We start from the raw sequence: 60,357 nt of genomic DNA, 5'->3' as shown, positions 1-60,357 counted from the left end.
TACAATTTAAATGGCCCTTATTTTGAAATGACACATCAAAATGTTCTGATTTTAAGTGAGTGAAACATACAAGTAGTGTACTATCAGGACTATATGAAATTGAACTGTGATATCAGACAGATTTCTTTTAATAACAGTCTAAACATTGTGTAAAATTACATAAATGTTACAATTTAAATGGCCCTTATTTTGAAATGACACATGAAAATGTTCTGATTTTAAGTGAGTGACACATACAAGTAGTGTACTATCAGGACTATCTGAAATTGAGCTGTGATATCAGACAGATTTCTTTTAATAACAGCCTAAACATTGTGTAAAATTACATAAATGTTATAATTTAAAGGGCCTTTATTTTGAAATGACACATCAAAATGTTCTGATTTTAAGTGAGTGAAACATACAAGTAGTGTACTATCAGGACTATATGAAATTGAACTGTGATATCAGACAGATTTCTTTTAATAACAGTCTAAACATTGTGTAAAATTACATAAATGTTACAATTTAAATGGCCCTTATTTTGAAATGACACATCAAAATGTTCTGATTTTAAGTGAGTGAAACATACAAGTAGTGTACTATCAGTACTATATGAAATTGAACTGTGATATCAGACAGATTTCTTTTAATAACAGTCTAAACATTGTGTAAAATTACATAAATGTTACAATTTAAAGGGCTTTTATTTTAAAATGACACATCAAAATGTTCTGATAGTAATTGAGTGAAACATACAAGTAGTGTACTATCAGGACTATCTGAAATTGACCGGTGATATCAGACAGATTTCTTTTAATAACAGTCTAAACATTGTGTAAAATTACATAAATGTTACAATTTAAATGGCCCTTATTTTGAAATGACACATCAAAATGTTCTGATAGTAATTGAGTGAAACATACAAGTAGTGTACTATCAGGACTATAAGAAATTGAACTGTGATATCAGACAGATTTATTTTAATAACAGTCTAAACATTGTGTACAATTACATAAATGTTATAATTTAAAGGGCCTTTATTTTGAAATGACACATCAAAATCTTCTGATATTAAGTGAGTGAAACATACAAGTAGTGTACTATCAGGACTATCTGAAATTGACCGGTGATATCAGACAGATTTCTTTTAATAACAGTCTAAACATTGTGTAAAATTACATAAATGTTATAATTTAAAGGGCCTTTATTTTGAAATGACACATCATAATGTTCTGATTTTAAGTGAGTGAAACATACAAGTAGTGTACTATCAGGACTATATGAAATTGACCTGTGATATCAGACAGATTCATTTTTAATAACAGTCTAAACATTGTGTTGAAATAAAATATTGTTATAATTTAAAGGGCCTTTATTTTGAAATGACACATCAAAATGTTCTGATTTTAAGTGAGTGAAACATACAAGTGGTGTACTATCAGGGCTATATAAAATTGAGCTGTGATATCAGACAGATTTCTTTTAATAACAGTCTAAACATTGTGTAAAATTACATAAATGTTACAATTTAAATGGCCCTTATTTTGAAATGACACATGAAAATGTTCTGATTTTAAGTGAGTGACACATACAAGTAGTGTACTATCAGGACTATCTGAAATTGAGCTGTGATATCAGACAGATTTCTTTTAATAACAGCCTAAACATTGTGTAAAATTACATAAATGTTATAATTTAAAGGGCCTTTATTTTGAAATGACACATCAAAATGTTCTGATTTTAAGTGAGTGAAACATACAAGTAGTGTACTATCAGGACTATATGAAATTGAACTGTGATATCAGACAGATTTCTTTTAATAACAGTCTAAACATTGTGTAAAATTACATAAATGTTACAATTTAAATGGCCCTTATTTTGAAATGACACATCAAAATGTTCTGATTTTAAGTGAGTGAAACATACAAGTAGTGTACTATCAGTACTATAAGAAATTGAACTGTGATATCAGACAGATTTCTTTTAATAACAGTCTAAACATTGTGTAAAATTACATAAATGTTACAATTTAAAGGGCTTTTATTTTAAAATGACACATCAAAATGTTCTGATAGTAATTGAGTGAAACATACAAGTAGTGTACTATCAGGACTATCTGAAATTGACCGGTGATATCAGACAGATTTCTTTTAATAACAGTCTAAACATTGTGTAAAATTACATAAATGTTACAATTTAAATGGCCCTTATTTTGAAATGACACATCAAAATGTTCTGATAGTAATTGAGTGAAACATACAAGTAGTGTACTATCAGGACTATATGAAATTGAACTGTGATATCAGACAGATTTATTTTAATAACAGTCTAAACATTGTGTAAAATTACATAAATGTTATAATTTAAAGGGCCTTTATTTTGAAATGACACATCAAAATCTTCTGATATTAAGTGAGTGAAACATACAAGTAGTGTACTATCAGGACTATCTGAAATTGACCGGTGATATCAGACAGATTTCTTTTAATAACAGTCTAAACATTGTGTAAAATTACATAAATGTTATAATTTAAAGGGCCTTTATTTTGAAATGACACATCATAATGTTCTGATTTTAAGTGAGTGAAACATACAAGTAGTGTACTATCAGGACTATATGAAATTGACCTGTGATATCAGACAGATTCATTTTTAATAACAGTCTAAACATTGTGTAAAATTACATAAATGTTACAATTTAAAGGGCTTTTATTTTAAAATGACACATCAAAATGTTCTGATAGTAATTGAGTTAAACATACAAGTAGTGTACTATCAGGACTATATGAAATTGAACTGTGATATCAGACAGATTTCTTTTAATAACAGTCTAAATATTGTGTAAAATTACATAAATGTTACAATTTAAAGGGCCTTTATTTTGAAATGACACATCAAAATGTTCTGTTATTAAGTGAGTGAAACATACAAGTAGTGTACTATCAGGACTATATGAAATTGAACTGTGATATCAGACAGATTTATTTTAAGAACAGTCTAAATATTGTGTAAAATTACATAAATGTTATAATTTAAAGGGCCTTTATTTTAAAATGACACATCAAAATGTTCTGTTATTAAGTGAGTGACACATACAAGTAGTGTACTATCAGGACTATCTGAAATTGAACTGTGATATCAGACAGATTTATTTTAATAACAGTCTAAACATTGTGTAAAATTACATAAATGTTACAATTTAAATGGCCCTTATTTTGAAATGACACATCAAAATGTTCTGATTTTAAGTGAGTGAAACATACAAGTAGTGTACTATCAGGACTATATGAAATTGAACTGTGATATCAGACAGATTTCTTTTAATAACAGTCTAAACATTGTGTAAAATTACATAAATGTTACAATTTAAAGGGCCTTTATTTTGAAATGACACATTATAATGCCCTGCTATTAAGTGAGTGACACATACAAGTATCATTATTAGTAGTAGTAGTATTGTTAGTATTATTATTATTAGTATTAGTATTATTTAATTAACATAATTGTTATAATTTACAGGGCTTTTATTTTGTGTACTACCAGGACTACATGAAATTGACATGTGATATCAGACATAACATGTGATATCATGTGGATTCCTTTTAATACCACTCCACAGCATAATGTCGTGATATTAAGGGGGGGACTTTTATTTTGAAATGTGTTCCTTCTCACGCTTGCCGCAATGTTCAGTGTATGCGCGCTCTAAGAAACAGCGTGGGGGCTAGTTTGACCAAGCGTTTTGAAGTGGGGGCTTTACCGCAGTAGAATATCTACCGCTCGGGCTTTAGTGATAATGTGATGTGGGTTTGGTTGGTGAGTATGGTTTGTAACATTTTTAGAATTGTAACGATGCAGCACATAAAACAATTATTAAAGTTAAAGTATTAAACTCACTGAAAATATATAATAAAGTAAAAGTGGAAGTAGGAGAAAGTTAATACTCCAGTAGAGACAGATACAGCATTTTAGCATTTAGGTAAAGTAGTTCTACTTGGTTACTGTACATCTCTGCCTAGAGCCGTTTATAGAATCTGCCGACTCCCTTCAAAAAACTATAAGGCGTTTATAAACTATGATTTTTATGATATTGCTTCATTGCTTCATATAAACCCATTCATTTTAGACCTTCAAGTGGGTACCTTATTCTCCTCACAAGAGATACTTATGTTCTTGTGACAAAACTTGCTTTTGGAGAGCAGCCAGATGAGTCAGCGAATTGTGGGCGTCATTTATACATTTTTAATCTTGATTTAAGTATTAATATGCGTGAGGAAGGTTTTTACGCATGTACCTGCAGTTCCGTGCTTTAACACATGATGTCACTAATTCCCGCTCCCTCTGCAATCTTCTGAAGGGATACGCGTGCCTCAAATCTAGATTAAATGTACGCCCGTTTTTTACGCCATATATATTTTTTATAAATCACTGTTCTTGCGTGAGAGGTTGCGCACATTTCAGCCCTGTTTTAATGCGTACGCACCCTCTCACGCAAGAACAGTGTTTTAACCCTTGTGTGGTGTTCGGGTCTGTGGGACCCGTTTACATTTTTTATCAAAGGAAAAATGATACCATCAAATACTAGCTGCGGTCCAATCTGAAGGGAGCTGCCTAGGTAGTCATTGCCTTCAAAGGCAGCTCCCTCGTTCGGCAGCATTTTCACCCATAAGGGATCTTATAAGGCAGCGCGTTCGGGACACGCAGCTACTATTTCTAACTCAAACTTATTGGCTTTGGGTCATTTTCTGTGAAGAACATATATCAGAACACATTTTTGATGAACACCCCCCCTACACATTTAAATTACATACAGGATGTTCGGGTCTACTGGACCCGGGGCTAATAAAGGTGTTTACTCTGTTCTCCTCCTGTCTGGGTGTGTAGTTTGTGTGTGTTTTGTTTCTGCCCCTGTTGTTCCTGTACCAGCTTGTAATATTGTTGAAGAATTAAATGGATACCTGTCAGAAATTGAATGCCCTTTTGCCCAAAAAATGAGCCACCATGCATAGCTGCCCAGTGTGATAAGAATGCGACTAGGATTGGCGGATGGCAGTTTCCCCGGTACAGGACATCAAGTCTTTTTTTTTTAGCTTTTTATCCCAGATTCCATCCTAAACATTATTCTGAATTGCACTTATTTAGAGGGAAGGCCTGTTTTTAGAGAAAAATGGAACGGAGTTGGACCTATTCCATAATTTTGCAGAATTTAAAACATTAAAATGCAGCGGGTCCACCAGACCCATGAACACTGTCTGAGTAACAAAAATATGAACACCATACAAGGGTTAAACGAGCGTACATTTAAGCAAGGTTTGAGGCACGCGTATCCCTTCAGAAGATTGCAGAGAGAGCGGGAATTAGTGACATCAGAGAGGGGGTTGGATCTTTGCCTGACGGGAGACGGGCGGCAGTGGTGGGTCTTCGTGACGTCACCCGCCAGCCACTTTTTCATCGACCCGGCAGTGTCAGGCACGTACCCGGCAGTACTAAAAACTGTCAGGGAGCTAGCTGACAGTATGCCGGCACTACTAAAAACTGTCAGGTAGCTTCCTGACAGTACGCCGGCACTACTAAAAACTGTCAGGTAGCTTCCTGACAGTACGCCGGCACTACTAAAAACTGTCAGGTAGCTTCCTGACAGTACGCCGGCACTACTAAAAACTGTCAGGTAGCTTCCTGACAGTACGCCGGCACTACTAAAAACTGTCAGGTAGCTTCCTGACAGTACGTCGGCACTACTAAAAACTGTCAGGGGGCTTGCTGACAGTATGCCAGCAGTATTAAAAACTGTCAGGGGGCTTGCTGACAGTACGCCGGCAGTATTAAAAACTGTCAGGGAGCTTCCTGACAGTATGCCGGCACTACTAAAAACTGTCAGGGAGCTTCCTGACAGTATGCCAGCAGTATTAAAAACTGTCAGGGGGCTAGCTGACAGTACGCCGGCACTACTAAAAACTGTCAGGGGGCTAGCTGACAGTACGCCGGCAGTTTTAAAAACTGTCATGGAGCTTGCTGACAGTAAGACCGGAGTCAAGCTATCCACGCTTCGGAAATTCTCAGTCAAGTCATCCGGGCTTTAAATTTAGATTCACGTATACGTGCGATTTTGCGGTAAACAGCAGCGCAGGCGGAGAGCACACTTAAAAAACACAGAGAACGGGAGACCGACACGTTTCAGTCTATTATATTAATTCAGACATACATTAAGCCCAGAAACGAGAAAAAATGGATTAAAATAACTCACCTCACTGTATATTTTGTGCAGTACATTATCTATTTGATATAATATCCCATCAGTGTTTAAGAGAGAGAGAAAGAGAGAGTTTTATATTAATATTACTTTTTTCAATCCATGCTTCAAATTAAATTTCTCATGAGTTTCCCATAATGCCAAAACAGTTCCACTGTTAGCATTTGATGCCAAAACATAGGCATCTCACATCTGTTGGTGAGGACCACTAAAGGACTGTATGTGCAGGTTCTAATGATGGAATGTGTGTTGTATGGGGGGTGTCGGTCAGAACACCATGAAGCAGTTGTCTCCTTTTCGTTTCTTTATTAAACTTCACACTTCAATTACATGTGCAAGAGGTACGAGCAATTAAACACTATGCGATTCTTCTCGTTGTGTTGTACCAGATGGTGGGGAATGAACCAGGATTCACCCTCCGTCGAGAGGTCAGGGCCTAGTTTCTTCACTGATCCTGCTTTGACCAGCTTACTGATCTCCTCGCAGTATGCCTCCGCCTGCTGTGGATCTCTGGCCAGCCTCTTCTCTGTGTTCCTCAGACTGGGCATAACCGCCTCCTTGGTGGCCTGAAAGAGGGGCATTTGGCGCTTCCGAAGCAGGGGGGTGGCATAGCGTAGGATGCCCTCGATTTCCACTCTGGTTGTCCTTGCTTCCAACAGAGCCACGGCCTCCCGGTCTTCCTTAGACCGAGTGACGACTTTGTCGCTACGGAATGGCAGCACATCCATCTGCCACAACTTCTGAACATTAGTCATCAGCTCCGTGGTCTGTGGAGAAACTGTGGTTAAGAGGCACTGCTGTTCTGGTAGAGTCTGTTGGACTAGCCTAGTGGGGCCTTGCAGGGTCCATCCAAGTCGGGTGTGGATAGCCGCAGGCCCCCCGGGTGGTCCCAATCTCACTGGCTCAATCGGTGTGAGTAAGTGAGGGTGGTCAGCACCTATGAGTACGAGGGGCTTAACCCGGGTAAACTGCTCAAGAGGTAGACCTACCAGATGCTTGTACTTCTTTTGAAGGGATGTGACTGGGTAGGAGCGCTCAGCGAGATTAAGGTGTGGTGATGTGAAGGCATGTGTGACTTTGAAGCTCCTCTTATGCTGACCAGCTGGAGATAGGTGGAAGGAAACACAGGCTCCTCTGAGCACCTGGACATCCTGTCTTATGGTGCGAAGATTGAGTTCTTCTGTAGAGCCCTCTATCCCCAGCTGTCTGGCGGCCTCTGGCAGGAGCATTGTGCGCTCCGAGCCGTCATCTAACACGGCATATGTCACCAGATTCCGGTTGCGATACCAAAGCACCACTTTGATGACCTTCAACAGGACCCTAGAGGACTCTGATGGGCGGTCTAGGTAGAGAACATCTGTGGTTGAGCTGTCTGCGCTGCTCCCATCCTTGGGAGGCTCATCAGTGTCTCTCTTGTTGACCTCATGAAGGACCTTTAAGTGTTTGCCTTGACACACCTCACACAGCTTCTTTAAATCACACTGAGCAGCCTGGTGGTTCCTTGCACAGCGCCAGCATCGCTTGTTTCCTTTAATCCACGCAGTCACTTGTTCCTTTGTGAGCTTTTGAATGGCTTGGCACCTATTCAGGAAATGCTCAGAGCTCTCACAGTACGGGCAATATGACTTAGCTTTGCCTTTTTTCTGTGGCGGCACATGCGGCCTAGGGGGGTCAGTGAGGGGGGATCCCTCGGCTCCATGTAACACTGACATAGCTGATCGATTCTTCTTCTTCTCAACTCTTGAGCCAGACTGCCCCTGATATCTGCTCTCTGGCTGGACCTCAGTGTCTTGGCACCAGGACTCATATCTTAGCCACTCTGCTAGATCGATCAAAGAGTACGTGGCTTCTGGCTTCCGTATCATGGCACGGCGGAAGTCAGCTCTCATTTCAGATGGGAGCTTTGTAAGTAGACGAGCAACGTGTGTGCCACATCTGAGCTTCACCTCTCCTTCAGGCCCCAGGTTCTGGAGCATGCCAACGAGAGACTGGACTCGTAGAGCAAATTCTCGAAGGCTGCAATGTCTCCACGCTTCACCTCCGGTGCCTCCATAACAGCAGCTATTATCTTGAGAACCACATGGCGGGGCTGGCCGAATTTCTCATCCAACGCTGCCATGGTGTCTGAGTATGGAGTAGGCGAATTTAGGGAAGAATCAGCTATCAGACAGGCCTCTTCAAGTTTCAAGTGGTCGATAAGGACCTGATATTTAAAGAGCTCTGTGCTGTCTTCAGGTAGCAAATTCTCTAGACTTATCTTAAGTCTTGCGTACTCCACCGGATCTCTACTCTTGAAAATTGGAATTTTCGGCTTGGGTCCCCTATACACCTTCTCCCCAAACGCAGATGATACAAAAGACTGCTGGGCACCCAGATGTGGAGATGATTGGCCTGCTCGTGGGCTAGGCGATGAACTGGAGTGTTGGCCAGGTCCATATCGGGCTCTGAAGTTTGAGGGACTGAAGACTGGGGAAGGCGTAGGCGTTCCCATGGTTGGCGGTGGCGGAGCAGCTGCGGGCCTGCTTGGGCTCAGAGAAATAGCCTGTTTGCTGGGTGGAAGGCGAGCTAGCCATTGGTGTTGATCTTGAGGCAGCACTCTGCTTCAGTAGCTGTAGCTCATTCATCATTCTGTCTATTGCTGAGACCATTTGACCTTCATCGTAGCCTTCTGACTGTGGTGGCCATGGTGTGGGAGGGGGTGGCCAGTCACTGTAGTCCTCTCCTTCTCTGTCTGTGGCACGTGGTGCTGGAGGTGGAGGAGGGGGTAGATCTGGCCACTCTTCCTGTCGATGCTCTGCTTGAGCATTACTGAGGGTTGTCACTCTCTCTGTAAGCGACTTCACTTTTCTAAAAACATCTTTAAGTTCAGCCATACTGTCTAGTATATGCTGATGAGATAGCTGAAGTTTCATGTTCTCAATGCGAATCTCCTGTAGTTCAGCTCTGCATGCATTGAATGAGTCACTGCTCACATCATACTCAGCGCTGGATGGACGGGGCATCCCAGGCCGTTCACGCCGCCTCTCATGTCCTATGGCATGCAAGTGGGGATGTTCGTCCTCTTGTTCGCCGAGGGATGAATCCCACTGGACTTGGCGCCTGGGATATGAGGTGTAAGGGCGTGTGGTGGGTGTCATCTCGACTGCTCCCTCCATGTTGGATGTCCACTCCCTCCCTGGTGAGTGCATCTGCATCGCTGTCGGTCCACTGAGATGTTGCCTATAGCTGGCTGCATCAAGCTCATAATCTCCGAGGTAGGCAGGGAGACGGGTCTGCCGCTTAGGACGAACTGCTTCACTGTGGTTTGGTTGGAATACACGCACACAACTCCTCACATGCTATTGTTTGATCTAGCCAACCTGAAGTGGTAACTTGCCTGAAGCAACAGAGTAAAACTAAACAGCAGTAGAACTAGACCAAACTGCACGTGAAGGGGGCGGGGCTAAGATTCAATGCCAGAGTCTTTCTTACACTATCACCTCTGCAAGTTTGGGCAAATTTCACTGTATTGTTTATATTATTATTATTATTATTATTATTATTATTATTTTATTCATGTTTAAAATTAAATTTCTCATGATCTCTACAATTTGAAAGAGTCTGTCCTAAGCTATGACTCCTGCAAGTTTGGGAAAAATTCACTGTATTGTTTATTTTATATTATTTATTTATTTTTATTATTCATGCTTAAAATTAAATTTCTCATGATTTTTCCATAATGCCAAAACAGGTCCACTTCCATATGAAAGAGTCCATCCTAGGTTAGCTCCTTGACAGTTTTTAAAACTGCCGGCGACTGTCAGCAGGCTCCCTGACAGTTTTTAAAACTGCCGGCTTACTGTCAGCAAGCTCCCTGACAGTTTTTAATACTGCCGGCGTACTGTCAGCTAGTCCCCTGACAGTTTTTAATAGTGCCGGCGTACTGTCAGGAAGCTCCCTGACAGTTTTTAATACTGCCGGCGTACTGTCAGGAAGCTCCCTGACAGTTTTTAATACTGCCGGCGTACTGTCAGCTAGTCCCCTGACAGTTTTTAGTAGTGCCGGCATACTGTTAGGAAGCTACCTGACAGTTTTTAAAACTGCCGGCATACTGTCAGCAAGCCCCCTGACAGTTTTTAGTAGTGCCGGCGTACTGTCAGGAAGCTACCTGACAGTTTTTAAAACTGCCGGCATACTGTCAGCAAGCCCCCTGACAGTTTTTAGTAGTGCCGGCATACTTTCAGGAAGCTACCTGACAGTTTTTAATACTGCCGGCGTACTGTCAGCTAGCCCCCTGACAGTTTTTAGTAGTGCCGGCGTACTGTCAGGAAGCTCCCTGACAGTTTTTAATACTGCCGGCGTACTGTCAGCAAGCCCCCTGACAGTTTTTAAAACTGCCGGCGTACTGTCAGGAAGCCCCCTGTCAGTTTTTAGTACTGCCGGGTACGTGCCTGGCACTGCCGGGTCGATGAAAAAGTGGCTGGCGGGTGACGTCACGCAGACCCACCACTGCCGCCCGTCTCCCGGCAGGCAAAGATCCAACCCCAACTGTTTGGACGTTTAACTATGACCACAACTTGGAGGACAATATGCAGTTAAACATTTGATCTTCGGACTAGGTAACTTTTTTTGGACGTTATGGTGACAGGTGCAGGAAATTGACATTATTAAAGAATACATATCATTTTTTATTTATAATATATCAACATCATTGTTATAAATATTGTTAATCAGTATGAATATAGACTATTTGATTAAGCGTCATTTATTAATAATTATTTATTATTAATTATTTAGTAGATTATATTTTTGTATCTATTTAATTAATTAACGAATTTAGGTATTTATGTATGTATTTTTCTATTTGAAAATGCAATCTGTGCGGAAAATTGTTAGGTTGATTTTAACCAGTCAACACCACTCTGATTTGCTGAGACTGCACTGATCACAACCATAGACTGTATATAAGTATAGACAGCACGACAGGGGTTGAAAAGTGAAGCCACAATGTCTCTTACGCCCTCTGGTGGCTGGTTTCAGTACAGCTTTTAACCCTAAAGCCTATTTCCATTCAACTGAATGAAAGATGACGGAATTTTAATCTAAAATTACACATCCAGGATTTTTTTGGAAAGTTGATTTCTGTACATTCTGCACTCCTTTGTTAATAACCCCAGTGTTTTTTTTTTTTTTTTTTTTTTTTTACAGTACCCTCAGGAAAACTTTCTCTCCAGTTTTTTTTTGGTAAGTGGATCATTTCTCTCCATTAGTTCATTAGTATTCATCCTGTAGATCCATGCGGTTCTTGACTCACTTTCCAACTCGCGTTTTAGGTTTCCAAACCAAAGATTTATTTCTTTACAAAATACACAAGAAAACTGAACAAAAAACGATTAAAATGCTTATAAACAGAAAACTAGGTACTTATATTCATGTTCCTAATTCCTAAATCCTAAAACTGCGGTCAGAAAAGGTGAGGCTCCTTTGGCTTTTTACTGCTTGTCTTGTTTTTTTCTCCTGCCCAAAAAACACTGTAATTATCCGAATCTAACCTGCTACAGGTGCCTAGTGGTAACACACATTTCTAATGCCGTTACTGTTATACTAATACTGTCCCTTACACATACTTCGTTCTTCTCCATAATTTTAGTATTTACGTTAGCCTTAGGTACTTAACGATAGTTAACTAGGTTAGCCAACTCAGGTTAGCTAAGCAGTTTGCAATGTTACTGCATTACCGCCATCTACTGGATAATAAAATAATAAAAAAATAAAATAAAAAAAATTTAAGTCTTCTTGCAATTTGTGTTTCTTTTATAAATTCTATGACAGCTTAACTGTAGCCTCTGTACCACACAAACTCAATATTTTTTCCAATGTAACGGAGTTCTTCGTTACCCTGTTAAAACGTTCTCTCTCTTTAGAATAATATCTGCATGTAAGAAGTACATGATTTACGGTTTCTAATTCATTACAATAAGGACACATTCCATTCTCATGTTTTCCTATAATGTGAAGTCCACTATTCAGTTCTGTATGTCCTAACCTTAGCCTGGTGGACCAGGTTTCCTCCTGCCGTGATAGTGACCTGTTTTTCCTCTTTTACCTCTTTTTGTATGTTATAAAAATGCCTGCCTTTCTCCTCCTTATCCCATTTGTCCTGCCAGATTTTTTAACCCCGTCTTTGATTATTGCTTTAAACTCTGATTTCATTGTTTACTTCCGTTCAGAGGCGGAGCTAAGACATGATGCTGACAAAGTGGGCGGGACTGAACGGCATGACGCTAACAATGTCGGCGGGGCTGGACGCACTGGACGTCCAACTCCGCCCTCCTGCAGGCTGCAGTCAGTAGTAGTTGGATTTAGGCTCAGCTCAGCTCACCTCAGGACTTGTTGTGCTACTAAGATATAAGGTAAGTTCGACCAGGTCCTTTATTTTATGATCATGTATGTGTTTGTAGTGTCTTACACCACCTGCACGTGCTGGCCTTGCCTCTCTTTCTAGGTAGTTAGCTAACGTTAGTTGTCTAAGGATAGCTAAACATTGCCATAGTTTAAATGTAATATGAATTGCATTTGAAAATGAGCAGATTTTTAAAACTTGTCTTATGAATAAGCTAATTTGAAATAGTTTTTTTGTGGGAAAAACCTAGATAAAATAGCTTAATGACGAAGTGTGAGAAAATTAAAACAGCACAATATTTTTCCTCAGGTGTAAGCTTAGCGCTGTTAGCTTAGCATTAGCTCAGTGTTCGTGTGAAGAATAAAGTTAACGTTATATGTAAATTTCATATAAATAAGCCAACTTGTTGTTGAAATTGTTTTGTTAAAATACTGCACATATTTCTGGTCAGGTGTTAAAAGTGTATCCCCGCATTATATTAGCATTAGAAGTAACGTTAAGTAACTTACATGTAAATATTATGTAAATACGCCAATTTTAAATAGTTTGTTGTTGGAAAAATTCAATAAAAAGCCTAGCGATTAAAAAAAAACCTTGCAAGATTAAAACTGCACATATTTCTCGTCTAGAGTTCAATGAATGTGTATTCCCACCATTAGCTTAGCATCAGCATGAAGAATGTAAATATTATATAACGTTAAATAAGCCAACTTTAAATAGTTTGCTATTGGAAAAACTTAATTAAAATAGCCTAGGGGTGAGACAAGGTCTGGAAAGATTAAAACAGCGGAATATTTCCAGTCCAGAGTTAACTGTGTTTTTGTAAAAGTGTATGGCTCCCCCGCTGCAAAAAGCCTGCAGTGTGTGGAGCGGTAGAGCTTAGATCGGGCCCAAAAATCCAGCCCGACCCGGCCCAAATCCATGCACTTTCTGCCCGAGCCAGACCCGACCTGAGCCACAAACTGTCCTTCTGAACCCGAGCCATTTTTTAGTAATTAGAGCGTTAAAATTGAGCTATTTAAAACATTTTCGGGCTGTTTGAATTAGCGAAATCTGTTAAGAATTATGTTAAATAACCTTGCGACGCTGAAGAAGCATAGACCTATTATTATTTCTTTTTTTTTTTATTCGCTTCTTTCTTTCTTTATTCCTTGTCTGTTGTACAGGCAGTGTGAGGTTGGTGGATGGTGGCAGTCGCTGTGCTGGGAGAGTGGAGGTTCTTCATAGAGGGCAGTGGGGAACAGTGTGTGGTGATGACTGGGATATGAGTGATGCTGCAGTGGTGTGTAGAGAGCTGGGCTGTGGAGAAGCTGTAGATGCACTGGGCAAATCTCATTTTGGATCAGGATCAGGACCAATCTGGATGGATGATGTGGACTGTAGTGGATCAGAGTCTAGACTGAAGAACTGTAGATCACCAGTATGGGGTAAACATGACTGCAATGAAACCCACAATTCTGGAGTCATCTGTTCAGGCAAGCTACACTATGTTCATATAATATGTGCACTGTATTGAATAGTTACATTGTGTGTCTGTGCTGTCTGACTTTCATTTATTAAATCCTGTTGTTATCTCATTGTTTATGCTCTTGTGATATTTTAGGAGCCAGGCTGGTTTTAGGTTCTCGCTGCTCTGAGAGAGTGGAGGTTCTTCATGGAGAGAGCTGGGTCACAGTGTGTGATGCTGACTTTGACCAGCAGGGTGCAGAGGTTGTGTGTCGAGAGCTCGGCTGTGGTTCTCCTGTGAAGGTTCTGGGAGCAGCTGCGTTTGGTAGAGGGGAGGGTCAGGTGTGGTCAGAGGTGCTTCAGTGTAGAGGAAACAAATCTCAGACTCACTTCTGTCCAAAATCATCTTCACTCAAACACAACTGCTCCCATGATAATGATGTGGGACTGGTGTGTGCAGGTAAGAACTGCATTCAGCACAATGAGCCTGTGACTTCATCTATTCCTACTTAGACAGCCCTCTGTCTCAGTAGCTCAGCCCTGTGCTCCATTACCTGTTTGCCATTAAGACCTGGTGAAATTAAATATTTGTGACTTATTATATTGTTTGTTTGGGGTGAGGGTGTTATGTTTGTGCAGCATTACTGTTCTGGCATTTGTTTTTTAGTGGATAATAGTGTAATAAAGTGTAGGGGATCTGTGTTTGTCTAGAATACCTTGCAGTGTGAGTTTAAAAACATTAAAAACACAGCTAGCAGAAACTTCCTGGTGGATAGCACTAATTATAAACACAATAGACTTTGGACAAATGTAATGAGTTTCTCTAGTCTAACAGACACAAGAGACTGTTGTTTTGGAGATAATTTGTGGATTTTTGGAGCTGCAGTAACACATTATACAAAATGGCTACAGCAACATGTATCCATGTGAATCACATGTAATATTCTGGGTTGGAGTGGAAGAGACTTAGAATACTTGTACTGGCAGCACATAGTTTAAAAGCAAGAATGGTGAATTAAGTATGTGTCTACTGTTCTGTTCCTCCAGTCCATTAAGCAGGTAACAAGACTGGTGGAGGTCATATAGTGTCTGGAAAATAACTGCTCACAGGATTGCCAACAAATTAAAAGTCTATGTGTATCTTTTTTATTTTTGTTATTTTGAAACTGTAAAGGGAAAAAATATTAAAAATGCTAAATAGACGTGTCCACTTCAATGTTATGTGTTCTAAACATTAGGTCATTTTTATTTCCTTCTGTAGTCACAATAATATACATTTTGATTAGGGGTGTCCTATGCTGGAGTTATCTGTTCAGGTAAAACACTGTAAACAGGGACTGTACATTATCTGCCATGTAGGCAAAGTGTACAGCACATATGATTTTTCTTTTTAACCCACCCTAAATCCTTGTTGATTGCCAAGGTAAATTGGTATGTTTAAACTGAGCAATCACCAAACTGTGCTGTACACTGGAATTCTCAACCAACAATTAATTTACTGATTTTTTTTTTTTTTACTGATTTCATAATTTTGCTGATCCATATTAATTTGTTTAATGTAATTCATAGCTTTACTGAACTTATTTTGAATCCTTATACTCTCTTTAATTTTTTCCAATGCATTTATGAATCATTCATTGTGCAATATTTAGCATCATCATGCTTAATCATTTATCATTACTGATAAATAAGCTTTCTTTTTTTCATGGTGATTTTTAGGAGTCCTGCTGGTTAATGGCTCTCGCTGCTCTGGAAGAGTGGAGGTTCTTCATGGTGAGAGCTGGTTCACAGTGTGTGATGCTGACTTTAACCAGCAGGATGCAGAGGTTGTGTGTCGAGAGCTGGGCTGTGGTTCTCTTGTGGAGGTTCTGGGAGCAGCTGCTTTTGGTAGAGGGGAGGGTCCGGTGTAGTCAGAGGAGCTTCAGTGTAGAGGAAACGAATCACAGATTCACTTCTGTCCAAAATCATCTTCACTCAAACACAACTGCTCCCATGATAATGATGTGGGACTGGTGTGTTCTGGTAAGAGCTGCATGTTTGTGATTAATGTCTTTAAGATTAGCTCAATGTTTATGTAAACTTTTTGTAATTCTGTCAAAAATGCAAATGTCTTGCTATTATTTCAGTTTTCAGCCACAATTCTACTTTACATCATTTATAGTGGTGAAAATACATGTTTTTTTTCCATTCTTTCTCAATGTCTTGGTCTGTCTTACTCACTGTTGTACAGGCAGTGTGAGGTTGGTAGATGGTGACAGTCGCTGTGCTGGGAGAGTGGAGGTTCTTTATAGAGGACAGTGGGGATCAGTGTGTGGTAATAACTGGGATATGAGAGATGCTGCAGTGGTGTGTAGAGAGCTGGGCTGTGGAGAAGCTGTAGATACATATCATGAGTCTTACTTTGGATCAGGATCAGGACCAATCTGGATGGATAATGTGCACTGCAGTGGCTCTGAGTCTACACTGAGGAACTGTGAATCAGCAGGATGGGGTAAACATAACTGTGATCATTCTAAAGATGCTGGAGTCATCTGTTCAGGTAAATTGTATCAGTAAATTATTTTATGTTCCCTTCTGTTAACTAGGAACATGAAACTGTTCATAATATATCATACATGTAAAACAAAGTCTTGTAAGTGGTGGGAAAGGACCCATTTTAGAGGCTTAGGGTCCATTTAAGCGTAGTAGTACTGTTTGTAAGGAAACAGATAGCGTTCATTTAGTCAACTTTTCCACTGAAGGTTAAATGCCATATCTCTTTTGACCATTCTTGCTGTGTTAATGTCAGAGATTCAATGACATGGAAAGACATTTTCATGTTGAAGCAGTGACTCACATATGTTTAAATTCAGCTTTATGTTCACAATTTTTAGGAGCCCGGGTGGTTGGTGGTTCTCACTGTTCTGGGAGAGTGGAGGTTCTTCATGGAGAGAGCTGGGTCACAGTGTGTGATGCTGACTTTAACCAGCAGGATGCAGAGGTTGTGTGTCGAGAGCTGGGCTGTGGTTCTCTTGTGGAGGTTCTGGGAGCAGCTGCTTTTGGTAGAGGGGAGGGTCCGGTGTGGTCAGAGAAGCTTCAGTGTAGAGGAACTGAATCTCAGATTCACTTCTGTCCAAAATCATCTTCACTCAAACACAACTGCTCCCATGATAATGATGTGGGACTGGTGTGTGCAGGTAAGTGTTTTTCAAAAAAATGTTTCCCATTTTTACTCTTACTAGTTCATAATTCGGTAAATTTTTCTTGTTCTTATTTTCTCTTACACAGACAGTGTGAGGTTGGCGGATGGTGGCAGTCGCTGTGCTGGAAGAGCAGAGGTTTTTCACAGAGGACAGTGGGGAACAATTTGTGGTGCTGGTGCAAATTTCATACCGGGTTTTGTCATGTGTAAAGAGTTGGGCTGTGGAGAGCCGTTTAGGACTGATGCAGCTGTTCCAGGATCTGCACCGATCTGGATGAGTCATGTGAAGTGTACTGGATCAGAGTCTACACTGAAACACTGTGGATCATTAGGGTGGGGTGAACACAGCTGTAATCATAATATGGATATTGAGCTTACCTGTTCAGGTATGTTTTAATTAGACAAAAACTGTAATACGTACGTATTACATGTATTACATTTGTGAACTTTCTGAGAATGTTTCGACACATCATAGACAAAATCAAATCAGAGATCATATGATGGAATGTCACTGTTTTGTATACCTATTCCGTATTAAATATTCTATTACATAGTAAATTCTGACAGTTACAGCTAATGTGAGAAGCAGTGATGTTTTTTTTTAACATTTGCTTTGACTTTTATTTAATTGCTGAAAATATTAACCCAAGATATTGTCTAGTCAGTTTCATTTTGTTTGATAAAATTTAATTTAATAAAAAAGGGTCTGCAGTACTGATTTGCTAGAGCACAACATTTGTTTTCAAAATTATAACCTGAATGAAACAAAATGCATTAGTCCTTTCCACTTCCAGACAACTTCTCAAACACTTTATGTGCCAAAACAAAACCAGTCAACACACTATAATTAGAAACATAGTGCCATTTCCAGCTTAACAATTTAGTGCTGGACGATATGACAAAACTTATGTCACAATATATTAATTTTAGTCGATGTGTTATCGTTTTGATATAAATGTGTACAGCTCAACTGAACAACTTCCTGATGTGTACATTATCACACACTGAGATTGCCAGACTATGGTATTCTATACCACTCTGCTGTTTCGCTTAAAAAAAATCAGTCAGTAAAGATGCTGTAAATACTGTACATATCTTTAAAAAAATGTTATAAATTGATGCTCCTTTATTCGTATGCAAATTACAAAAAATGTCACACATGCCAGATATTCTAGGCTACTCTAAAATAGTTAACATTTTTACATTTATTATTACAATAACAGCTTAAATGCTTTGCTGTGTAATAATAAAATATACCAGCCCTGCTTAAAATTATTAAAAATAATATGCAAATATGGACAGAATTAAGATATCAAATATGGACAGAATTTAGATATTTAATTATATTTTGACCAACAAAAAAAGTCAGAATAAAAAAAAATGTTTTTTTTTTTATTGTTTTTCTATAAATCTTTTGTTATGATTTTCAAAATGGCGGATTAGCCACTATGGCTATTTGGCGATGCCAACTGTTTTCCTAGCTAAATTAATCTGTATTATTAACATGGATGAATTGGATAGATTATGTGGTTTGATATGATCTGTGAACTGGGATCTAGCGTCGGAGGTCAGAGGGCACAAAGTAGGGTAATTAATGAGCAGTATTTTTGTTATTTGTGTTCATTTTTTTTATTCATTAATGAAGTGAACATGTTAATTTGACAACTCTAGTATTTTTTCATCTCATTACTAGCCTTCTGTTTTGTTTAGCATTTGTCTATTATACAAGTCTTTATTTAATCTGATTGTGAGAGAGAGAGAGATTTAACATTTTTGCATTACACACAGATCACAGGACATCCAGACTTGCTGATGGTCCTCATGTTTGCTCTGGGAGAGTGGAGGTTTTTCATGGAGCGTCTTGGTTCACAGTGTGTGATGCTGACTTTGACCAGCAGGATGCAGAGGTTGTGTGTCGAGAGCTGGGCTGTGGTTCTCCTGTGGAGGTTCTGGGAGCAGCTGCTTTTGGTAAAGGGAAGGGTCAGGTGTGATCAGAGGAGCTTCAGTGTAGAGGAGATGAATCTGAGATTACTCTCTGTCCAATAACCTCTTCACACAAATACAACTGCTCTCATGGTAATGATGTGGGACTTGTATGTTCTGGTACAGTATAATATGTGATATTATTGTCTAACATTTCTTTATATAATATACAGTATAGGAGAGAACTTGCTCTTTTACGAGTCTCTTGGTTGTAAATTCAGGTCATACTCAGGCTCGGCTGATGAACGGCTCAGACTCTTGTTCTGGTCGAGTGGAGCTCCAGTACCTCAGTGAGTGGGGTACAGTGTGTGATGTAAGCTGGGATATGAGAGCTTCCAGTGTCCTCTGTGCTCAGCTGAAGTGTGGGAGTGCTGTGGCTGTGTTGTGGTCAGACTGGTTTGGGGAGGGGAGTGGCCGGATCTGGGCGGATGTGTTTGATTGTCAGGGGAACGAAACACACCTGTTAAAGTGTCCCATTTCATCATGGAGTCGAACTGCATGCTCTCATAAACAGGATGTTGGACTCATCTGCAGTGGTGAGCTTTTAAGAATCTTAAACATTCTTATCAATGGGCTGTAAAGTGATTTTAGGAGGAAGTGCCCTTATAATGTTCTTATATATATATATTTTTTTTTACTTCACTTCAATTCATTTACTAATGTATCTCAGTTTTGAACATGTATATACATTTCCATGGACAATTTTGATTTCTGAAAATCAATTTCTAATTTTGCTCCATATATAACTCAGCTAATGCAGCAGTACCTGTAAAAAAACAATGTGTTTAATTTCTAAATCTGATTTATTTCAAGTGCTGTAAAAACAATCTTATTAAGCCTGTAAAATCTAAAATATATTTGTGGTACTTTCAGGTTCTTCTCTGGCGTCTCATGAGGGTGTAGTGAGATTGACTGGAGGGATGGAGTGTGAGGGGGAGGTAGAGGTTTTCTTCAGGCAGGACTGGAGGAGAGTTCTGCTGGACTCCTGGAGTGAGTCTGAGGCCTCTGTGGTCTGCAGACAGCTGGGCTGTGGTTCTGTACTCAACATCTCCAGCTCCTCTTCATCCAGTCCTGAACACAGCTACATGTGTGTGACGGGTTTCAACTGCTCTGGGAGTGAAGCTCATCTGAGGAACTGCAGCAGCTCACAAGCAGTTAACTGCAGCTCCACGGAACAGCTCTACATCACCTGCTCTGGTACATTTAATTCAAATTATTTGGAGTTGTAGTGAATAATGCCTGTTGTTAGGGGGAAATTGCTTTATTTTGTTTTATTGTAAGGGTTATTATAATTATTATGAATCTGAAATGAACCAATCATCATGTGACTACGGGTGAACTAAGAAATCATACTTTGAACTGGTTTCTCTTAATTTTAGGCTACAGCTTCATCAGGCTGGTTGGTTCTGGGGGAGACTGTGCTGGAAGGCTGGAGGTTTTCCACAGTGGATCATGGGGGACAGTGAGTGATGAATTGTGGGATATTGAGGATGCGCAGGTGGTCTGCAGACAGCTGCAGTGTGCAGTCGCCCTCAGTGCTCCAGTACCAGTACCAGCCCGGTTTGGATCTGGAACTGGACCCATATGGCTGAATGAGGTGGAGTGTGAGGGGAACGAGGCGTCTCTGTGGAACTGCAGATATCAGCTGTGTGGAGAGGATGAATGTGGACACAAGGATGATGTAGGAGTCGTCTGCTCAGGTACAGTGTGCTGATTGCTGGTGTTCTTACATTGAACACTTCACCTGTCAGACCTCTAAATTTTCTCTTCAGTGCTGAAAGTGAGACTTAGTTAAACTGTTAAAATAAGACTTGTTAAACCAATCTAAAGTTGTTGCCATGTGGGTCAGCCAGACCTCTTCCTGTACCTTTTTTTTTTTCTTGTTTTTTTTAATGTGTCAGAATGTATCTAAAGGGCAAACTAAATTGTTTCAAATTAATCTGTATTTTGGTGTCTTTTTTTAGGTATTATGATAAAAGTGCAGTTTACTACAAAGTCAGCAGTAGAGTGCAGTAACACATTCTCTTCTAACTTTACTACAGACTAAGACTTAATTTATTCTTATTTTTGCACAAATTTCCAAAGCTTTCTTTAAAACAAATATATTCAGTTTTTTTTTTTTTTTTTTTTTTTTTTTACAATATACACTTTTTTGGGATCCTTTTCTGTTTAAAGGCCCTGGCACTGCTAACTTTTGTACCATTTGAGCACACTGGATTTTGTACCATTTCAGGTTATTAACTGGGCTGGAGAGCTTAAAAAAATGTCAAAAAAATGGGGGTGTTCTAAAACTTTTAACTAATAGTGTAGATTCATTAAGTTTGTTTTAAACTACATGAAAACTCCAGGGTCTAACATAAAGCATTTTCTCTCATCAGAGTATAAAGAGATCAGACTGACTGAGGGCTGTGAGGGGAATCTGGAGGTGTTCTATAATGGACCCTGGGGGAATGTGTGTAACAATGGGATGGATGTAGAAACAATGGGTCTCATCTGTCGGGAGCTGAACTGTGGAAGATTTAAGACTGAGAGAGCTACCAAAGCACGAGTGGAATCAGCTCCTTACTGGCTGGATGATGTAAAATGTAGGAAACATGACTCTACTCTGTTTCACTGTCCATCTTCATCCTGGAGTCAGAACAATTGTGATAGAAGCAGTGAGGTGACTCACATTACCTGCTCCGGTATGTTGTTTTTCTTTGTAGTAGATGAGCATGAGTAAAACAGTTTTTCATGGAAAGTTGTGTTGAAAGAAAGTGTTGTGGTGACCGGATCACCCTCACTTTTCCTCATCCTCTTTCCCTGTGTAAGTGTATACAACCTGAGTAAATATAAAATAATTTTTAAATAATCATTTTATTTATTAAGGGAAAAAAAATTACCAAACACCCCCTAAAAAATAAAATGTGATTAATTACACTTTTTGGATAGATGAGTATTCAGTTTCACTTAACTCAACCAGGCCTGATTACTGCCAGACCTGTAGAATCAAGAAATTCTTTAAATTCCTTTATTCCTGATCATTTAAAATGAGCTTTTTTATGTTTACTCGGGTTATCTTTGTCTGATGTTAAAGTTTTTTTTAATAATCAGAAAAATATCAGTATATCTGTAGGGGGCAAATACTTCTTCATGGCAATGTATGTGTGCAGGATTGCTTGAGATTTTTTGGGACTACAAGCTACACCTTGCTGTGCTTTTTACACTCATCTGGTCATGCTGGGAACACATTTTAATAAAAAGTGTAAAGTGTATCAGAAAAAATTACATTTGTCAGTGAAATAATAAGATATATTACATTGAATTACATTACATTTGGCAGATGCTTTTGTCCAAAGTGACTTACAATAATGGTGTACATTTACTAATAGGAGCCTGTTCTGTCCGAAAAAAAAATGTTTTTGTCATTGCTGGAATAGTTCGGTGGGGTTAGAGAAAAAGAGCAGTCTGGTGCAGCTTGAAGTTTCCTGTGCGCCCTGTTAGAATGCCTGGTGTTATTTGAAAATCAGCACAACCAGACTGACTTTTAATTCTGTGCGTTGGTGTGAAATGAGGGGGTTTGCCGCTCAATTGAAACTCTCAATTGTTATTGCTGAGATCATTATTTTAGTAATGAGTTTAGTAGTATTGATTTGATTTTTGTAGTATTTATAGCATGTGTCTCCATTTCTAGGAGAGAAGAAACAGCTTGCATTTGAAAACCTTCAAAAATTCTTCTTATTTCCAAACCAGGGTCAGTGCTCAAGTACGAATATTTGACTACCACTCCATTCACTACTTGAATAAGTATACATATTAATCAGATTTGTTCGTGCCTACATTCTAACTTGTTTTGTCAAATAATTCTAAACTTCCCTTTTCATCAGTTGATCTTTGATTTGAGTGAAAACTGATTAAATAAAAACACTAATGCAGTTTGCTGTAGTTTTGTTATAAAAATGTAATATTATTCATGTGTCTGTTCATGTGTGATGTAGATTACATGCCTATTAGGTTGAGAGGAGGAGAGGAAATCTGTTCTGGGAGGTTGGAGGTGTATCATAATGCTGAGTGGGGGTCTATATGTGCTGACCTCTGGGACATCAGGGATGCTCAGGTGGTCTGCAGGCAGCTGGGTTGTGGGCCGGCGCTGAGTGCTAATAGAAGAGCTGCTGATGGTTCTGGTGGAGGAACTATCTGGATGAACAGAGTGAAGTGTAGAGGGGATGAGATTCACCTGTGGGACTGTCCTCATTCCCTGAAGATCCACACTGACTGCTCCCACAGTGCTGGAGTCACCTGTGCAGGTGTGCGAGAACGTTTTTTAATCCAGTATTAACTTCTCTTAAGATAACTATGGTTATGTTAAGCAGTGTACTCTGTATTTCAGTCAGGTTCAATATTATTATTATTGTGCTCCTCTGACCTGTAAAAGGGAGAATAGCATTTATATTATGGCTGATTTAGGCTCACAACACTGATAAATACACTAAGTAACATTGGCAGACAATAATGCAACAATATTTTTGAAAATACCTACAATATTACCATATCAGCCATATACTTATTTTGTTTCAAAGACAATAAACACAAAAACAATAAATACCATATCTAAATAATGCTGCTCTAATCTCTTTCTCCTTCTGTAACCTCTTTTTCTTGACCATTTTTATGATATTTCTTTCAGACATTTGTCACATTACCTTTTTCATCTGAAACAACTACAACTTACACCACAGGTACTCTTTTAATTAGTTCCTTTTTGTGATTTTTTTTTTAAGTTTAAACAACACTATGCAGTGTTCAACAGTGTTTTTATTCTGTGTTTTCAGTACCAGCACAGCTAACAGAGAAAAAGACAGTCCCTCCTTCAAATAATCCATCATCTAATTTTCCATACATCTATCCAGTGTCTCTCCTGGTTCTGGGATCTGTGCTCTTCCTGGCCTTAGTGCTTCTGGTTGTGCTGTTTTATCAGAACAGAGTGCTCAGGAGAGGTAGGGAGATTTAGAGATCATCTAAAATCCACTTTCTGTACTTTCTATAATCATCATTAGTCCTTCAATCTGTCATCAGTCTTCTCTTCTACTGAACTGACTCCATGTTTCTTTCTTTCTTTCTCACAGTGATTTCTAAGGCGAGGAGGAAGACTCTGCTTGAGGCAGTCTATGAAGAGATTAACCATAAATGTGTCACTAACAGATATACTAAAAGAGGTAAATTATATGTAGAGAGTTTCACTGAAGGCAGTCTTCTCACAGTATGTAAAGTGGATCTAAGGTCAGATATCAAATAGCAATTCTGAGTGTTTAAATGACTATAAATGAAAAAACTACATGCAGTAAATCAATTGTAGCATTGTTACCTTATCTTACAGGTTCAAAATAATGTGTTACTCCACTGACTATAATAGGAAGAATTACATATCTGTTACTATCAATTCAGGCCTGTACTGCTGTTAAAAAGCAGAGGAAAGGGATGGGGTTTGTTAGCCAACTTTCCCATTTCACCTTAAATGGTGCAAGAGACAGCAGAGGCTGCATCATTTAAGGCGGAACAGAACAATTAAATAAAATGAAAGCTAATCCAAGCTCCCCATAACAGGAATTAAGAAATTGACAATTGTTCCTTAATCACCAACCTTTCTGAAGACATACAATGCCATAAAATTAGCTAGGTTACTGAACCTTAGTGCTTCTGATGACGTATCTGGTGCATGAAGTGTTGTCCCAATTCTTATGGGGATGATTTCACCCTTTACACTCAAAGAATGGTTGGGGTAAGTGGTAGGGCCATGGGGTGAAATGGGATTGGGCTTAAAGTCTCATCTCATTTTCAGACTTACAAATACATTTTTTTGCTGTAGATTTTGATTAAATAATTGAACTTTGGCATTCTGACTGTTCTGATCTCCTTTAACAGGAAGTTTAATCTCTGAAGATCAGCATTCAGGATATGAGGACGTAGATGAGGAGCTTCTCTCAGGTAAGTTGACATATACTGAATGTGTGTTAGAATTTTTAATGCAGAAGAAAAAACATATATATATATTTTGTTTTATAGAAAAAAGTTCCATGCAATATGTGTAGGGTTCTGAAGTGTTTTAGCAGTTAGCATCAGGCTTCAGGCCGATAAGACTCACCCCTGAACGGGGAAATAGTGAGCGTGGTTAGCGGGTAATGCTAATGCTAAATTCAATTTATCTTTGACTACTCCAGTATATCCATGTCTGGCACAAGTTAAAAACAATGTCTTGCCTACTGTACAGTTTGTAATAGTGGTTTTAGGATTGGCCAGGGGTAACTACAGTATTGCAAAAGGCATGTTGAGGTGAGTTAATATCCTTTGGTGTGTGGGAGTTTTTTTTTTTTTTTTTTTTAAAGGGACACACTTTGATTTGTCAACCAGTTCTGATCGCAGAGGGCGACAGTACCAATACATTGAAAACCCCTTAGTATTTTAAAAGTTTGAGTCTTTGAGTAACAGTGTCTTGCTGCCATCATCCTGATGCTGCTGTGCTGCAATGCATTTTTTAGGTCTATGATGATATCATACCTGCTGAAGAGAGCCCACACATTACAACAGGTTTGGATATTTTAATACGTACGATTTATTGTGGACACATGGTAAACATGCAAATTATATTTGCTTTTCACCTTAATCAAAAATATATCTATATATGTCTGTGCAGCATACATTATTATGGTTTTCTATATTATGATAATAAAGTGTGATTTTTTTTCACACCTATAAAGAATGTGTCTTCTTTTTTTTTTTTTCATTTTTAAAAGCACACTGAGCAACATGTTTCAGTTAATTAATGCATTTCATACTGTTTTAGATAAATAAATTAATCATTACAGAGAGAATAAAGGTTTTCTCAACCACCCTCGTGGTCCCATGGGCTCACAAGTTCCTGGCAGCGCCAGAGTCGGCCCGTTTCTCATTATAGATTAAGCAAGTTTGGACTCTTGTACTTTGTCAGAACGAACTTGGTAAGTTTGGCTCACGAGTGCATACTCCAGAGAACAGGACTTTTATTTTGTAATTGGAACTGCTGTGATCAGTAGAGTAGTAGGTGCATCCTTAGATGCATTTCCACAAACATACCCTACACCCGCCTCACAGGGCAGACAAACCGTCTTTGTTTGGTCCATCGCTCACCAGCCTTGCTGTAGTTCACAGGGAACCCACAATATTCCCACACTTAATCAGAGTTTCTGTAATCAGGATTAAAACTAGTTTTATATACTCTGTAAAAGCATGAGAAACACAAAAAAGTTGTTTGTATGTGTAGTTAAAAGAAACTGTGACTTATCTTCATGGTGGATGATATGTGTTTGATTCTGCTGTCTGCAGGTGCAGCTTTAATGCTGTATTTTGTGTGTTTACTCTCTCTGAAGTTTGTCTCCAGAAGGTAGCTGACTTTGTACCTTCCTTTGCCCATAGACACACACACACAGACACAGACACAAGGAGGTGGAGCTGTGTTAATTAGTGCTGATGCTTTTTAAAAATATGGCGAAATGAAAAAAAAGCTTCTTCTGATTTGTCACTGAAAATGTTTGATAATTTCCTCTCCTCTTTCTAATAAGGTCATAGTGAGTGTGATTGGCGGCTGTGGGGAATCTCTCTCTCTCTCTCTCTGTCTCTCAGGTTCTTGAGTCTTATCTGGCTGAGTAGAGGTAAAGCTTGTTCTGCTGCTGAGTTGAGCAGTGTGTGTGCAAGAGATGGACATCCGAGTTCTACTCATTTTTCTATTGACCACTGTCACTCTCGTCACATCTGGTAAGTATAATATACTGGTAAAAAAAAAAAAATATATATATATATATATAATATATACAGCATATTTAAACTAACTTTGTGGACTGTATGTATACTGGCCTCCTTTTCTGTTAGGATGTTGTTGGAAAGGCAGTGAATGGTATAAATTCCTTTATCCTCGAAGAACTTAACTACTTTCTCCACATCGGGCCGGGGATTGTCATGCACCGTGAGAAACCACGGACTCACTGCGCCAGCGTAGGGTCTTAATGGGTTCAAGGATTTCATCTCAATACCTAAGAGCAGGCAGGGTACTGTTGTCTAACCTGTAGAGGCCTGGGCATCCACAGGCCTCCCCAGACCATCACTGATCCCCCACCAAACCAGACATGCTGAAAGTGGCATTTAATTGAAAAGTATATATTTACTTTTTGATCTTACATTCATGTGATTTACACTTTGCTATCATCCAGTCAGCCCATTTTAGTATTGCTATAGAAGTACAAATTAGTGAACTGATTTCTTATGATCTCTAAATGGGAGCTTTTGATGTCCATGATTTGGTTTAAATGTATTTCAGCCTTGTTTGAGTATTATTATTTGAGTGTAATTATTCTCTGATTATCAGTGTGTTTGTTTTTTTCTCCACACAGACAGTGTGAGGTTGGTGGATGGTGGGAGCCGCTGTGCTGGGAGAGTGGAAGTTCTTCATAGAGGACATTGGGGAACAGTGTGTGATGATTACTGGGATATGAGAGATGCTGCAGTGGTGTGTAGAGAGCTGGGCTGTGGGGAAGCCATAGATGCACCACGGAGAGCTCGCTTTGGATCAGGATCAGGACCGATCTGGGTGGAATATGCTAACTGTGCTGGATCAGAGTCTTCACTGAAGAACTGTAGGTCGTATGATTGGGGTAGACAGAGATGTAATCATGATGAAGACGCTGGTGCTGTTTGTGCAGGTAAGATGCAAAAAAATAAAACATATTACACAGAGATGTAAACAAATGTGATGAGGCCTGTGTTGGAATGTACTGAATTAATTAAACAACTGTTAGTTGTTTTATATACACCCCTGTAAAAAAACTTCTTTGTAACATGAAAAGTTTAAGCCTGAACCTAAATTCACTTTCATACACTTAATAAATGGATTATTACAGAGGTGGTTTTGAATGCTTTGGTTTAGAATTAGCAACTAAGAAATAATATATATATATATATATTTAAAATCCTTGTATTTCAGTTAATGAAAAGTGCAAAATATAAAAATCACTGCCCCATATTATTTAATTCCCTTCTATTCAAATTAACCTCCCAGCCCTCCCAATGCTGTGTGTTAATATTAACGTACATGTTCTCTTTGCTCTTATAAACACATTGTAGAAGTCAGATTGGTGGGCAGATCTCGCTGCTCTGAGAGAGTGGAGGTTCTTCATGGAGAGAGCTGGATCACAGTGTGTGATGCTGACTTTGACCAGCAGGGTGCAGAGGTTGTGTGTCGAGAGCTGGGCTGTGGTTCTCCTGTGGAGGTTCTGGGAGCAGCTGCTTTTGGTAGAGGGGAGGGTCAGGTGTGTTTAGAGGAGCTTCAGTGTAGAGGCAGCGAATCACAGATTCACTTCTGTCCAAAATCATCTTCACTCAAACACAACTGCTCCCATGATAATGATGTGGGACTGGCATGTTCTGGTAGGTATTTCACTTCCTTTTGTCAATTTCACACAAAACACTGACAAAAACACACATCCACCAAATTCAGATAACAGACAGGTGACGGAGACACAAATCCACCAGTTTGATTGATTTCTGTATTGCACAATATTATGAAAAAAGATATTAAGACATTAAAACATTAAGAAACCTTTAATTTGATTTGTCATTTATGTCCTTGAGGGCAAACCAGACTTTTTAAGTTTACAAGGAGTGCTGCAGAGAAGTCAAAAAGCAAAAAGTTTTATACATATGAAAAAATGTTTAGACTTTGACTATGTTGAATTGTTTTTGGTGACCATTTTAAAAGAAACTTACAGTCTTATTTTTTTTTCTAAAACTACAAGTATGTTTTTTTTTTTTTTTTAATGTCTACCATTGATTTACAGGCAGTGTGAGGAATAATAAATTATTTCATTTAGACTAAGATGAGTAATATTTAAGGAACTACACCTACAGTGTGTAATGCGACATATCAGATGTGTGGCATTCCTAATGTGCTTTCACTAATGTGATTTTGCGATGTGGTAGAGTGCTGATCGTGGGTCCAACAGTATCCAGCACTTTTTAGTGGATTAGTTGATTGACCTGTCAATGTGTTTAGCCATGGCATAGCACATCTTTCTTCTGACTAGCCTTGTAATCTGATGCTTTCTTCTGGGTGCAGTGTTTTTTGATGATCAATGTACACAAATACTATACTGTAGGTGACAAGCGAAGACTTGTTGGTGGTCCTCACGCATGCTCTGGGAGTGTAGAGAAGCTTCATCGGAATTCTTGGCTTCCAGTGTGTGATGCTGACTTTAACCAGCAGGATGCAGAGGTTGTGTGCAGCTGGGAGCTGGGCTGTGGTTCTCCTGTGGAGGTTCTGGGAGCAGCTGCTTTTGGTAGAGCAGAGGGTCAGATGTGGTCAGAGGAGCTTCAGTGTAGAGGAAACGAATCTCATATGTACCTCTGCCAGACATCTCCTTCCTTGAAACCCAACTGCTCTCACAACAAGGATGTGGGACTAAGATGCTCTGGTATGATGAAGTATGTTTGTAAAAGATTTAGATTAGTACTAAACTGTGAGCAATTAGTTTGTAATTACTGTATTTTTGTTTTTATTATTGTATTGTATTATTGTTGCCTACTGTTTTTCCTCTGTAAATTCAGGTCACACTCAGGCTCGGCTGATGAACGGCTCAGACTCCTGTTCTGGTCGAGTGGAGCTCCAGTACCTCAGTGAGTGGGGTACAGTGTGTGATGTAAGCTGGGATATGAGAGCTGCCAGTGTCCTCTGTGCTCAGCTGAAGTGGGGGAGTTCTGTGGCTGTGTTGGGGTCAGACTGGTTTGGGGAGGGGAGTGGCCGGATCTGGGCTGATGTGTTTGATTGTCAGGGAAACGAAACACACCTGTTAAAATGTCCCATTTCATCATGGAGTCGAACTGCATGCTCTCATGAACAGGATGCTGGAGTTATCTGTAGTGGTGAGATCTTACAGTTGCAGTATAATAAATAACTGAAAGTTTATTACTCCCTCATTTTAAGCCAAGTAATATATTTTTTTCTCTTCAGGTTCTTCTCTGGCGTCTCATGAGGGAGGAGTGCGGTTGTCTGGAGGGATGGAGTGTGAGGGGGAGGTAGAGGCAGGCAGGACTGGAGGAGAGTTCTGCTGGACTCCTGGAGTGAGTCTGAGGCCTCTGTGGTCTGCAGACAGCTGGGCTGTGGTTCTGTACTCAACATCTCCAGCTCCTCTTCATCCAGTCCTGAACACAGCTACATGCGTGTGACGGGTTTCAACTGCTCTGGGAGTGAAGCTCATCTGAGGAACTGCAGCAGCTCACAAGCAGTTAACTGCAGCTCCACAGTACAGCTCGACATCACCTGCTCTGGTAAGCATTGCACAGTTAATAAATGTATAATTTTATTTGTATGTATGATAACATGCAAAAGTGCCTCTATTATCCATATTTTCGAACATTTGAGAATAATTATTTGGCAAATATGAGTACATATACACAACACATATCTTGTGAAAGGAGTTTGAAAACATCTTTTGTATTTGTGTAAATTTTAGGTACATCTAACACAGTCCACAGCTCCATCAGGCTGGTTGGTTCTGGGGGAGACTGTGCTGGAAGGCTGGAGGTTTTCCACAGTGGATCATGGGGGACAGTGAGTGATGAATTGTGGGATATTGAGGATGCGCAGGTGGTCTGCAGACAGCTGCAGTGTGGAGTCGCCCTCAGTGCTCCAGTACCAGTACCAGCCCGGTTTGGATCTGGAACTGGACCCATATGGCTGAATGAGGTGGAGTGTGAGGGGAACGAGGCGTCTCTGTGGAACTGCAGATATCAGCTGTGTGGAGAGGATGAATGTGGACACAAGGATGATGTAGGAGTCGTGTGCTCAGGTACTTCGTATCTTGAATTGCTCAGTTTGTAATGATCTTGTAATCAAGTACCAATGCCCTATCTATGTACAACTGGAGGTACATTTTGAATAATTAAAGAAGAAACTTTTGCACGTTTAAATCAATATGCATAACTAGCTAGCTATCTTTCTCCCGCCAGAGTATAAAGAGATCAGACTGACTGAGGGCTGTGAGGGGAATCTGGAGGTGTACTATAATGGAACCTGGGGGAATGTGTGTGTAAATGGGATGACTGATGAAACGGCAAAATTGATCTGTCGAGAGCTGAACTGTGGAAGAACTGGCAGTGAGTCTTGGTCTAAAGCAAGAGTGGAATCAGCTCCTAACTGGCTGGATAATGTAAAATGTAGGAAACATGACTCCACTCGGTGGCACTGTCCATCTTCTTCCTGGGGGGAGAACAGGTGTGATAATCGCAATGAGGTTGCTTGCATTACCTGCTCAGGTAGGCAGATATGATGAGGTGTTAAAGACTTTAAAGAATGCTAGAACTAATGTAGTTTGTAATTGGAATTTCATAATATTTGATTTTTTTTGTCCTACCACAGAGAATGGAAATACACTAGATTTGACAAATTGGCTGTGTGATTCATCTCCTCATGAGAGACCGTGCTCAAGTAAGAAAACTTATCATTATCAAAATGATCATGTCTTTGATAAACTACATTTTCTTTCTTTTTGACTGCATGTTCTGCCAGCATGCTTTCACTAATAAGCAATTCTTGTCTTTGCTCGCACTGTTTTATTTGTAGTTTGCATATTTTTTTGCACTTTAACATATTTTAGATAACACTTCTACAGTGATATTTTTAACAAAGGTTTAGAGAGGGATTCTGGGTAATGGAGTCCATCAGAGTGTCTATGTAAGTCTGAGGAATTCAGGTGTAGACAGGACAGGTGTGGTGGATGGGGGTGGGTAATATGGCCCTAAAACAATATCACGATGTTTCATGGCATTTATCGCGATAACAGTACTCTTGGTGATATGACAAAACACTGAATTAAAGATATTATTTTAAAAATACACTACTGAAACAAAATAAAAATTAAATTCTGTTTTTGCATATGATATGGCACCCCCCCAAACTACGATATAAAAAAATACAAGACTTTTTATCAGATGGTAACAGACATCAGTGATCAAGAAAGTCATGATACTATTAATGCACTCTATATAATCTATATAATTAATAATAAAGTAAAATGAATAATATTGGACAGATAAAAACAGCAACCCCGGTGGTGCCCTGCAGTGGTAATTAGGGGTGGGTGATATGGCACGATATTTCAGGGTATAGTATCGTTTTTTGCGTTTGATACGATATGGCACAGCCCTAGTGGTGGAAATAACAGGTGTAACAGACAGCTTGCTGAAGACAGACAAACTACACTCTATTAGAAGCAATATCTTATTTTAAAAAAATATTAGTTTAAAAAAATCAACTGTTTCAGCTAAAACGGTAAAACAAGGTAAGTGCTTTTTTTTTAACTATGGCTACTTCTGTTTTTTTTTCTCCTGCTCTCTTCTGCTTGTATATATTTTTCATCTTACAATGCTTTTTTGTGGTTTACCACATCTCTATAAGAACATATTTCATCATACAGTATATACGACTGTTGTAAATGTTTGTAAGACTTTGATGGATAATCATTTTTTTCCCTCTGTGGTGTGTTTGTAGAGCACATTCCTCTGAGGCTGAGGGGAGGAGTAGGAAGCTGTACTGGATGGCTGCAGGTGTGTCATAATAAAACATGGGGGTCTGTATGTGGTGACCTCTGGGACATCAGGGATGCTCAGGTGGTCTGCAGGCAGCTGGGTTGTGGGCCGGCGCTGAGTGCTAATAGAAGAGCTGCTGATGGTTCTGGTGGAGGAACTATCTGGATGAACAGAGTGAAGTGTAGAGGGAATGAGATTCACCTGTGGGACTGTCCTCATTCCCTGAAGAACCACACTGACTGCTCCCACAGTGCTGGAGTCACTTGTGGAGGTCAGAGGAACAGACACAACTGAATATATTTGCCTCCTAACTGTTACAGAAACTTTACACATGCTTGACAAAAATACTTACATCACATTGTTATTTTATGCTCACTCACTAGGCTTCCTGTATCATACTTTGCCTTTAAATAATAAAAGAGGACAGATGGGACATTTTGTCTTGCAAGGTCAGGGACCACTTTTCTCCATTGTAAACAAGCTTGATAGCAACTTCGGTAACTATTGTTGATCATAATGTTGGTCACACACATTTGGTTTCCATCATTTAATAATTGTAATGTTTTTGGGAAGGATAGAAAGTAACAATAGTGAGAGTCTGTATGTGCTTTGCACCAGTCTGTCTAGATCATTCTGTGTTTATAGACATTTCATATGTCATCTTCCATAATATTCATCACAAAATTATTCACATCCAATAAAAGGACTGTGTTCATGTATAAATTGTCTATACATTTTGTATATTTGTTTTTTAGATTCTCAACCACAGACAAGAAGAATCATACTTCCACAAACTCCTCCACCAGCTGTTCCCTCCATCTATCCAGTGTCTCTCCTGGTTCTGGGATATGTGCTCTTCCTGGCCTTAGTGCTTCTGGTTGTGCTGTTTTATCAGAACAGAGTGCTCAGGAGAGGTAGGGGGATTCAGAGATCATCTACAATCCACTTTCTGTACTTTCTCTAATCATCATTAGTACTTCAATCTGTCATCAGTCTTCTCTTCTACTGAACTGACTCCATGTTTCTCTCTGTCTCTCTCACAGTGATCTCTAAGAGGAGGAAGACTTCAGCTGAGCCTGTCTATGAGGAGATTGACACCAGGCTCATCCCTAAAAGAATTACTGTCTCAACTGAAAGTAAGAGTAAAATGTTTTTTTTTTCTCTCAAAGCAGAAATGTCTGGTCTTTACAGAAATAATGTAGCAGTTAATCAAATACTTGTCAGATAACTCTCTTTTCATATTGCTATATTTTAGTGTTTAAATATTTAGTGTTTTTTTTTTTGTAGATTTTCTTCCTTTGTTAATAAATTACACAAATTTATCTATCTTTTCTTCCCACTGAATAATGTTCTGAATAATGTATCTTCTCATTCAATAAAATGTATTTATAAAAGCTATTGGATAAAAAAACTTTTAACAATAATTTTAGTTTTCTTTGTTTTTTATTGTTCTATGTATTGCTCTTTTATTGCAACTTTAATATTCACTATCATAGGGCACTACCAGTATTTTCAGTTTCCAATGTTAGACTTTTAGACCCTGTGGATGTTTAGTTTCTGTAACAGTAATGCAAGATGATTGACAGGGATTATTTTATTGTTTGTGCATGGAGTTTCTGTAGGTTCACATGTGCTGTAGGTACCAAATGTGTAGCACCTCGAACTATCAAAATATGTTACTGTGCCTGTTTAATTTTTTGAGACCAGAAAGTTATTTCTGTGGCGAGAGGTCATGAGATCTTGGGGAAAAGGGAAAAGAAAGAAGAAAAAAAGGAAGAAATAGGGAGACACTTAAATCAGGCCCTCAAACCCACATTTACATTTTTTGTAACAAATAAATAGAAAACACAGACACAAGCAATAACAATGAAAAAAAAAACACTTATTTAGAAAGCAATTTACAAAGCTTTGATCTGCTCTCCCTCTCCTCTCCTCCTCTTTACATCCTGGAAGCCTCCTTCTGCTGATCTTCCTCTTTCGGGTGGGGATGGAGACGGTGGAGTGGCAAGTGCTGCTGCTTGAGCTCCAGGACACTGAAGATGCTGGGTCTTCGGGGACTGGGCCTGAATTTACAGAAGAGAAAGATCTGTAGATTTACTTTCACATAGTTACTGTATTCCTTTAATAGTTTATCCAAATAAGAAGATCTACAGTTCTCCATATTTCATACATTTGTCTCATTAACATACACTGCTTTTAGCTTGTATGGGATCCTGGGCAAACCCCTGATTCAGCACTTCTCTCATACCATTTTATACACTGCCTGTATTTGTAATTAATGCACTAAACTAGAAATGTCAAAAAAGTAACGAAATAAATAACTTTACTGCAGGATACACACTATAATGATGAAATAATAGAATTAGTAAAACAACTATTTTTTTTAAACAAGCAAGCCTGGATGAAAATGTTCAGAACAGAGAATTAAGAATGACAAGTATTTAAAATTAAGTACAGATACAGTCCAGCATTCATTCTGACAGGTGACTTTAATTTAGTTTTAGTCTTTTGTTTGTCACACTTTAGTCATTTAGTCAACAAAACATTTTAGCCTAGTCTAGTCAAATAAAAAGTATGTATTACATTTATGTTTTTACTGTTTTAGATGTGTATTATTTATTGCTAATATTTATTAAAACACCAGCTTTTAAGTTTTGTTTCATTTAAATTAAGCACAAGCTATTTAAAACAAGGTGTATGTATGGACATATTGACAATTTAAAGAACAACTCCCAGGTTCAGATGATGCAAAAATGAAAGACAACTAAAACTGAGATAAAATGGCAATACTGCTAATTGACATTCTTAAAACTACATTTCATTTTAACAGTTTCTCAACTAGAATCTCTCCTTTACTCACAGCTAAATTGGTGTACTCTCATTATATATATGTATATGATATATGTGTGTGTGTGTGTGTGTGTGTGTGTGTATATAATAAAATAGCATTTTAAAATCTAAGAACTTGCTGACAAATATGATTCATCTTTATTCTGAAGTGCTCAGAATAGCAGAGGACTGACAGCTTAGGTACCATACTAATGCATACATAACTACATAGGTAGTTAGTTATCTATATTGTAATAAGTTGTTCACAGTCATTACATTGCAAAAAACTAAATCTTAGCAAGTGAAATTATCTAAATTTAAGGCAATAAATCTTATTTTCTTCTCTGATAAGACTTTTTGTCTTACTAAGCATGGTGTAAGTGTTAGATTATTTTGCTTATTTTAGGGATAATTATCTTAATCATTCTTACTTAGAATTTGTACCTTATTTTAAGTAATTTGACCTTAAATTAAGCACAATTAAGCAGCAATCAAGTTATTCTGATTCTTGTGTCCATAAACAGTGACTTTTTTTGCTTGATTTAGGTGTTACTTCACTCATTTTGAGACTTTGCCATTGCTTTTTTGTAAGAAATCTTACTAAGAAAATTTTGCTTACCCGATTGGCAGATTTGTTTAGTGTAAACTGCACTGTGAAGTTTTAAATTAAGGGATGAAATTAGTCCCCCTGTGTTAAAAAAAAAGCTTCTTTTACCCGGTGAAAATAGTCACACTTCCATTACATTATGCTAACATTACTTTGTTTTAAAGCAACTGACCTATAAAGATAGTGAGCCAAATTTAGGTCGAGCCAAGTTTATGAAACTACACACTTTTACTGCAGTACAGATTTACACTCTCTACTAAATAATCCATCTCAAAAGCAGAAAAAACGTACTTTATACTGGGATGCTATATCGTTAAATATAGGGAGTATAGGGAATGTTTTCTTCTGATTTTGAGCTGGACTTTTTAGCAGGGTCAACATTACTGGCTTTCAGGAGCCTAATCTTTAAATTCTTAACAATTAGCTATATTGTAGCGAAGCTGCTTTTATATTCTGTTCACTGTGAATTCACTGTTCTGTTCTGTGCTGGGCTTGTGATTGGGGTAGGGGGAGGGGCAGAGCAGGAAAGCACGCGCGTGTGTGTGTGAAGGGAGAGAGAGAGAGAGAGAGAGAGAGAGAGAAGAGCTGCCCGTGAGTGTGTGCTGAGAGTGAGAGCTAGAGTTAACCAGTTAGCACTAGCCTTTTGTTATTTTTCGTAGTGATGGGCATAACAGCTGTTTTAGATGAACTGATCCATTAGAATAAGTTTACTAAAAAGATGGGAGACGGAAAGGTCTCCCGTTTTTTTTTTTACAAGTGTTGTAAAAATATATATAAATAACAAATATTGAAATATGTAACTAAATGTTGGGTTTATTATACGATATATATATATAAATCACATTACAAATAACATAATACAAAAAATAAGTATGAACTTCTGCAACATAGATATTACATTAAGAGCAAAATTAACATAAAAAAATTACATTCAGAAGAAAGTATCAACTTCAATGTGCAATCAAATTGAAAATAAATAGCGTAACTGTAGTGCAACACAAAAGGTCAAGAAACTAAAATAAATACATATAAATAAAACAAAGACACATCCATACGCTCACTGTAGTGGGTGCAGAACAAATTAAATCCAAACAGGATCATCATGATAACGGTGGCCTTATGCCCTTTACTTCAGAAACTTTGTCTATTGGTTATGAATATGCTTGTTATACAACTATTATTACTAATAGTAATAATATTATAAAAAAATAACCACGATAACAATATACGTTATTATTACTATTACCAGGCCTCAACTTTGTTTTTCTTTCTCGAGAGCGCCAGCCCTGATAACAGTTCAGTGAGTGACCGAATCACTGAGTGAACGAGAGCACCAGCCCTGGTAACAGTTCAGTGAGTGAAGGAATCACTGAGCATTGAGCAAGTTTCCTCGCAATTAGAGTCTCCGCCACCAGATTCGCCGGTGATTCAGTGATTCACAGACCACACAGCAGTTCCCCTGCCGGCCTGTGGGGTCGCTGCTGAGCTTAACTACTGAACTGAGAAATTAACGAATCAGCTGGGGAAGTGATTGGATTCAGTTCGTTCACTCAAATGATTCGTTCATTCGAACGAATCGTTCATGAACGACACAACACTCATTTTTCGGCGTGGTTTCGGCCTACAGCAACCTGTGTTCTAAGTTAAGTCAATAAAGCGACTTAAACTGCCTACTCGGTCCTTCTTCAGAGTCCAGGCGGACGCTACAATATATTTAAAACCCCTTCAGTCCAGTAACAGCTGTGTTTATTTGTTTTTTAAAGTCACTGGTTAGCACTGGTTGATCTCAGTTCATAATATTGCAGCAAATATCCAGCACAACAAACCCAGCTTTAAACCCAAACCATCGCTGTATAAACAGAGACAGAGGAGAAGTTTTCTTTCAGAAACAGCGAGGGTTACCTGCGTGTTTACTAATCCGTTACTCGTTCGTGCTGGCGTTAAGATCATTTGCACGTTAGGTGGATTTACAGGGCTAACGTGTATTTATCTTATTAATCTTTAGTGATAGCAGGAAAGCTATATGAGCAATGAAAGCTATATGAGTCTCGTGGCTCGAGTTTATGGGGCGTTTGGGGACAGTAGAACCAAAACAGCTTAGCTATGTAAGTTAGTTTGCTAACTTACGGAGCTACTTCATGACGCAGATTAGTCCATTCATCATTAAATTATCATACAGTGCAAAGAACAAATGCTGTGTTCAGATGATGTGGTAAACTATTCATCTACATGTTGTTCTTTCTTAGCTATTCATGTGATTTTCTCTATCATTAACAGGGTGGTGAGCTTCCTGAGGGCTTTGAGGATAGTTATCCTGGTGCGTGTCTTTCGTCTGGCCTCTCAGAAGAAAGATCTGGAGAAGGTCACTACAAGAAAGGTGAGGATCTAAATGGGTGCTGGCCATCATTCTTTTATTTTAATTAAATTATATCAATTATTCATATAGATTCTAATGAAATGTTAAACTTAATTACAGTTTGATTATTTCATCATGATTCAGAGAGAATTAAATAAAAAAATTAAACATTTTGATGTATTTAGAAATAGGTTGGAAAATTATTAAAATCCATCAAAACCTTTTAAAATACACCCAAGTTACTGTTTGTATGCTGATTTGTGGCATTTGTGAATCTTGCAGGTATCTGAGAACAAAAGGCGGTTTTTTGATTTGGATCTCACCTATGTCACAGGTTGGGATGCTTTACCTAATTATGTAATCTTATTTGAATCTAGATTTTCTGCTTATGGTTTGGGATCCAATAGTTAATAATGTTTGTTGCCATGTCTTTTCCCTCACCTGGAAAGCAGGCACTCTACAGAAATCCCATAAAAGTAAGCTTAACAATTAAGAAAATAAAATAAAACTGAAAAGTCTGTAGAAGGCAATTATTTTAGCTGAATTATTGATTTAAACAGATTTTTATGTAACAATGTTACAATTTGCTGTATTTAGGAAGCTGCCATATTTCTGGACACAAAGCATCCCGATCATTACAGAGTTTACAATCTCTGCAGTAAGTTAGATCATATAATATTATATTATATTGCTGGAGACACTCAATAAATGAGTGGTGCTGAGCATAGCTTTGGTCTTGTTTCAGGTCAAAAAGGCTACGATCCACTGTTCTTCCATTACAGAGTGCAACGAGTGATGATTGACGACCATAACGTACCGTCATTAGAGTAAGTAATGAGCAGCACTTTACTCAAATGCTTCTTCTGCCGTTAACGTTGTGTTCCATTTAGCTTTTATGTTGGATGTTGGAGCTGGGAATAACTTCACACCTGAGTCGACAACGTTCTGTTAAAATAACTGTACAAAATATGTCGAAAAAATGTCTTACCCTATAAGTGAAACTTGCACCTGTACATAACTAGCTATTATTGAGGTGTATATGAAGCACTGTGGAACAGGGTCATGAAAAACCTGGAAAAGTCAAGGAACTTGAAAATAGTCATTTTCAGGCCTGGATAAGTTTTGGAAAAAAACAAAAAAAAAAACAAAGTCAAAGTCAAATTTACTCTTTGTGATCTTTGTGTTTCCATTTATTGACTCTGTTTATCGACTCCGTTTATCGACACTGTTTATCGACTGAGAAAAGCTATTTAAAAAATAATTTGATAACTTGATTGGAGTTTCAGATGGAATATAACTGTAAATTCACAGAGAAAAATCTAGGTGTTTAGGCTGTAATTAAGCTCTTGCTCTCTTCCACTCTTTGGGAAGCATATTGGTTATATATGCAAGTAATGGTGACAAGAAGGCAACATTTAAACAGATGCATTTAAAAGCTGTTAAAAAATAAAGAATCTACACAATATAGACACAACCTAAACATATTCCATGACAGCCAGATATATGCCAAATTAGTTTATTTAAAAATTGATTCTGTTCAAAGTTTTAAACAGAAGATTCTATATCATGTTTTATGAAAGTGTGAAATACTGTTTACAGGTTAAACATTAGAAATGTTTATCAGTGTTTGAAATGGGCCTGAGCTGATTAATACATCCGTGCAGAGTGAAGTAATTTAGCCCTACATTATGGAGCGCTCAGAATTTGACACATTTTATTATTGAAGATTGTGTCTTAGCATTGCTTAAATAAATGTTTTTTTTTAATTATTTAAATATATTTAATGTAAATATAGGCCTACTATAATAAGTTTTGATATACATTCCTGTCTACTCTGATGTTTTAATCACGCTATGGTCATTAAAATGTGCTGCGAAAGCATAGAAAAGGCACAGAAAATAATTTAAATTTATAGGTTAACACTATTTGTAATCTACATGTGTATACATATTTTACCCTTGTTTTCTTTTTTTCCAGAGGGAATTATAAAATAAGCTAAAGACTTTCATGTTTACTACAACTTAATTATTAATCATGTACCAGTGTTTTATAGCAAATGTAACCAAAAAATGTCCCACATTATATGTCCCAGGTTATCATTTTTTGCATTGTCAGCGATACCAGACGCACATTCACACACACAATGGAAACATGAACAGCTAGACGTGCTAATGAAACGTAAAATACTACTGCTTTTACTGCTGTTGATGTTTGGTGCAGCCATCTTGCGTTCTGAACTTGTGGGTTTATTCCAGTTGAAATGTTCTACTTAGAACTTGGAAATTTCCAGTTCTGATTTCCTACTTCAGATGGAATGCAGTATAAGGATTCACATTAGAGCTCGACCCATCCTGCCCCATACACTGTCATTTTGAGCCAAAGCCCGAATTAAACCTGACCTTTTTTGAGTAAGTAGAGCATTAAAACTGAGCTTTTAAAAAACATTTTCGTTCTGTTTAGAATGAGTGAAGAATGAATGAGACCTATTATTTAAGAAAAATATTATTAATTATTAGGAACAGATCTCCAAAAGATTATAACATGAACAATGCAAACAATGATCCAAAGGCCTAAACATTAGGCTACAACAATGTCTGAATGACTTTCCTCTAATCTAGTATAATATAACATGGTTTAAGAAAAGAAAATAAATTCTTTTATAATTTTATTTATATTTTTTTTCCCCATTTTCTCCCCAATTTACACAGCCAACCCACTCGTTAGGACTCCCCCTATCACTAGTAATGCCCCAACACACCAGGAGGATGAAGTCTAGCACACTCTTTCTCCGATACATGTGAAGTCAGCCACCGCTTCTTTTCGAGCTGCTGCTGATGCAGCATTGCCAAGCAGCCAGCACATTTGGAGGAAAGCGCAGCGGCAGGTGAAGTGTGTAATATGGACAGTGTGCACTTTGCACTTGTGCAACTTTTTTTTAAAAACAGTTTGATTTGTTTCTGCTATATTTTGATTCATAGCTTTATATAAAATGAAAATAACTTATAACTATATTATTTTCTTTAGCCCGAGGAACCTGAGGAAAGTGGTGGGAAATCTCGAGCCAGGTCAGACCTTGGGTTGGGTTTGGGCAGAGAACCTAAGCTCTTATTCACATATTGAACTTTGTGTTATTGTGTTCTCAGTGACATGTTGAACTACACTGCCAGTTTGAGGGAATGTCATTGCCATCCACTGCAAAGGAGGCAAAGGTGATGCTGAGGTTTTCACTGATTTAAAGACATCATCAATGTTTTCTATATGTATTTGATTTGATTTTTAGGTTAACCCATCACCATAGTTGTTCAGCTGAATGTCTAAAGCCATATCCAAACTGGATTCACTTATTCATTTTAGCTGAGGAGGTTTTTTTTTCACGGGTACGATGGTGTGTACATGGTTGATTGACAGCGTTTAGTTTGAGAGTGCGCAGGTACTGTATTTCTCCTGAGGTGAGGTGAATGTGTATGTATATATTCAGTGTGTCAGAACTGCTCCTTTAGTTTCTGCTGTGCTCAGTTGAAGACTGAGACCAAGTAGTTAAACATACAGCTCTGGGGAAAAAAATGGTTTTCATGCATCTTGGCATGTTCTCCTCCACCAGTCTTACACACTGCTTTTGGATAAGTTTATGCCATTCCTGGTGCAAAAATTCAAGCAGTTCAGTTCAGTTTGGTTTGATGGCTTGAGATTATCCATCTTCCTCTTGATTATATTCCAGAGGTTTTCAATGAGATTTTTAAGTGGTTTCTTTTTTTCCCAGAGCTGTATGTCTGCACTCTCCTACAAAAGTATTGAAACACTGAGGCCAATTGATTTTTTTTTTCTTCTGCTCTAGTGAAAACATTTTGGTGTAACAAAAATATAATTTAAAGGTGAATATTGAAGACAAATTGGTAAGTTCGGACAAAAGCTGAATTGTTGACCTTTTGTCTCCTATTCATCTTTTAATGTCAAACCCAATTTGTTTTCAGTCTAAAGCAGAAATAAAGAAATGAGACTGACTTATCAAGTACTTTTGGGGGGCAGTGTATGTTTAGGGGCTGTTTCCTGTGTAGTTCCAATTAAAATCTGCAGTCAGTCTGCTCCTTTCAGAGTGACTGCACTGTTATGTGTATTGGTTATGTAATTTAATGCTCCTGGGCATTGCTGTGTTTGTTGTGCAGGTGTGGGAAAGGGCAATGGCAGTGATCTGAAGGTGCGGATCATAGTGAAAAGAGAGCAGGTGTTCCAGTGTGTCTGTGCCACGCAGACGAACTGTAGGGTAAGCTAACTTTTAAAGGTTTTCTACAGTATAAAACTGTATTTACTTCCTCATAGTCAAATGACGAGAGTAGTTTCAGTACAAAAAAGTGAAAAACTGTGAACCTTAAACACAGTGGTTTCCTAATTAAAACCAGAGCTATATGGCACATCCAGAACAGACATGTGAAGTGGGCTAATCCCACAACCCCTAAATGATTTAGTAGTTTAGGGTGATTTCACACCTACTTTTTTTATTTGTCAAAATAAACTGTTCATATTTACGTGTAGTGCTGTTTGTTTGGACATGGATGAGTACAGTAATCACAACTGCAATGAGACTGCTGAGAACTGTTGGTCTGAACTCTGAATTGGTTGGTTTGTGATGAGAACATGATCTGACCTTGATCCAACCCATCTGTCAAGCATACTCAGTTTTAAGATGTGGAGTCAGTCAAATGAACACATGCCACCTCTGCTGTTGTTCCATGTTAAACTGCACAGAAATCGGTTTACTTTCTTGCTCCCAGCCAAGACAGCTCTGACCAACAACCAAAGAGATTACAAAGATTGTTGTGACTCATTTTGGTGAGCTTGAATTTTATCCTCTGTTAAAACAACAAACAATGAGGGAAATGCTCCAAGAGAATCTGGTCCAAGAATTACCTGACTTGGACCAGAGCAAACAAACTATAGTGTGAAAAAACAGCCTTACATACACTATTAAAAGATTTTGTACATACATACACTAGTGAAAGCGTTTGTGAATCGGTATCATCTTAACCCCAAATCATATTTTAAATATGTACTAAAGAACAACTTTTAAATATTCAATAAGCTCATAATATTGAACCTTTAAAGACAGTGGCAGCCCACTAAAACATAAATCACATTGTAATTGTTGGGAAAGGTCTTTCAGATGTTTGTCTTATGTTCCTTTGTGTTTATTTTACTGTTCGCTCATATACTGTGTTCTCATATTTTACCAGCTGTTCCCAGATACTGAAAACAATGCCGTGGTGATCAGCTTTCAGGAAGGGCCAGTGGTTTGTGGTGATGTTAAGGTCATGTTTGAATCCAGGGCTGTAAGTTCCCAATCTATTGTAACGTAAGAATGATTTTATGGACATCGTTTTTTCCAGTTGTTTGGCAAAATGTTTTTTCTCTATTGTTCTCTATGCCCAGGGTCTTCCAAAGGGGTATGAGGACTATCCTTTCTATTTCTGGTTCAACACTTCATTTGTGGAGAACAACAGGTGAGGTTTTTGCTGTCCATTGTCCTCAGAAGCAGACACTGGCTTTGTTTACCTACCAGACCACTCTGGTTTTAGATTTTATATATAAAAATGCCAGGCCACTTAATTCATTAATTAGAATATTTTGATATTTTGTCCCCTCTCAGTTTAGTAAACATTACTGCTTTCAATGTAAAAGGAAAAATCATATGGACTGCTGCTTGAATGCAATCTATAATGCTTTGGTCCCAAAACAGGCTCTATCTGTCAAGGGAGGAACTGGACAACCCACGTAAGTCCAAAACCTGGGACATCTACAAGGAGGACTTTGGTGTGACCGTGTCTTTCAGTGACCCTGCACTTATGTAGCAGACGACACTTGCTTGTGTATCTCAACTAAAACCCTTAAGCCCTGCACAAGGTCTAAATCTTTGCTCTAATGTAGGTTTTCACACACTTATAAAAGGTGAGTGATGTTTAGGGATTGGATTCGGGCATATTGTGCCCCTAAAGCTATAGCTATAGCTATATAACCTCAACTTTATGTCCATCCCCCATCTTCACTGTAAGAGCTTTTTACTCAGCCGTGCATACATCACAATATTATGCATTTGTTTGTCAAATGTTTTTTTGTCTTTAAATGAAGACAAATGTTTGTGTCAGTTTAGCATATTATGCTTCCAAAATGTAAATCTTACTCTTTAAGCTTGAGTGTACATCAAATAAAGCAATCGAGGCTGCCACTGTGAAATGGTCAATGGTTATGTGTGCAGAAACATTTTTTTGTAGTACACATGTATTGAAATAAATACTAATGTCTCTGTAACACTTGTCTGTCTCTTTTTTGAATTAACAACTGATCTGGGTTGCTGAATTTCTGCAATTGTTTTTAAGGATAGATCTTAGTGACTTGTTTTTTTTAGAAGTAAAAAGTCTGGTCTTACAGGTGGGCATGCAACTCTAAACTCTTTAGAATCAGCAGTTTTAGAGGTGACCTTTTTCAGAAGCGCTGTCAGTGCCATTCTCATATAAAAGGCTTAAAATCAAATCTCAAATGTGCAGCTTTTATAATAGTAAATAAAATAATGTACTATGTAATTGTGTAGAACACAAACTGTATAAACACAAAATTTAATTCTAGAATTGATATACACTATCTGCTGCTGTCAGTATCAAAAATCAGAGGGAAAATATTAAACTGGGGATTCACAAAAATGCTTTTTCTTAAGTTCTTAAGTTTATACTTAACTTAAGAGGTCTGTTTTGGTTATTTTTCTTAATGTTTATTTTGTACCAAAAAAAATGGAATAATAATATACCTTTTATGATACACTCACATTTCAGTGCTTGGTTTGACTCTGTTTTTTTATTTTCCTAATGTTTTACAGCCTTTTTTGCCCAATTATAAACACTCTTCTTGTAAAAGTTATCCAGACATAGGTAAAAATAAAAAAAAACAACAACAGTTGAACTATAAAGTATTGAAAGACTAGGATACTAAAAGCCAGTAATGTTAGCCCTGCTTTATTTGTCTCACTATCTTTATATATCAGTTGCTTTAAACATTATAATGTTAAGCATAATTTTATATATAAATTTAAATAGAACAAAACATAAATGTTGTTTGAATAAACGTTAGCAATAAATAATCTCAAAATAACACATCTAAAATACAGCAGACTAATAGTTGAGCTGCCTTTCATTGAGCTGAGAGAAAATTAAGTGTGCTGTTCAATTTCCAACGTTAAGAAATGGGTTAGACAAGCTATACTAATGCACCATCCATCATCTCATCAGCTGTGACTTTTGGAAGACTTTTGGAAGAAACCAAAGTCAATGGACGGGGGGGGATGGATGGGGGGAGGATGTCTGAGATTTAATATAACAATATTATTTTAATATAACTGTTCATAGTTAATTATTATACTTACTCTGAATTACATAAGAGTGCTAGTAAAAAATATATATAAAAAATATGTATATATATATATATATATATTAACATTTCGGGCACCGTACCCCCACACCTAGTTTTGAATGGTCGTGTCTCCCCTGATTCAGTCAGTAAGAACAAGACGGTCGCCCTTTTCTTCGGGATGTTCAGGGAGTTTGCAGGAGGTGTAATTTATGGGGAACAATCATTAATGTTGGGTTAAATAATCTAGTGTTTTTTCACTCTGGTGCTGAAGGTCCGCTGCGCTGCTCTTTACTGTTTTCATTAAAAGCCCCTCAGTCTTAAAACAGCGGCAGTAAAACAGGTGGAGCGGTGGGCCTTCAGCAGCAGTAGTGAAAGCAGCCGGTGTAGAGTGGAGCAGCGCGAAGGGAGCTCTTTCAGTCCCGGTGAGTAATTTAGCTAGCTGGCTCTCGGCGAAGCGCGGTCTTATTATAATACTTAACTACAGCGTGGTGAAACTATTTAAACTGAAGCGTGTTAATGGCGAATAACGCTGTAAGATAGCTAAGGCTAGCGAGCTACGCTAAGGCTAGCGAGCTACGGTGGAGCTGGCTAAGCTAATTAGCTTAGCCAGCTCCACCGTAGCTCGCTAGCCTTAGCTTCAGTTAGCCCGATTACCTGCAGCAGCTGCCCGTTCAGAAAAAAAAAAAACCCACAACCAGCGCTGTTTAAGAGCTGCTTTACGAGCTTCTCTCCCAGCATAGGGTGTGTTTTTCTCAATCAGCAGCTGCTTTTAAACCACGCTGTTGTTTAGTAATAAGATCGCGCTTCACCGAGAGTTGAAACAGCCAGTTAAATTACCTAACAGGGCTGAAAGAGCTCCTCTCGGTACTCCGGTCTAAATGAACCCAAACACCTTTGGTTTATTTAGATTTAAGTTCTCTATAGACAAAAAACGAAATAAAAAAAAAAAAATAAATAAAAAACAATAAAATAAGGGGGCGCAGTCTGCGCATGCGCCAGATTTTGCGGCCGCGCGTGCGCAGTAGACCGATTTTTTTGCGGTCGTCTGCGCATGCGCGGCCGCAAAATCTGGCGCATGCGCAGTGGACCGCAAAAAAATCGGTCTACTGCGCATGCGCCAGATTTTGCGGCCGCGCATGCGCAGTAGACCGATTTTTTTGCGGTCGTCTGCGCATGCGCGGCCGCAAAATCTGGCGCATGCGCAGTAGACCGCAAAAAATCGGTCTACTGCGCATGCGCCAGATTTTGCGGCCGCGCATGCGCAGTAGACCGATTTTTTTGCGGTCTTCTGCGCATGCGCCAGATTTTGCGGCCGCGCATGCGCAGTAGACCGCAAAAAAATTGGTCTACTGCGCATGCGCAGAAGACCGCAAAAAATCGGTCTACTGCGCATGCGCGGCCGCAAAATCTGGCGCATGCGCAGTAGACCGATTTTTTGCGGTCTACTGCGCATGCGCCAGATTTTGCGGCCGCGCATGCGCAGACGACCGCAAAAAAATCGGTCTACTGCGCACGCGCGGCCGCAAAATCTGGCGCATGCGCAGACTGCGCCCCCTTATTTTATTGTTTTTTATTTATTTATTTTTTTTTATTTCGTTTTTTGTCTATAGAGAACTTAAATCTAAATAAACCAAAGGTGTTTGGGTTCATTTAGACCGGAGTACCGAGAGGAGCTCTTTCAGCCCTGTTAGGTAATTTAACTGGCTGTTTCAACTCTCGGTGAAGCGCGATCTTATTACTAAACAACAGCGTGGTTTAAAAGCAGCTGCTGATTGAGAAAAACACACCCTATGCTGGGAGAGAAGCTCGTAAAGCAGCTCTTAAACAGCGCTGGTTGTGGGTTTTTTTTTTTCTGAACGGGCAGCTGCTGCAGGTAATCGGGCTAACTGAAGCTAAGGCTAGCGAGCTACGGTGGAGCTGGCTAAGCTAATTAGCTTAGCCAGCTCCACCGTAGCTCGCTAGCCTTAGCTATCTTACAGCGTTATTCGCCATTAACACGCTTCAGTTTAAATAGTTTCACCACGCTGTAGTTAAGTATTATAATAAGACCGCGCTTCGCCGAGAGCCAGCTAGCTAAATTACTCACCGGGACTGAAAGAGCTCCCTTCGCGCTGCTCCACTCCACACCGGCTGCTTTCACTACTGCTGCTGAAGGCCCACCGCTCCACCTGTTTTACTGCCGCTGTTTTAAGACTGAGGGGCTTTTAATGAAAACAGTAAAGAGCAGCGCAGCGGACCTTCAGCACCAGAGTGAAAAAACACTAGATTATTTAACCCAACATTAATGATTGTTCCCCATAAATTACACCTCCTGCAAACTCCCTGAACATCCCGAAGAAAAGGGCGACCGTCTTGTTCTTACTGACTGAATCAGGGGAGACACGACCATTCAAAACTAGGTGTGGGGGTACGGTGCCCGAAATGTTAATATATATATATATATATACATATTTTTATATATATTTTTTACTAGCACTCTTATGTAATTCAGAGTAAGTATAATAATTAACTATGAACAGTTATATTAAAATAATATTGTTATATTAAATCTCAGACATCCTCCCCCCATCCATCCCCCCCCGTCCATTGACTTTGGTTTCTTCCAAAAGTCTTCCAAAAGTCACAGCTGATGAGATGATGGATGGTGCATTAGTATAGCTTGTCTAACCCATTTCTTAACGTTGGAAATTGAACAGCACACTTAATTTTCTCTCAGCTCAATGAAAGGCAGCTCAACTATTAGTCTGCTGTATTTTAGATGTGTTATTTTGAGATTATTTATTGCTAACGTTTATTCAAACAACATTTATGTTTTGTTCTATTTAAATTTATATATAAAATTATGCTTAACATTATAATGTTTAAAGCAACTGATATATAAAGATAGTGAGACAAATAAAGCAGGGCTAACATTACTGGCTTTTAGTATCCTAGTCTTTCAATACTTTATAGTTCAACTGTTGTTGTTTTTTTTTATTTTTTATTTTTACCTATGTCTGGATAACTTTTACAAGAAGAGTGTTTATAATTGGGCAAAAAAGGCTGTAAAACATTAGGAAAATAAAAAAACAGAGTCAAACCAAGCACTGAAATGTGAGTGTATCATAAAAGGTATATTATTATTCCATTTTTTTTGGTACAAAATAAACATTAAGAAAAATAACCAAAACAGACCTCTTAAGTTAAGTATAAACTTAAGAACTTAAGAAAAAGCATTTTTGTGAATCCCCAGTTTAATATTTTCCCTCTGATTTTTGATACTGACAGCAGCAGATAGTGTATATCAATTCTAGAATTAAATTTTGTGTTTATACAGTTTGTGTTCTACACAATTACATAGTACATTATTTTATTTACTATTATAAAAGCTGCACATTTGAGATTTGATTTTAAGCCTTTTATATGAGAATGGCACTGACAGCGCTTCTGAAAAAGGTCACCTCTAAAACTGCTGATTCTAAAGAGTTTAGAGTTGCATGCCCACCTGTAAGACCAGACTTTTTACTTCTAAAAAAACAAGTCACTAAGATCTATCCTTAAAAACAATTGCAGAAATTCAGCAACCCAGATCAGTTGTTAATTCAAAAAAGAGACAGACAAGTGTTACAGAGACATTAGTATTTATTTCAATACATGTGTACTACAAAAAAATGTTTCTGCACACATAACCATTGACCATTTCACAGTGGCAGCCTCGATTGCTTTATTTGATGTACACTCAAGCTTAAAGAGTAAGATTTACATTTTGGAACCATAATATGCTAAACTGACACAAACATTTGTCTTCATTTAAAGACAAAAAAACATTTGACAAACAAATGCATAATATTGTGATGTATGCACGGCTGAGTAAAAAGCTCTTACAGTGAAGATGGGGGATGGACATAAAGTTGAGGTTATATAGCTATAGCTATAGCTTTAGGGGCACAATATGCCCGAATCCAATCCCTAAACATCACTCACCTTTTATAAGTGTGTGAAAACCTACATTAGAGCAAAGATTTAGACCTTGTGCAGGGCTTAAGGGTTTTAGTTGAGATACACAAGCAAGTGTCGTCTGCTACATAAGTGCAGGGTCACTGAAAGACACGGTCACACCAAAGTCCTCCTTGTAGATGTCCCAGGTTTTGGACTTACGTGGGTTGTCCAGTTCCTCCCTTGACAGATAGAGCCTGTTTTGGGACCAAAGCATTATAGATTGCATTCAAGCAGCAGTCCATATGATTTTTCCTTTTACATTGAAAGCAGTAATGTTTACTAAACTGAGAGGGGACAAAATATCAAAATATTCTAATTAATGAATTAAGTGGCCTGGCATTTTTATATATAAAATCTAAAACCAGAGTGGTCTGGTAGGTAAACAAAGCCAGTGTCTGCTTCTGAGGACAATGGACAGCAAAAACCTCACCTGTTGTTCTCCACAAATGAAGTGTTGAACCAGAAATAGAAAGGATAGTCCTCATACCCCTTTGGAAGACCCTGGGCATAGAGAACAATAGAGAAAAAACATTTTGCCAAACAACTGGAAAAAACGATGTCCATAAAATCATTCTTACGTTACAATAGATTGGGAACTTACAGCCCTGGATTCAAACATGACCTTAACATCACCACAAACCACTGGCCCTTCCTGAAAGCTGATCACCACGGCATTGTTTTCAGTATCTGGGAACAGCTGGTAAAATATGAGAACACAGTATATGAGCGAACAGTAAAATAAACACAAAGGAACATAAGACAAACATCTGAAAGACCTTTCCCAACAATTACAATGTGATTTATGTTTTAGTGGGCTGCCACTGTCTTTAAAGGTTCAATATTATGAGCTTATTGAATATTTAAAAGTTGTTCTTTAGTACATATTTAAAATATGATTTGGGGTTAAGATGATACCGATTCACAAACGCTTTCACTAGTGTATGTATGTACAAAATCTTTTAATAGTGTATGTAAGGCTGTTTTTTCACACTATAGTTTGTTTGCTCTGGTCCAAGTCAGGTAATTCTTGGACCAGATTCTCTTGGAGCATTTCCCTCATTGTTTGTTGTTTTAACAGAGGATAAAATTCAAGCTCACCAAAATGAGTCACAACAATCTTTGTAATCTCTTTGGTTGTTGGTCAGAGCTGTCTTGGCTGGGAGCAAGAAAGTAAACCGATTTCTGTGCAGTTTAACATGGAACAACAGCAGAGGTGGCATGTGTTCATTTGACTGACTCCACATCTTAAAACTGAGTATGCTTGACAGATGGGTTGGATCAAGGTCAGATCATGTTCTCATCACAAACCAACCAATTCAGAGTTCAGACCAACAGTTCTCAGCAGTCTCATTGCAGTTGTGATTACTGTACTCATCCATGTCCAAACAAACAGCACTACACGTAAATATGAACAGTTTATTTTGACAAATAAAAAAAGTAGGTGTGAAATCACCCTAAACTACTAAATCATTTAGGGGTTGTGGGATTAGCCCACTTCACATGTCTGTTCTGGATGTGCCATATAGCTCTGGTTTTAATTAGGAAACCACTGTGTTTAAGGTTCACAGTTTTTCACTTTTTTGTACTGAAACTACTCTTGTCATTTGACTATGAGGAAGTAAATACAGTTTTATACTGTAGAAAACCTTTAAAAGTTAGCTTACCCTACAGTTCGTCTGCGTGGCACAGACACACTGGAACACCTGCTCTCTTTTCACTATGATCCGCACCTTCAGATCACTGCCATTGCCCTTTCCCACACCTGCACAACAAACACAGCAATGCCCAGGAGCATTAAATTACATAACCAATACACATAACAGTGCAGTCACTCTGAAAGGAGCAGACTGACTGCAGATTTTAATTGGAACTACACAGGAAACAGCCCCTAAACATACACTGCCCCCCAAAAGTACTTGATAAGTCAGTCTCATTTCTTTATTTCTGCTTTAGACTGAAAACAAATTGGGTTTGACATTAAAAGATGAATAGGAGACAAAAGGTCAACAATTCAGCTTTTGTCCGAACTTACCAATTTGTCTTCAATATTCACCTTTAAATTATATTTTTGTTACACCAAAATGTTTTCACTAGAGCAGAAGAAAAAAAAAATCAATTGGCCTCAGTGTTTCAATACTTTTGTAGGAGAGTGCAGACATACAGCTCTGGGAAAAAAAGAAACCACTTAAAAATCTCATTGAAAACCTCTGGAATATAATCAAGAGGAAGATGGATAATCTCAAGCCATCAAACCAAACTGAACTGAACTGCTTGAATTTTTGCACCAGGAATGGCATAAACTTATCCAAAAGCAGTGTGTAAGACTGGTGGAGGAGAACATGCCAAGATGCATGAAAACCATTTTTTTCCCCAGAGCTGTATGTTTAACTACTTGGTCTCAGTCTTCAACTGAGCACAGCAGAAACTAAAGGAGCAGTTCTGACACACTGAATATATACATACACATTCACCTCACCTCAGGAGAAATACAGTACCTGCGCACTCTCAAACTAAACGCTGTCAATCAACCATGTACACACCATCGTACCCGTGAAAAAAAAACCTCCTCAGCTAAAATGAATAAGTGAATCCAGTTTGGATATGGCTTTAGACATTCAGCTGAACAACTATGGTGATGGGTTAACCTAAAAATCAAATCAAATACATATAGAAAACATTGATGATGTCTTTAAATCAGTGAAAACCTCAGCATCACCTTTGCCTCCTTTGCAGTGGATGGCAATGACATTCCCTCAAACTGGCAGTGTAGTTCAACATGTCACTGAGAACACAATAACACAAAGTTCAATATGTGAATAAGAGCTTAGGTTCTCTGCCCAAACCCAACCCAAGGTCTGACCTGGCTCGAGATTTCCCACCACTTTCCTCAGGTTCCTCGGGCTAAAGAAAATAATATAGTTATAAGTTATTTTCATTTTATATAAAGCTATGAATCAAAATATAGCAGAAACAAATCAAACTGTTTTTAAAAAAAAGTTGCACAAGTGCAAAGTGCACACTGTCCATATTACACACTTCACCTGCCGCTGCGCTTTCCTCCAAATGTGCTGGCTGCTTGGCAATGCTGCATCAGCAGCAGCTCGAAAAGAAGCGGTGGCTGACTTCACATGTATCGGAGAAAGAGTGTGCTAGACTTCATCCTCCTGGTGTGTTGGGGCATTACTAGTGATAGGGGGAGTCCTAACGAGTGGGTTGGCTGTGTAAATTGGGGAGAAAATGGGAAAAAAAATATAAATAAAATTATAAAAGAATTTATTTTCTTTTCTTAAACCATGTTATATTATACTAGATTAGAGGAAAGTCATTCAGACATTGTTGTAGCCTAATGTTTAGGCCTTTGGATCATTGTTTGCATTGTTCATGTTATAATCTTTTGGAGATCTGTTCCTAATAATTAATAATATTTTTCTTAAATAATAGGTCTCATTCATTCTTCACTCATTCTAAACAGAACGAAAATGTTTTTTAAAAGCTCAGTTTTAATGCTCTACTTACTCAAAAAAGGTCAGGTTTAATTCGGGCTTTGGCTCAAAATGACAGTGTATGGGGCAGGTTGGGTCGAGCTCTAATGTGAATCCTTATACTGCATTCCATCTGAAGTAGGAAATCAGAACTGGAAATTTCCAAGTTCTAAGTAGAACATTTCAACTGGAATAAACCCACAAGTTCAGAACGCAAGATGGCTGCACCAAACATCAACAGCAGTAAAAGCAGTAGTATTTTACGTTTCATTAGCACGTCTAGCTGTTCATGTTTCCATTGTGTGTGTGAATGTGCGTCTGGTATCGCTGACAATGCAAAAAATGATAACCTGGGACATATAATGTGGGACATTTTTTGGTTACATTTGCTATAAAACACTGGTACATGATTAATAATTAAGTTGTAGTAAACATGAAAGTCTTTAGCTTATTTTATAATTCCCTCTGGAAAAAAAGAAAACAAGGGTAAAATATGTATACACATGTAGATTACAAATAGTGTTAACCTATAAATTTAAATTATTTTCTGTGCCTTTTCTATGCTTTCGCAGCACATTTTAATGACCATAGCGTGATTAAAACATCAGAGTAGACAGGAATGTATATCAAAACTTATTATAGTAGGCCTATATTTACATTAAATATATTTAAATAATTAAAAAAAAAACATTTATTTAAGCAATGCTAAGACACAATCTTCAATAATAAAATGTGTCAAATTCTGAGCGCTCCATAATGTAGGGCTAAATTACTTCACTCTGCACTGATGTATTAATCAGCTCAGGCCCATTTCAAACACTGATAAACATTTCTAATGTTTAACCTGTAAACAGTATTTCACACTTTCATAAAACATGATATAGAATCTTCTGTTTAAAACTTTGAACAGAATCAATTTTTAAATAAACTAATTTGGCATATATCTGGCTGTCATGGAATATGTTTAGGTTGTGTCTATATTGTGTAGATTCTTTATTTTTTAACAGCTTTTAAATGCATCTGTTTAAATGTTGCCTTCATGTCACCATTACTGGTAATTTACTTGCATATATAACCAATATGCTTCCCAAAGAGTGGAAGAGAGCAAGAGCTTAATTACAGCCTAAACACCTAGATTTTTCTCTGTGAATTTACAGTTATATTCCATCTGAAACTCCAATCAAGTTATCAAATTATTTTTTAAATAGCTTTTCTCAGTCGATAAACAGTGTCGATAAACGGAGTCGATAAACAGAGTCAATAAATGGAAACACAAAGATCACAAAGAGTAAATTTGACTTTGACTTTGTTTTTTTTTTTGTTTTTTTCCAAAACTTATCCAGGCCTGAAAATGACTATTTTCAAGTTCCTTGACTTTTCCAGGTTTTTCATGACCCTGTTCCACAGTGCTTCATATACACCTCAATAATAGCTAGTTATGTACAGGTGCAAGTTTCACTTATAGGGTAAGACATTTTTTCGACATATTTTGTACAGTTATTTTAACAGAACGTTGTCGACTCAGGTGTGAAGTTATTCCCAGCTCCAACATCCAACATAAAAGCTAAATGGAACACAACGTTAACGGCAGAAGAAGCATTTGAGTAAAGTGCTGCTCATTACTTACTCTAATGACGGTACGTTATGGTCGTCAATCATCACTCGTTGCACTCTGTAATGGAAGAACAGTGGATCGTAGCCTTTTTGACCTGAAACAAGACCAAAGCTATGCTCAGCACCACTCATTTATTGAGTGTCTCCAGCAATATAATATAATATTATATGATCTAACTTACTGCAGAGATTGTAAACTCTGTAATGATCGGGATGCTTTGTGTCCAGAAATATGGCAGCTTCCTAAATACAGCAAATTGTAACATTGTTACATAAAAATCTGTTTAAATCAATAATTCAGCTAAAATAATTGCCTTCTACAGACTTTTCAGTTTTATTTTATTTTCTTAATTGTTAAGCTTACTTTTATGGGATTTCTGTAGAGTGCCTGCTTTCCAGGTGAGGGAAAAGACATGGCAACAAACATTATTAACTATTGGATCCCAAACCATAAGCAGAAAATCTAGATTCAAATAAGATTACATAATTAGGTAAAGCATCCCAACCTGTGACATAGGTGAGATCCAAATCAAATCCATCCTTTTTGTTACCGCCTTTTGTTCTCAGATACCTGCAAGATTCACAAATGCCACAAATCAGCATACAAACAGTAACTTGGGTGTATTTTAAAAGGTTTTGATGGATTTTAATAATTTTCCAACCTATTTCTAAATACATCAAAATGTTTAATTTTTTTATTTAATTCTCTCTGAATCATGATGAAATAATCAAACTGTAATTAAGTTTAACATTTCATTAGAATCTATATGAATAATTGATATAATTTAATTAAAATAAAAGAATGATGGCCAGCACCCATTTAGATCCTCACCTTTCTTGTAGTGACCTTCTCCAGATCTTTCTTCTGAGAGGCCAGACGAAAGACACGCACCAGGATAACTATCCTCAAAGCCCTCAGGAAGCTCACCACCCTGTTAATGATAGAGAAAATCACATGAATAGCTAAGAAAGAACAACATGTAGATGAATAGTTTACCACATCATCTGAACACAGCATTTGTTCTTTGCACTGTATGATAATTTAATGATGAATGGACTAATCTGCGTCATGAAGTAGCTCCGTAAGTTAGCAAACTAACTTACATAGCTAAGCTGTTTTGGTTCTACTGTCCCCAAACGCCCCATAAACTCGAGCCACGAGACTCATATAGCTTTCATTGCTCATATAGCTTTCCTGCTATCACTAAAGATTAATAAGATAAATACACGTTAGCCCTGTAAATCCACCTAACGTGCAAATGATCTTAACGCCAGCACGAACGAGTAACGGATTAGTAAACACGCAGGTAACCCTCGCTGTTTCTGAAAGAAAACTTCTCCTCTGTCTCTGTTTATACAGCGATGGTTTGGGTTTAAAGCTGGGTTTGTTGTGCTGGATATTTGCTGCAATATTATGAACTGAGATCAACCAGTGCTAACCAGTGACTTTAAAAAACAAATAAACACAGCTGTTACTGGACTGAAGGGGTTTTAAATATATTGTAGCGTCCGCCTGGACTCTGAAGAAGGACCGAGTAGGCAGTTTAAGTCGCTTTATTGACTTAACTTAGAACACAGGTTGCTGTAGGCCGAAACCACGCCGAAAAATGAGTGTTGTGTCGTTCATGAACGATTCGTTCGAATGAACGAATCATTTGAGTGAACGAACTGAATCCAATCACTTCCCCAGCTGATTCGTTAATTTCTCAGTTCAGTAGTTAAGCTCAGCAGCGACCCCACAGGCCGGCAGGGGAACTGCTGTGTGGTCTGTGAATCACTGAATCACCGGCGAATCTGGTGGCGGAGACTCTAATTGCGAGGAAACTTGCTCAATGCTCAGTGATTCCTTCACTCACTGAACTGTTACCAGGGCTGGTGCTCTCGTTCACTCAGTGATTCGGTCACTCACTGAACTGTTATCAGGGCTGGCGCTCTCGAGAAAGAAAAACAAAGTTGAGGCCTGGTAATAGTAATAATAACGTATATTGTTATCGTGGTTATTTTTTTATAATATTATTACTATTAGTAATAATAGTTGTATAACAAGCATATTCATAACCAATAGACAAAGTTTCTGAAGTAAAGGGCATAAGGCCACCGTTATCATGATGATCCTGTTTGGATTTAATTTGTTCTGCACCCACTACAGTGAGCGTATGGATGTGTCTTTGTTTTATTTATATGTATTTATTTTAGTTTCTTGACCTTTTGTGTTGCACTACAGTTACGCTATTTATTTTCAATTTGATTGCACATTGAAGTTGATACTTTCTTCTGAATGTAATTTTTTTATGTTAATTTTGCTCTTAATGTAATATCTATGTTGCAGAAGTTCATACTTATTTTTGTATTATGTTATTTGTAATGTGATTTATATATATATATATATATATATATATATATATATATCGTATAATAAACCCAACATTTAGTTACATATTTCAATATTTGTTATTTATATATATTTTTACAACACTTGTAAAAAAAAAACGGGAGACCTTTCCGTCTCCCATCTTTTTAGTAAACTTATTCTAATGGATCAGTTCATCTAAAACAGCTGTTATGCCCATCACTACGAAAAATAACAAAAGGCTAGTGCTAACTGGTTAACTCTAGCTCTCACTCTCAGCACACACTCACGGGCAGCTCTTCTCTCTCTCTCTCTCCCTTCACACACACACGCGCGTGCTTTCCTGCTCTGCCCCTCCCCCTACCCCAATCACAAGCCCAGCACAGAACAGAACAGTGAATTCACAGTGAACAGAATATAAAAGCAGCTTCGCTACAATATAGCTAATTGTTAAGAATTTAAAGATTAGGCTCCTGAAAGCCAGTAATGTTGACCCTGCTAAAAAGTCCAGCTCAAAATCAGAAGAAAACATTCCCTATACTCCCTATATTTAACGATATAGCCTCCCAGTATAAAGTACGTTTTTTCTGCTTTTGAGATGGATTATTTAGCAGAGAGTGTAAATCTGTACTGCAGTAAAAGTGTGTAGTTTCATAAACTTGGCTCGACCTAAATTTGGCTCACTATCTTTATAGGTCAGTTGCTTTAAAACAAAGTAATGTTAGCATAATGTAATGGAAGTGTGACTATTTTCACCGGGTAAAAGAAGCTTTTTTTTTTAACACAGGGGGACTAATTTCATCCCTTAATTTAAAACTTCACAGTGCAGTTTACACTAAACAAATCTGCCAATCGGGTAAGCAAAATTTTCTTAGTAAGATTTCTTACAAAAAAGCAATGGCAAAGTCTCAAAATGAGTGAAGTAACACCTAAATCAAGCAAAAAAAGTCACTGTTTATGGACACAAGAATCAGAATAACTTGATTGCTGCTTAATTGTGCTTAATTTAAGGTCAAATTACTTAAAATAAGGTACAAATTCTAAGTAAGAATGATTAAGATAATTATCCCTAAAATAAGCAAAATAATCTAACACTTACACCATGCTTAGTAAGACAAAAAGTCTTATCAGAGAAGAAAATAAGATTTATTGCCTTAAATTTAGATAATTTCACTTGCTAAGATTTAGTTTTTTGCAATGTAATGACTGTGAACAACTTATTACAATATAGATAACTAACTACCTATGTAGTTATGTATGCATTAGTATGGTACCTAAGCTGTCAGTCCTCTGCTATTCTGAGCACTTCAGAATAAAGATGAATCATATTTGTCAGCAAGTTCTTAGATTTTAAAATGCTATTTTATTATATATACACACACACACACACACACACACACACATATATCATATACATATATATAATGAGAGTACACCAATTTAGCTGTGAGTAAAGGAGAGATTCTAGTTGAGAAACTGTTAAAATGAAATGTAGTTTTAAGAATGTCAATTAGCAGTATTGCCATTTTATCTCAGTTTTAGTTGTCTTTCATTTTTGCATCATCTGAACCTGGGAGTTGTTCTTTAAATTGTCAATATGTCCATACATACACCTTGTTTTAAATAGCTTGTGCTTAATTTAAATGAAACAAAACTTAAAAGCTGGTGTTTTAATAAATATTAGCAATAAATAATACACATCTAAAACAGTAAAAACATAAATGTAATACATACTTTTTATTTGACTAGACTAGGCTAAAATGTTTTGTTGACTAAATGACTAAAGTGTGACAAACAAAAGACTAAAACTAAATTAAAGTCACCTGTCAGAATGAATGCTGGACTGTATCTGTACTTAATTTTAAATACTTGTCATTCTTAATTCTCTGTTCTGAACATTTTCATCCAGGCTTGCTTGTTTAAAAAAAATAGTTGTTTTACTAATTCTATTATTTCATCATTATAGTGTGTATCCTGCAGTAAAGTTATTTATTTGGTTACTTTTTTGACATTTCTAGTTTAGTGCATTAATTACAAATACAGGCAGTGTATAAAATGGTATGAGAGAAGTGCTGAATCAGGGGTTTGCCCAGGATCCCATACAAGCTAAAAGCAGTGTATGTTAATGAGACAAATGTATGAAATATGGAGAACTGTAGATCTTCTTATTTGGATAAACTATTAAAGGAATACAGTAACTATGTGAAAGTAAATCTACAGATCTTTCTCTTCTGTAAATTCAGGCCCAGTCCCCGAAGACCCAGCATCTTCAGTGTCCTGGAGCTCAAGCAGCAGCACTTGCCACTCCACCGTCTCCATCCCCACCCGAAAGAGGAAGATCAGCAGAAAGAGGCTTCCAGGATGTAAAGAGGAGGAGAGGAGAGGGAGAGCAGATCAAAGCTTTGTAAATTGCTTTCTAAATAAGTGTTTTTTTTTTCATTGTTATTGCTTGTGTCTGTGTTTTCTATTTATTTGTTACAAAAAATGTAAATGTGGGTTTGAGGGCCTGATTTAAGTGTCTCCCTATTTCTTCCTTTTTTTCTTCTTTCTTTTCCCTTTTCCCCAAGATCTCATGACCTCTCGCCACAGAAATAACTTTCTGGTCTCAAAAAATTAAACAGGCACAGTAACATATTTTGATAGTTCGAGGTGCTACACATTTGGTACCTACAGCACATGTGAACCTACAGAAACTCCATGCACAAACAATAAAATAATCCCTGTCAATCATCTTGCATTACTGTTACAGAAACTAAACATCCACAGGGTCTAAAAGTCTAACATTGGAAACTGAAAATACTGGTAGTGCCCTATGATAGTGAATATTAAAGTTGCAATAAAAGAGCAATACATAGAACAATAAAAAACAAAGAAAACTAAAATTATTGTTAAAAGTTTTTTTATCCAATAGCTTTTATAAATACATTTTATTGAATGA

The 60,357-nt window shown here is 37.9% G+C and overlaps 5 protein-coding genes across 10 annotated transcripts; 4 read left to right on the top strand and 1 right to left on the bottom strand.

Annotated features, from left to right (window-relative positions):
- Positions 1-15,792: 15,792 nt before the first annotated feature.
- On the top strand, positions 15,793-30,549 carry LOC125781223 (soluble scavenger receptor cysteine-rich domain-containing protein SSC5D-like). 3 transcript variants are annotated; one of them, XM_049464683.1, is made up of 8 exons: positions 25,165-25,188; positions 25,740-25,788; positions 26,860-26,991; positions 27,624-27,932; positions 28,354-28,656; positions 29,385-29,699; positions 29,833-30,147; positions 30,236-30,549. In XM_049464683.1, the coding sequence occupies exons 3-8, from the start codon at positions 26,934-26,936 to the stop codon at positions 30,448-30,450; spliced, it is 1,515 nt and encodes a 504-aa protein (XP_049320640.1). In that variant the 5' UTR covers positions 25,165-25,188; positions 25,740-25,788; positions 26,860-26,933; the 3' UTR covers positions 30,451-30,549. The 3 variants fall into 3 exon arrangements, with proteins under 3 accessions (XP_049320641.1, XP_049320640.1, XP_049320642.1); XM_049464684.1 differs by lacking the exons at positions 25,165-25,188; positions 25,740-25,788; positions 26,860-26,991 and adding an exon at positions 15,793-16,082; XM_049464685.1 differs by lacking the exons at positions 25,165-25,188; positions 25,740-25,788; positions 26,860-26,991 and adding an exon at positions 27,311-27,386.
- Positions 16,098-19,232, top strand: LOC125781224 (deleted in malignant brain tumors 1 protein-like). The gene is made up of 4 exons (XM_049464686.1): positions 16,098-16,599; positions 16,934-17,236; positions 17,328-17,627; positions 19,030-19,232. The coding sequence occupies exons 1-4, from the start codon at positions 16,107-16,109 to the stop codon at positions 19,230-19,232; spliced, it is 1,299 nt and encodes a 432-aa protein (XP_049320643.1). The 5' UTR covers positions 16,098-16,106.
- On the top strand, positions 19,445-35,395 carry LOC125781222 (scavenger receptor cysteine-rich type 1 protein M130-like). 4 transcript variants are annotated; one of them, XM_049464680.1, is made up of 10 exons: positions 19,445-19,760; positions 20,098-20,421; positions 20,604-20,924; positions 31,234-31,539; positions 31,643-31,711; positions 32,774-33,082; positions 33,195-33,260; positions 33,567-33,725; positions 33,855-33,947; positions 34,765-35,395. In XM_049464680.1, the coding sequence occupies exons 1-10, from the start codon at positions 19,466-19,468 to the stop codon at positions 34,776-34,778; spliced, it is 1,956 nt and encodes a 651-aa protein (XP_049320637.1). In that variant the 5' UTR covers positions 19,445-19,465; the 3' UTR covers positions 34,779-35,395. The 4 variants fall into 4 exon arrangements, 3 of the variants coding, with proteins under 3 accessions (XP_049320637.1, XP_049320639.1, XP_049320638.1); XR_007424441.1 differs by lacking the exons at positions 31,234-31,539; positions 31,643-31,711; positions 32,774-33,082; ... (1 more) ...; positions 33,567-33,725; positions 34,765-35,395 and adding exons at positions 21,603-21,908; positions 22,898-22,969; positions 23,202-23,510; positions 23,891-23,942; positions 24,036-24,200; XM_049464682.1 differs by lacking the exons at positions 31,234-31,539; positions 31,643-31,711; positions 32,774-33,082; positions 33,195-33,260 and adding exons at positions 21,603-21,908; positions 22,898-22,957; positions 23,202-23,510.
- Positions 35,396-36,965: 1,570 nt separating this feature from the next.
- LOC125781311 (phosphatidylinositol 3,4,5-trisphosphate 3-phosphatase TPTE2-like) lies at positions 36,966-44,903 on the top strand. Its single transcript, XM_049465055.1, has 7 exons — positions 36,966-36,980; positions 38,886-38,905; positions 41,787-41,812; positions 42,767-42,864; positions 43,832-43,927; positions 44,028-44,098; positions 44,335-44,903. Exons 1-7 carry the CDS (start codon positions 36,966-36,968, stop codon positions 44,444-44,446), a joined length of 438 nt encoding a protein of 145 aa, XP_049321012.1. The 3' UTR covers positions 44,447-44,903.
- Positions 44,904-49,598: 4,695 nt separating this feature from the next.
- LOC125781181 (phosphatidylinositol 3,4,5-trisphosphate 3-phosphatase TPTE2-like) lies at positions 49,599-54,492 on the bottom strand. The gene is made up of 7 exons (XM_049464474.1): positions 53,490-54,492; positions 53,015-53,190; positions 52,834-52,874; positions 51,638-51,735; positions 50,575-50,670; positions 50,404-50,474; positions 49,599-50,167 (listed from the first exon to the last, which is right to left on the bottom strand). Exons 2-7 carry the CDS (start codon positions 53,062-53,064, stop codon positions 50,056-50,058), a joined length of 468 nt encoding a protein of 155 aa, XP_049320431.1. The 5' UTR covers positions 53,065-53,190; positions 53,490-54,492; the 3' UTR covers positions 49,599-50,055.
- Between the last annotated feature and the right edge of the window lie 5,865 nt (positions 54,493-60,357).

This window comes from Astyanax mexicanus, chromosome 15 (assembly GCF_023375975.1).
Source record: "Astyanax mexicanus isolate ESR-SI-001 chromosome 15, AstMex3_surface, whole genome shotgun sequence".
Taxonomy (NCBI): domain Eukaryota; kingdom Metazoa; phylum Chordata; class Actinopteri; order Characiformes; family Acestrorhamphidae; genus Astyanax; species Astyanax mexicanus.
Note: the sequence above shows the minus strand (reverse complement) of the source record. Positions and strands in the feature narration are given on the sequence as shown.

Excerpts from the sequence above, each read along its gene's own strand:
- LOC125781223 (XM_049464683.1), top strand. The coding sequence starts at position 26,934 with ATGGACATCCGAGTTCTACTCATTTTTCTATTGACCACTGTCACTCTC. Across the intron at positions 26,992-27,623 it reads TGTCACTCTCGTCACATCTG|ACAGTGTGAGGTTGGTGGAT; the intron begins GTAAGTATAATA and ends TTCTCCACACAG. Across the intron at positions 28,657-29,384 it reads TGTGGGACTGGCATGTTCTG|GTGACAAGCGAAGACTTGTT; the intron begins GTAGGTATTTCA and ends ACTATACTGTAG.
- LOC125781311 (XM_049465055.1), top strand. Across the intron at positions 38,906-41,786 it reads GTATCTGAGAACAAAAGGCG|TGCCATCCACTGCAAAGGAG; the intron begins GTTTTTTGATTT and ends AGGGAATGTCAT. Across the intron at positions 43,928-44,027 it reads TCATGTTTGAATCCAGGGCT|GGTCTTCCAAAGGGGTATGA; the intron begins GTAAGTTCCCAA and ends CTCTATGCCCAG.
- LOC125781222 (XM_049464680.1), top strand. The coding sequence starts at position 19,466 with ATGAACGGCTCAGACTCTTGTTCTGGTCGAGTGGAGCTCCAGTACCTC. Across the intron at positions 20,925-31,233 it reads TGTAGGAGTCGTCTGCTCAG|AGTATAAAGAGATCAGACTG; the intron begins GTACAGTGTGCT and ends TTCTCCCGCCAG. Across the intron at positions 33,261-33,566 it reads GGGACATTTTGTCTTGCAAG|ATTCTCAACCACAGACAAGA; the intron begins GTCAGGGACCAC and ends TTTGTTTTTTAG.
- LOC125781224 (XM_049464686.1), top strand. The coding sequence starts at position 16,107 with ATGTCTTTAAGATTAGCTCAATGTTTATGTAAACTTTTTGTAATTCTG. Across the intron at positions 16,600-16,933 it reads TGCTGGAGTCATCTGTTCAG|GAGCCCGGGTGGTTGGTGGT; the intron begins GTAAATTGTATC and ends CACAATTTTTAG. Across the intron at positions 17,237-17,327 it reads TGTGGGACTGGTGTGTGCAG|ACAGTGTGAGGTTGGCGGAT; the intron begins GTAAGTGTTTTT and ends TCTCTTACACAG.
- LOC125781181 (XM_049464474.1), bottom strand. The coding sequence starts at position 53,064 with ATGCAGCATTGCCAAGCAGCCAGCACATTTGGAGGAAAGCGCAGCGGC. Across the intron at positions 52,875-53,014 it reads GGAGGAAAGCGCAGCGGCAG|CCCGAGGAACCTGAGGAAAG; the intron begins GTGAAGTGTGTA and ends TATTTTCTTTAG. Across the intron at positions 50,168-50,403 it reads TCATTTGTGGAGAACAACAG|GCTCTATCTGTCAAGGGAGG; the intron begins GTGAGGTTTTTG and ends GTCCCAAAACAG.